We start from the raw sequence: 60,033 nt of genomic DNA, 5'->3' as shown, positions 1-60,033 counted from the left end.
TTCAGTTCTTTGATGTTTCTCTTTAGTATGGCTTATATTCACTGTCCACATGCTAGGTCATTTTTATTGTGTCCCAAACATTGCTAATTTCACATCATTGGATGCTGGGTTTTTCAATCTATCCATTAGCATATATTAAAGATGCTGGATTTTTTTATTTAATTTTAATTCATAATCATAAACTCACCTCTGCAATCCAGCTAGGGCATGGAGGAGAATAAAGATAATATGGAGCCAGGCAGTGGTGGCACATGCCTTTGATTCCAGCACTCGGGAGGCAGAGGCAAACAGATCTCTGTGAGTTCGGGGCCAGCCTGCTCTACAGAGCTAGTTCCAGGACGGCCAGGGCTTCACAGAGAAACCCTGTCTAGGGGGAAAAAAAAAGTAATATGGAACTCAAAGACCTGCAGTGAGGTGTAACTGGAGCCTTTTCTCTGTCCCACTTGGTCCCACAGCAGCTTATAAAATAATCACTCAGAGGCTTAATGTTAATTGCAAACTGTTTGGCCTATGGCTCAGGTTTATTACTAGCTAGCTCTTACATCTGAAATTAACCCGTTTCTATTAATCTACGTATCGCCGCGTGGCCAGTAGCATTACCAGTACTTTCACATCTTGCTTCTTGGGCGGCTCAATGGAGACTCTCCGACTCCGACCTCTTCTCCCTGTATCTCTGCTTGGATTTCCTGCCTGGGTATATGCTGCCAATGCAGCTTCTTTATTAACCAATGGTAATAACACATATTCACAGCGTACAGAAAGATATCCCACAGCAGTGAGGGTACAAAACTCATGGGATTTTGTGAGCAAATGGGGTGCTGGGGCTGGTTAAGATGCACAGGTCAAAAGTATCAGAGTTCCTTCAATCCCAACACTCAGGAGACAGAGGCAGGTGGATCTCTGTGATTTTAAGGCCAACCTGATCTAACTAGAAACATCAAGGGCTACATAGTGTGACCCTGTCTCAAAAACAACAACGACAACAGACAGTATCAGAGCTTTCCACAATCAGCAGTGGAGATCCTGCTGATCCTGCCTTTCCTGGACCCAGAGTGCCCCATGGCTTCCATCCTTCACCTTTCCAAAGACCACAGTGTGCCATCCAAACGCTCAGTCTTTACAGTGCAGAAGAAAAACTGAAAACTATTTGTGGTCCAGCATCCACCATGGACAAGATGCCGAGACTGTATGCTTCAGGATGATCTCACCCTCAGATTTCTCCTTGTAGATGGACTTTCCTCCAGTGTCATTATGGTGTGTGAAGTCGCCACTGTGGCCTATCAGTCCTGGACTGTGCAAAGAGGAGCCCATATAAATCCATCTTTTCTCCCTCGTGCTCAGAGCATAAAGATCCCCTGATGTTTTGGAACTCTGTCTGCAAACAGCTTGAAGAAGACACAGTCCAAGGGCTGGCCATCATCCTGGATGTGAAGGACAGGGTGGGGTTTGCCCATGGGGGACAGCAGGTAGCAACAGGGGGCAGAGGCGTTTGCAAAGGGATGCTGGAGTGTTTGGTTTGCTTTGGTTTTTTGTATTCTTGTAAAAGTTCTTAATTTTTTGTTCTAAGACAAAAGTAATTTACATAAAGGCAGTTTGGTCTTCTGCATTCTAATATATCATGTGAGTGATTCTGGTGCAACAATTCATTCTTGGGCTTATTCTTCCCACTACCAAGACTAGATCCTTCTGAATGCTCTACCCACTGGTATGACTTAAGAGATTGTCTAGTCTAGTCTAGCTAGTTAAAGAAAGCACATTATGCCAGGCGGTGGTGCCGCACGCCTTTAATCCCAGCACTCGGGAGGCAGAGCCAGGTGGATCTCTGTGAGTTTGAGGCCAGCCTGGGCTACCAAGTGAGTTCCAGGAAAAGGAGCAAAGCTACACAGAGAAACCCTGTCTCGAAAAACCAAAAAAAAAGAAAGCACATTATTCCTAGCTCTGCATGAGCTCAGCTTACTGTCCTCACTAATGCCCTCAAGTGGTCCTTGCTCCAGTATCAGCTAGCCTCATCTGTCACGTACTAGAAGCATCACATACGTACTCCACTATGCAGTACAGATGGCAGCCAGATCTTTATAGGACTTACAGAGACCACAGCCACTCTATCAGTACAAGACCATACTGCCCTGAGTTAAGCATCTTAAAATGCCTCCTAGTTTTCTCACTAAATGCTTTTGTTGTTGTTGTTTGGTTTTTCGAGACAGGGTTTCTCTGTGTAGCTTTGGAGCTTGTCCTGGAACTTGCTCTGTAAACCAGGCTGGCCTCAAACTCACGGAGATCCACCTGCCTCTGCCTCCCGAGTGCTGGAATTAAAGGCTTGCGCTACCACCGCCCAGCTTCATTAAATCCTTTTTAAAGCTGTGACAGCAGCTGGTGAGATGGCTCAGTGGGTAAAGGCACTTGCCTCCAAGCCTAATGACCTGAGTTCAGTTTCTAGGACTCACATGATGGAAGGAGAGAACCAACTCCTGAAGGTTGTCCCCTGAACCCCACATATCTTAGTTTGGGTTTCTGTTGCTGTGAAGAGACACCGTAACCACAGCAACTCTTTTTTTTTTCAAGACAGGGTTTCTCTGTATAGCTTTGGAGCCTGTCCTGGATTTCACTTTGTAGACCAGGCTGAACTCGAACTCACAGAGATCCACCTGGCTCTGCCTCCGGAGTGCTGGGATTAAAGGCGTGTGCCACCACCACCCGGCGAACGGCAATTCTTATAAAGGAAAACATTTAATTGGGCTTACGGTTTCAGAGATTTAGTCCATTATCATCATGGTGGGACATGGCAGACATGGTGCTGGAGAAGGAGCTGAGAGTTCTACATTTTGATCTGCAGGCAGCAGCAGAAGAGATTGAGTAAGGGCATAGCTTGAGCATCTATGAGACCTCAAAACCCATCTCCACAGTGACACACTTCCTCTAAGAAAGCCACGCCTACTCCAACAAGACCACACCTCCTAATAATGCCACTCCCTATGGGCCAAGCATTCAAACACACCAGTCTGTGGAGCTATACCTATTCAAACCACCACACCACACATGCACTATGGCACACGTGTGTATGTGCATGTGTGAGCACACACACACAAATAAATAGACAAATGTAATTAAAAGGATGATATTTGAAATCTCTTTTACACAGGATTGTATACAACTTTGAAGCTTTTGAAATACAGATTATTTATTCCCTTCCTGTAAGCTTGTACTTTATATAGACATATAGAGGAGAGCTGCTAAGTTGTAACTACTTTAGAAATATCTAATTCTGATTTTTCAGGCTTTTAGTCAGTAGTCTTTCAATGTCTCAGACATTTCTGTAGACTCTTAAAAAATCTCACAGATGCAGAATGCAGGGCACAGGGGTGGGGGGGTGGCAGGGGATGGGGGGAGGTGGCGGGCACCAATGAGATTGATAAGGGAATAGATTACACCACAAAGATTGGAAGTGCCGAGCTGCACCTGATTGGGCCTGAGGAAAGAGAAAGAGGGCTCTCTTTCTGGTGGCTTGACCAGAGCCATTCACAAAGGCACACAGCCGGGCAGAGGGATCAGCTGTAAGTGGGTTCCATTGGAACAAAAGATAGTTACTTATCCTGTCTGGAGGGGAAGAAAGACAACGCAATGCCAGATTTTTCCATCACAATGCACATCATCTTGGGTTAGCCTCGGGGTACCTGTCCCTTCCCGTACCCTTGTCAATATGAAGACCGTATCCCAGGAATGTGGTGGCAATCCTAGGATGCGTAAGGAAGTCCAGTCTGAGACAGAAGGTCCCACAGGATGCTAGAGAAGGCTAGCTTCTTGTTTACCTTTCCTTCAAAGTCTCTTTGCTCACTTTGCTTCTCAGCTTTGAGTGCCACCCGCTGTAATGCCATCCTTCAAAGGAAGTCGGGCTCGGAAGCCAAGGTTGTCTGTGATTAGCAAAGGACCCCTGGAGGTCCCATCTCCCACAGAGGCAGACTGGCCTAAGGACGATGAAAAGGGTTTTGCCTTCCGGGACCTGGGTCAAGACGTGGACGACCTGCCTCGGCCTTACCGAATGATCAACAAGCTGGTGAACCATCTGTTTGACTGCGCCTGGGAAGTCATTGAAGAGAGAGAGGCTTTACGGGAGATTGAGAAAAACCGGATTGTGCCCACCGTCTACCCTCCAGTTGCAGAAATCCAGGTGTGAACAAGAGTGCCTGTTTTTCACGTGAATGTGGATGAGAACGCCTGGTTCAGGGAAGGAAGGAATTCCTACTGAGCTCTCCATCAGACACGTAGGTGCATTTTTGAGAGTGGGCATGCTGCTGTTCGCAGTTGCCTGTGGGAAATGGGGGTTATGGTTAGCTGATGACTACACAAAGGCCCTTTCTGTTGTGTTATTGACACTGAGACGCTTCATTAATGTATTAGGCCCCCTCCGTGCTGGGCAATTGAGAACTGTCAGCGACTCGACTGTCCTTCTCACGGGACACTAGATTTAATAAAGCTCAGGACCTGCAGTCATGCTTATGTTCAGACTATACATCTAGTCTGTTTTTTCTGGCTACTTTCCCCCAAAGTAAAATGCTTAAGGCAAGCATTTTCAACGGGTCCCCAAGTTTGGCAATAACGTCTAGAAAGAGCCCTCTTTTAAAAGTTAGCTCAGATTGCTTGATGGCCTTGACAGCTGAAAAGAGTCAGTTTTGTCCTTTTGTGTCTGTGTTTCCCCAGCTCAACAAAATGCCTGGTGGTATGGCTGTCTCCCAGGAGTATCTGTTTATTGGAGGAGTCAAAGGATTCTCAATCTATAATCTGCACAGTTCCAAAAGAATGTATGTCTGGGAGAAGTTTAAGGTTGATGTTTCTTCCATCTGGGCCACAGATTTGGGGAATGAAGTCCTTATTATTCCCGTGGATGAACTAGGTATTTGTTTTTCTTCATTTTTAGATTTATTTATAAGTGTCTGTACACTGGCATTCAGTTTGATCTCTTTCCCAAGTGTGGGTGGAGTCAGGCACGGTGAGTTCTCTCTGCTCATGGAGCTGTAACTGCCTTCTATCTGCGTAAGGGGTTGCCAGGCGCAGTCCAGCCTTTCCCATGTGGTAGCCCATTTGGTTCTTCGCCTGCCCAAGGGAAGTACAGTTTGTCACCGTCCTGTTGGAGGAGACATCTTGAGGCATAGAGGTTAAATAATTGAGGTAAATGGAAGTAAGTGGCACACGGGCATTTCAAAGCAGGATCGCCCCAGTGTTCATACTCTCCCAACACAGAGCCCTGCTACCTAGCCGCCCCTGTTTCACCGACACAAGTACACTGGAGTACCCACAGGCATGCTGAAAAAGTCAAACCGGAGGGGCATGAGGGACACACAGAGAGAGAAAGTGGGGTGGTGTGTGTGTGTGTGTGTGTGTGTGTGTGTGTGTGTGCGCGCGCGCGCGCGCGCACGGACTGGGGCGTGGGGCTGTGCAGGAAGGACTGCTGTTTTCATTTAAGAGAGAAATTTCAAAGGTCTGAGCCAGGACAGGGGCTGATAAAAAGAGAATTGTACTGTGATGGCCCAAGATGTAAATTTAGCCAAAGTGAGGCAGAAGATGCAGGGAATTTTTGGTTCTGTTTTTGCCCCTTTCCTCTAAGTATAAAATGAGTTCCAAACAAGAAGCTTAAAAATGAAACGAGAGGCTGGGTGGTGGTGGTGCACCCTTTAATCCCAGCACTCGGGAGGCAGAGGCAGGCGGATCTGTGAGTTCGAGGCCAGCCTGGGCTACAGAGTGAGTTCCAGGAAAGGCGCAAAGCTACACAGAGAAACCCTGTCTGGGAAAAAAAAAATTGAAACGAGAGGACTGGCAGGATTGCCTAGTGGGGTTGAAAGGCTCGCTCGCTATCATGCTTTGGTTCGGTCCCCAGGACTCACTTGGTGGAAGGAGGGAACTGACTCCTGCAAGGTGTCCTCTGACTGCCACATGCCTGATGGCACAAGTGCCCCCCATAATAAATACATTGTAATAAAAACTTAAATTTCTTTAGATGAAAGGGGAATAATGTAGACACAATGGCGAGTCGTAGCTCACACATGCCACTCGGCACTTGCAAGGCAGAAGCAAGAAGATCTATCTCAGTTACCCTGTCTACTAAAAAGACTTAATGATAAAGCCTGTTTATGGTGAGGGAGGCATGCTGGGCAGCACAGGCAGTGATGCTTCCTCTGTGATGGATGCCTGGGTGGACGACAGTGCCATTCCTTGACGACCGTGATAGGAGAATAAAGAGTATCTGTGTAGGACACGGGGACTTTGGGCTAAAGAAAAAGCCATATTCATTACGATCCATTCTACAGGTGGTTCCGTGTCTGTGTTACCTTCTTTTGATGAATTTGAAGGCACACTGCCTTGCTGTCCCTTGTACAGTGTCATGGAATACTATCCCATGAATCTTTATTAGGATGGATTAGAGTTTCACCCACCGTGGGCCAAACCCCTTTATGTGATCTGTCTATATCATGAGTGCGAAGGCAGGTTATAAGGAACAGGGAGGCCCTAAAGAAAGGTGAGAAGTCATGGCAGGTGACAATTGCAACCTGAAGTCAGCAGAATTAATAGGACGAGGAGCCTGGGGGTTAAGGCACATGGAAAGTCGAGGGAGAATCCTTTCTCTCAAAGGAGCTTGTGAATCCAACACATTCACAGCAAACAGCTGGGTGCCCGTGTGAAGATGTGTGTGATGATGGCCAGAGTAGAGGCTGGGATTTCAGGATGGACTGCCGTGGCTGGTTTGCTTACAGCAGACTTCCAGGAAATGTGGGTAACACCAGCTAAGTACGAGGGGACTGGGAGGGAGAGCAAACTGAGTATTTGAAAGTCAGGTGGAGGAAGGCTGGGGGACCAAGAGCAGCAGAGGCCACGTGGGGCGGCAAAGCAGGGGTGGGAGGGTGAGTCTAGAGTTACCCTCCCCTCCTGGTGTCCCTTGTACAGTGTCACGGAATACTATCCCATGAGTACGTCCTGACCCTTCCCGGCTCCCTGGTCTCACGGTCTGTTATTTTTCTGTTTCAGGTATTGTTCGATTGTTTTACTTGTATAAAGACAGTCTTTTTCTCATCAAAGCCATCAATGAAACGGTGAGTTCCTCTTCTTACACCTTTACCTGGGGAACACCAAGTAGTAACGCAAAGCGCATTCCCGATGAAAGACTTGTACCCAGGATGTGTGGAGCAGCAGCTAATCAAAAGCACACTAAAAACAAGCGGGCCTGACATGGTCAGCAGGGAGGGTGCTTGCTGCAAAGCCTGGTACCCTGTGACCTCCGTTCATTTCCTAGGACCTACATGGTGGAAGGAGAGAACAGACTCCCAGTTCTCACACCGTGACACACACACACACACACACAATTATAAAACTGCTTTTTTCCAGCATCGACGTTTTCATTCATGTGAAATATTTAAAATGGGCATCTAGTTGTCAAGTGAGGTGGGAGAGGAAGGCAGGGCAGGGCAAGGGAAAGAAATTCCCCTCTTTTCGTAATAAAGCTCCGGTTCATCCCATCATGGATTTTGTAATCTCCAAAGACATGGTCCTTAAAGATTGTGTCCCACTTTTGAAGAGCGATCTTGCTCCAGTGGACGACAGTTTGGGCTGCTGCCGGTTTCTTCCAGGCCCAGAAGCTGTCACTGTCGTACATGACCTGTACTTCTTACCCAGGCATCGTTGGAAACCACCTCCATCACTGCGGCTAGAAAAATCTTCTCAAACCTACAGGTGCCACAGCCTCTAGTAATGTCTAAATTATTTTCATAATAAATGTCTGTCCTAGTTTTTAAAAAATGGCTTCCTTCTACCTGGCTTTCTGGTCCAGGCGGTAAGATGGGCACTGCCACAGAGCACAGTGCAGAAATGGCAGTGACTGACCCAGAACTGCTCGAGAACGAAGAAACAAAGAAGGAAGCAGAGTCTTTGGAGGGACAGGGAAATGAACCCCGTGCCAAGAAAGACTCCACGGAAGCTCTAACTGTTCTACAAGCACCGTAGATTCTTGCCTGGAAAACACCAGCTGCTGTGGCAACTGAGCAGTCAGCTGATGCTTGCAAGGCTCTGTGAGGCTCTTGGAGAGTCACAACAGTCAATGAGACTGGATGAAAATGTCTGTCTAGGGACATATAGGATAAGGCAGGATTTACCTCTCACTAAGGGATGCGATGGTATGTCATCAGCGTCCAGAGGGCCTTAGAACTGGGTCATAACAATGCCCAAGGCACAGCAGGAGTTGAAGAACGCAAATGCAGGGGCTGGAGAGACAGATGGCTTAGCCAGGAAGAGTGCCTCCTGCTCTTCCCAGGATCCACATCAGGCTGCTCATAGCTGCCCGGAACTCCAGCCCCAAGGTATATGACACCGTCTAGCCTCCTTGGGCACCCACAGCACACACGGCATATACTCTTAAAGATACACACATTAACAAATATATATGTCTATACACACATATACATATAGTCATGGAATGGAAAATAGCAGAAGTTGATTGTGTACGTGTGCGTGTGCGTGTAGGTGTGTGTGTGTGTGTGTGTGTGTGTGTGTGAGAGAGAGAGAGAGAGAGAGAGAGAGAGAGAGAGAGAGAGAGAGAGGAGGGTCTCTGCACACATGTGGAGGTCAGAGAATAACTTTTAGGAGTTGGTATCTCCACTGTGGGATTCAGAAAAGACTATATTTCTCAGGATTTTTTTAATTAATGAGTTCTCAAAACTATAGTAATGTAAGTTTTTAAGGTTTTTAATTATGCAGTTTGATGTGTGTGTGTTCATGTATGTACATGTATATGCAGATGGGCATGCATCTATGTGGAAGCCAGAGAACAACTTCTGGTGTCTTCCTCAATCATTCTCCACCTTAATTTGGCACAGGATCTCACTAAATCTGTGCATAGCTCATTGATTTGACCGGAGAAACAAGGTCAGGGTCTTCTTTTCTCCAACTCCCCAGCACATGGATTACAGGTACATCATGCTACAACCATTTTAACATCATCATCATCATCATCATCATCATCATCATCATCATCATCACCATTAAATGTATGTTTTGACAATTTATACCCAACTTTTTACATGAATGCTGGGGATCCAAACTCAGGTCCTCATGCTTGTGTGCCAAGGGCTTTGCCAACTAAGCCATCTTTCCAGCCCCACGGACTTTGGGGTTTTTGTTTGTTGTTGTTTTTGTCTTTTGAAACAGCGTCTCTCTGTGTTGCCCTGCCTGGACTGGAACGTGCCATATAGGCCAGGCCAGCTTTGAACCTGCAGAGGTCTGCTGGACTCTGGATTAAAGATGTGCACCATGATTCCTGGTGGGCTTCGTTTTGATTGTGATGTGAACATAGCAATTGTGAAAGATACTAATATCCTCTATGAGGCAATTGAGGGAACTGGAAAACAGCCTAGTTATTAGCTTTTATTTAGGTATTCTTAATGTGGGCTTAAATAAAAATTAGGCCGGTTGTGGTGGCACGCACCGGTAGGATTTGCTGAAGGAGGCAGAGGCAGGAGGATCATGAGTTCGAGGCCAGCCTGGACTACACATAAGCCGGGCGGTGGTGGCGCACGCCTTTAATCCCAGCACTTGGGAGGCAGAGCCAGGCAAATCTCTGTGAGTTCGAGGCCAGCCTGGGCTACCAAGTGAGTTCCAGGAAAGGCGCAAAGCTACACAGAGAAACCCTGTCTCGAAAAACCAAAACAAAACAAAACAAAAAATTAGCCATTTATTGGGTTTGGAAGGTAATAAATACAATAAAATTGTGGTGCCACAATGCAACATCGTGATGAAACATGGAACTTCTTGTTGTGACAGTGGAGCAGTGATGCTACACTGCATCATTACTTTGGCACAGTGTGGTTTGTAGACTCACTATGCAGTATTGTTACAGGGCAGTACAGTGGTGTCAGAATGCATTATTGTGATGTTACAGTGCACTATAGTGATGTAGTATAGTGATGTCCGAATGCATCACTGTGATGTTATAGTACAGTATAGTGATGTAGTATAGTGATGTCTGAATGTATCACTGTGATGTTACAGTGCTCTATAGTGATGTAGTACAGTGATGTCCAAATGTATCACTGTGATGTCATAGTACAGTATAGTGATATCAGAATGCATCACTGTGATGTTACAGTGCAGTATAGTGATATCAGAATGCATCACTGTGATGTTACAGTGCAGTATAGTGATGTCCCAATGCATCACTGTGATGTTACAGTGAGGTATAGTGATGTCCCAATGCATCACTGTGATCTTACAGTAAGGAATAGTGATGTCTGATTGCATCATTATAATGTTACAGTGAGGTATAGTGATGTCTGGTTGCATCATTATAATGTTACAGTGAGGTATAGTGATGTCTGGTTGCATCATTATAATGTTACAGTGCACTATAGTGATGTCCCAATGCATCATTGTAATGTTACAGTGCACTATAGTGATGTCCCAATGCATCATTGTAATGTTACAGTGCACTATAGTGATGTCCCAATGCATCATTGTAATGGTTCAGAGAAGCTTTTTATTGTACTTTACAATGACGGCACAATCACAAATTTTCCAATGTGACATTGTCACAGCGTGTTGTTAATCAATGTGACATCGTTTGCGGCCAATGTGATTTCACAGTGGAGTTATGACATCACAATGCAGCATTGTTGTGACAAAATCAAACATTGTAATGACACAATGTAGAATTATGACGTCTAAATGCAAAGTTGTGGTGGCACAGTAGACCATTATGATGACAAAAAGCAGTATTGTTGTCACAGAATGAAGCATTATGATGCCATGGTGTGGCGTTCTGATGACACAGTGTAGCACTGTGATGTCTCAGTGAACCATTCTGATGACACAACAGAACATTATCTTGTCACAGTCCAGCATTGTGGTGTCACAGCACAATGTATGACAACACAATGGAGCATTGTGACATCACAAACAGCATTAAGATTGTAGAATGGAGAACTGTGATGTCACAATGCAGCATTGTGATGTCACCATGAAGCATTGTGTTGGCACAGGTCGGCATTTTGAGGTAATAGTGCTGCACTGTGATGCCACAGTTGAGCGTTTTTATGTCACAGTGGAGCTATGCTGTAGCATGATGGAGCCTTGTGCTGGTACAGTGGAGCCTTATGATGGCCACATGGGGACTGATTATGCCACTTTTTTTTGTATGTTTGAAAATCTCTGTAGTACATTGATAGATATTGAGATATATAATTAAAATTGTTTGCTCTTTAAACGAATTAGGGAGCTCACCAATATAACTAGTCTAGCCACCTTATTTTGTTAGTAGCCCTCAAGCTTCTTCAAGGTAGCTTACCCATCCCCCAGCCTCTCTCAGTTGGCCCCAAATCGGAGGAGCTTTATTCCAAGGTTACACCCAGCTTCTGCTGTCGTCCAGGTAGAGGCTTTGACCGACAGGCACCAGGCTTCAGTGTCATATAGAACTTACTTTGACTCAGCTGAATAATCGACTTTAGGGTTTGCAAATCACATCTGATGGCATCCCGTGACCCATGAGGAACTACGTCTAAAGCAAGTTCCATTTCTTCACATGCTGTCTTGTCCAATTCCTGTCCAAAGATGGGAAATTCGAAGTGATGTGAGGCATCTTGCCATCGCAAGCTTCTGGGAGACCCCTGTCCTGGTGTGACTTACAGGAGCCCCTGCACATGCCCCTCCTCTTTAGCTCCCAGCACCCACTCTGTCGGCGTCTCTTCTTTACAGGACGACACCAGCAAGCAAAGCACCTGTGTGAAGATGGAACTCTCTCAGAGCGGGGACTACGCAGCGTTCCTCTTCCAAGGCAAGCTCACCCAAAAGCTGGGGGGGGGGGTGTTCTGATTTGTGTCTCTTCCAGACTGTCACTGTCGACATTTTATTTAGGAATAACTTTAGATTCAGATACATGTGGTGACAACACACCTATAATCTTAGCACCAGGGAGGCTCAGGTAGAAGGATCAGGAGTGTGAGGCTACATAGTGAGACCCTGTCTCAAAAACCAAAAACAAACAAAAGAAATAACTTTTTTTTTTTTTTTTTTTGGTTTTTCGAGACAGGGTTTCTCTGTGTAGCTTTGTGCCTTTCCTGGAACTCACTTGGTAGCCCAGGCTGGCCTCGAACTCACAGAGATCCACCTGCCTCTGCCTCCCGAGTGCTGGGATTAAAGGCGTGCGCCACCACCGCCCGGCAAGAAATAACTTTCAGTGTAAAAAACAGCAAGGGCTGGAGAGATGGCTCAACAGTTAAGAACACTGGCTGCTCTTCCAGAGGGCCAGGGTTTGATTCCCAGCAGCCCCAGGACAGCTCACAAGCGTCTGTAACTCCAGTTCTAGGAGATCCGACACCCTCTCCAGGGCACTGCACACAGGTGGTATGCAGACCTACATGGAGAGGAAACATTCATGCACAGAAAATAAATAAAAACCAGGAGAGGAGCAAAGTCGTTCCTCTGTGTTCTTGACTAGTGCCTACCTTTACCCTACGGTGCGGGTGTAGAAACAAGGCCAGTAACAGTGGACTGAACCAATCTTCCATCACTTCATCTGTTTTTTTCTTGCTATTTTTTCCTCCTTGCTTTAGGCAAGGATACAATATCGCGTTGAGTCACATGTCCCCCTAGTGCACCCCTGCGACAGCTTCTTGGTCATTGTATGGTTTCCATTGTCTTGACATTTTTCAGGAGAATCAACCAGATAGCTGCTGGTGGGGTGCCCTTCACTTCCGTGTGCCTGCCTTTTTTCTTGTGACTCAGCCTGAGTTAGGCTGAGGATTTTGGGGGAGCTAGTACAGGACCAGGCACTGTCTCGGGAGCTGTATGGCCCCAGGTTGACTCACTTTTGCTGGTGTTAGCCTAGATCACAGCTTCCTCCAGGCTGCCTCCAAAATCCTGTGCTCAAGCAATCCTCCTGCCTCAACCTCCAAAGTAGTTGTCACTCCAGGTCTACACTACCATGCCTAGCTTACTTTTTTCTTTTTTTATCCTCTGTAAGGAGCAAGTTATTAAGTCCAGATAGCACTCAGAGGAAGGTGATTCAGATGTCTCCCAGAGGCAGGAGAATCAAAGATTGTTTGGACATATGTTAAAGCCACTACTGTGATTATCAAACATTTAGGGGAGCTTCTCTGAGAAGAAAAACATCTTTTCTGTATTGTTTCTTTCTTTCTTTTTAAAAATTATTCTGTCATATGTTACACCCTGCCAGTTCCCTTCCTCACCACCTCCCCTCTCCCCCAGATCCTCTCCTCTTCCATTTCCCTTCAGAAAGGGACAGGCCTCCCAGGGATATCAACCAAATAAGTATATCAAGTTGCAGGAAGACTAGGCACCTCCACAGAGAATAGGTTCCAAAAAGCCAGTTCATGTACCAGGGACAGATCCTGGTCCAACGGCTAGGGTCCCCACAAACAGATCAAGCTACCCAACTGTCACCCACATGCAGAGAGCCTAGGTCGGTCCATGCAGGCTCCCTAGCTGTTGGTCTCAGAGTCAGTGAGCTCAGCCTTGATGCAGGGAGGAGGAGTCTTGCCTCAACTTGATATGCCATGAGCTGTTGACTCCCATAGGAGGCCTTACCCTTTCTGAGGAGTGAATGGGGGGGGGGGGTTAGAAGGGAGGTTGAGGGAAGGAACAGGAGGAAAGTAGGGAAGGGAAACTGTGGCTGGTATGTAAAATCATTCAAAAATTAATTAAAAAAAGATTGGGCACCTCTGCTCATATTAAGGTTGGATGAGGCAGCCCAGTAGGAGGAAAAGGGTCCCAGAAGCAGGCAAAAACGTCAGAGACAGCCCTGGTTCCCACTGTTAGGAGTCCCACAAGAACACTAACAACCACAACATGTATGCAGAGGGTGCTAAGATTGGTGGGTAAAACTTTTTTTAGTTTATTTTTGTATTCAAAGACAGGGTTTCTCTGTGTAGCCTTGGCTATCCTGGAATTCTCTCTGTAGACCAGGCTGGCCTCAGAGATCCGGCAGGTAAAACCTGAAGAGAATGAAGATACAGTTTTACCTGCCAATCTTAGCCCCTTATCCCGTCTAGCCAGGGACAGTTAGGCCTGTGTCAACAGAACATACTTTATTCAAATTTTTGGTAGTTTGATTTGCAGCTTTTAAATATTTAAACATAATATTATATGAGTCTGGATATATACTCCCCTCCTCCCAAAAGGCCCTCAAATGCTAAAGCCTTGAGGAAGATAGAGATTTTATAGTGCTTTTTGTATCAAAGGACATGTTAGTGGCTGGAGAGACAGCTGAGCAGTTAAAAGCACTGAGTACTCTTCTGGAGGATGCAGGTTGGCTCCCTGTATTGACATGGCAGCTAACAACCGTATGTGACTCTAGCTCCAAGGGATCTGACACCTCTTTCGGCCTCTGCAGGTACCAGGCACATACATGATGTACAGACATACATGCAGGCAAAACACTCATGTATTTGTGTTCTTGGGTTGTCATAACAAAGTACCACGAAGTGGGTAGCTTAGAATGATAGGCATTTATTCCCTCATAGTTCTGGAAACCAGAAGTGTGAAATTAAAGTGTCCAGACGATTATATTATATGGAACATTGAGGCAGGATCCCAGTCCATGGGAGAGCAACCTCTCCCAACTGGGTCAGTATTCAGACCAGGAGCCCAGCCTGTTCTTGTGATGGGAGAAGATCCAACCGCCTCCCATAGATTATCTCAAATGTTGGCTGGAAGAATTCTTTGGGGTCTGTCCCCATTCCAACTCTCCCTTTGCTCCAAGACTCTCTTACTATGCTTCCATGGGCCACCTTCCTTCCCTAGGTGGCAATGTCACCTCTAGGGCAGAATGTCAGTAGAACTGACTATGGGCACCGTAGAAAACGGGGCTTGGCAAAGAAGACAGTTTGATTAAAAATGCAGTTGCATCGGTGTTGTGGGAGAAGCCCCGATTCTGTCAGACAGCAGTGGCATAAGGGGTCAACTCTCCACACAAACGTTGCTTGGTGAGTGAGGGCTTGCCATAACCTCTGCCTCAGTTTATGCAAGCACCTCTTCCGTGGATGCCTACTGGTTCTGGGTCTCCGGGCCAGCACTTCTGAGAAAATAGACACTCATCAGCTGAAACTTGTCGCCTTCTAGCAGTTAATGCTTGCTTACGTGGTTTCCCAATGCAGGAGCTGGGGATGTTTGGCTGGAAGTGTACAAACTGCCCAAGGAGACTTGGCTTAAGGAAGTGGAGCACCCACCGTCTGCTGTAAATCCAAAGAAAAAAACCAAGCAGCTGCAGCTGGTAGGAAACATCTCTTTCAATCACTGTTTTTCTCTCCGCCCCGGCCCAAGTCTAGCCTAAATTCTCCATGGAACTAGCAAGGCCACTGAAGGTTTGACGGATGACAATAGGAACAGTGAACTCTCTCCAAACTTGATTTACTTTAGATAAAATATTTGTAAGTGGAGGAGCCCAAGGGTCAGGGTCTCTCCTGACTTGGACTTACTAACCCTGAGACTGCACACAGGCATTTCTTTTTGTGTGTGTGTGTGGGGGGGGGGGGGGCTTTGTTCTGATTCCTGCCCCACAGATAACTTTCCCTCTCCTGGTCTGAGTTGATTCTTGAAGGTTTCAAGTTCCGTTAAGTCTCCCAGAGTGTAGTAATGGTGGTTTTTGTTTGTTTGATTGGTTGGTTTGGTTTTTCCAGACAAGGTTTCTCTGTGTAGCCCTGGCTGTCCTGGAATTCACTCTGTAGACCAGAGATCCTCCTGCTTCTGCCTCCAAGTGCTGGGATTAGAGGTGTGCACCACCACCGCCTGGCTTTTGTTGTTGTTGTTTTTCAAGACAGGTTTTTGGTTTTTTCTGCATAGCCCCGGCTGTCCTGGAACTCTCTCTATAGACCAGGCTGGCCTAGAACTCAGAGATCCTGAGTGCTGGGATTAAAGGTGTGTGCTACCACCGCCTGGCTATTCATTCGTTTTTCCATACACTGAGAATCAACCAGCATGCAACAGTGTAGATCTTTCACTGTATATCCATGTGCAGGAACATCACATGGTGCTCTGTACACATGTCAATTTTAAAGAGAAAAGGGGACCCTGGAGATTGCTCAGTGGGTAAAAAAAAACACACTGCCAAGCTGGACAACCTGAGTTTGACCCCTGAGACCCACATGACAGGAGAGAACTGACTCCCACAGGCCATCCTCTGATTTCCACAAGCAAACCATGGCACACACAAGGCTCCCTCTCACAAATAAATAAAAGTAAATTAATTATTAAATTATTTAATTAAATATTAAATTTTAAATCCAACTGTTTAAATATTAAAATTTAATTTATTAAAATATAAAATAAAATAATTAAAAATATAGTAAAAAAATAAAAGAAATACTCATTTCAAGTTTCTCCAACATTGATTTTTTTTTTTCTTTTTTGAGACAGGGTTTCTCTGTGTAGCCCTGTCTGTCCTGGATCTCGCTCTATAGACCAGGCTGGCCTCGAACTCACGGAGATCCGCCTGCCTCTGCCTCCCGAGTGTTGGGATTGAAGGTGTGCGCCACCACCACCACGGGCTCCAGACGTTGATTTTTGTAATGGTGTCTTAACTGATCCACTTACCCCACACTCACAGTTGTTAACACTTCATCTTTCTCCAGCTTCAGTTGAAGGTCCTGAAGAACGAGGACTGTGTCTTAAAACCCTGCAGGCTAGAGGACTGCCCAGATGTTGGGCCTCCGTGTGTACTCCATGAATTCACTTCTTTTTGTTGTTGCTGTTTGTTGTTTTGTTTTGTTTTTCGAGACAGGGTTCCTCTGTGTAACAGTTCTGGAACTCACTTTGTAGACCAGGCTGGCCTTGAACTCACTGAGATCCGCCTGCCTCTGCCTCCTGAGTGCTAGGATCAAAAGGTGTCCGCCACCACACCCAGCCCATGAATTCTCTTCTTAAAAGAGGAAATGGGTCCAGGGGAGAAAGAACATCTCTGTAGACAGCAGGGGGTCAGGAACATACATTGTACCTACTGTGAATTCATTTCCGTCGCTTTTTTCCTTCCCCAGAGCACTCCTGACCCTGTTGTTCCAGAAGCTGTAGAACCGGTAAGAAACTTTAAAGACCATCTTTAGAGAGCCTTAAGTTACATTTCAAAGGGTCACACTTGTGAGTGAGAAGTACATCAACTGTCAAGTATACTGACTGGCACAATGTCATGCTGGGGCCCTGCTCCCAACTTCTCGGGATCTTAATCTTACAATCACTGAAGAGAGCCTCAAACCATGTGACCTGAGGCTAAGGGAACTTAACTCCAGCCCCACCACTTACAAAGCCCCTTCCAAGGCCATGGCAGCGGCCCTCATGCTGTAGCTACATCGTCTTTGATTTTTAGAAAATTTGCAAATATGTTGATGGACATCACTTGAGACCGATTTACCTCCGCTGTATTCTCCCTCATGTTGAGTGGTGTTAGAATGACTGTGGGCATTTGGGGTTCATAACTTCATGGGTATTTGTTTTTGAGGCAGGGGGTCCATGTAGCCCACACTGGCCTGGAACTAACAGTTTTTCACTGCCTTCCAGTGCTGAGATTCCAGACACACGCTGCCATGCCCTGATTTTGTTCTTTCCCTTAAAGAGGACCCCATAAACCTGGACTTGCCCCTGCCACTATAACAGTGCGATATACCAAGACAAGTGAACTGTGGAGTTCCTTTTCATCTTGGAATGCTCTGGGAGATGGTGCGGACTTCCTGTTCTGGGGTACATGGAGCACACCCTTTCTTAAGTTTCAGCAGAGGACCCACAAACATCTGAAATGGGGTCTCTTGCTGGAGCCGTTCCTTCTACTCTTTAAGTTATACTTTGTCTCAAGCTACATAAACAACACATGGCAACATTACTCTGGAAGAAGTTAGCTCACTCAGTGGACTGTGAGGCATATGGTCATCCAGCACTTGAGAGGCCCACCTAAGAGGGTCAGGTGTTCAGGGTCATCCTTGGCTATGGAGCAAGTGTGAGGCCAGCCTGCGGTATAAGAAATTCTGTCTCGTGCTGGGTGGTGGTGGCCCATGCTTTTACTCCCAGCACTCAGGAGGCAGAGCCAGGCAGATCTCTGTGAGTTTGAGGCCAGCCTGGTCTACAGAGCAAGATCCAGGACAGGCACCAAAAATACACAGAGAAACCCTGTCTCGGAAAAAACAAACAAACAAAAACAACAACAACAAAAAGAAATTCTGGCCGGGCGGTGGTGGCGCACGCCTTTAATCCCAGCACTCGGGAGGCAGAGCCAGGCGGATCTCTGTGAGTTCCAGGCCAGCCTGGGCTACCAAGTGAGTTCCAGGAAAGGCGCAAAACTACACAGAGAAACCCTGTCTCGAAAAAAAAAAAAACCAAAAAGAAATTCTGTCTCAAAGAAGAAACATTCTTCAAGACGTAAACAATGGTTGAGTCTCCTCCAGATAGAAGTGTTTAGGGCTGGGGAATAAAAAAAAAAAAATGACAAGAAGCCAGGCATGGTGGTGCACAACTTTCATCTCAACACTTAAGAAGCCGAGGCAGGCAGATCTCTGCAGGTTCAAGGTCAACCTAGTCTACACAGTGAGTTCCAGGGCAGGACCACCACATTGGTTCATATTTAACTTACTGATTTTTGTGTGTTCCTTAGAATGAAGGTACAGAATTTAAAGAGATAATCTCAGAAAGGGAAAGGGTGGCTGGAGAGATGGAGAGATGGAGAGATGGCTCAGTGATTAAGAGCACTTGTTGCTCTTAGAGAGTCTGGGTTTGGTTCTCAGAACCTACATCAGGAGACTCGCAGCTGTCTGTAACTCCAGCTCCTGGGAATTTGATGTCCTCTACTGACCTCCTCCTCAGGTACCTACACTAACATGCACACCCTCCACCCAAACACATGATTTCAAAAATTAATCTACTAAAGGGAGAGACTCTTGGGGTCATGCGCAGGTGCAGAGTTAACACACCGGAACGAGTGCCTCTGTGAGTCCCCCCACACTGTCCCATCCTGTGAGTCCCTTGTTTTCTACCCCCATCCTGGCACTGTGGACCTCTTTCCCGAACTTATTACTTCTCCTCATGGCTTGCTGTTTAGTGACTTTGTATCTCCTAGACAGATACCCGCAGCTATAAATTCCGAAAATCTCTTCTTTTTCCTGTTTTTGCTCTATTATATTTTCCAGGGCCTCTAATAAAAACGTTGAAGACTAGCAGTAAACAGCCTTTATCAAATTGAACATGTCCCTCTAGCCTCAGCTTGCTAGGTGTTGTTTTGTTTTATTTAAATCAAGAATGGAATTGACTTTTATCAAAGTTTTTCTCCTCATTAAAAGAAATGAACTCTGTGTATATTTAAGGTACATAACATGATGCTGTGGGATACGTATAGATTTTTTTTTTTGTTTGTTTGTTTTTTGTTTTTCGAGACAGGGTTTCTCTGTGTAGTTTTGCGCCTTTCCTGGAACTCACTTGGTAGCCCAGGCTGGCCTGGAACTCACAGAGATCCGCCTGGCTCTGCCTCCCGAGTGCTGGGATTAAAGGCGTGCGCCACCACCGCCCGGCACATATAGATTTTTAAAAGAGGTTTCCATAGTGAAGCAAATGAACACACCCATCTATGCACATGCGTCTGTTTGTTGCTGCTGTATGAGAAGAGCGGCTAAACTCCTTCAGCACGATCTCATATACAGCACTGTTTTGTTACTGCTGCCTGAGTACATTAGTCTTTAGAGTGCTCATGCTGCCCACCCGCTTCATAACCTCCCATCTCATTACCCTTTTCCACCCCGGTGCCATGGCAGTAACTGTTTGGTTTTCTATCTCTGTATGTTCCGTACTTTGTTGAGGTTCTACACTGAGATTGTAGTTTGTGTCCCGGGAGTCCACCACAACTGAAGACTCGGTCCCTAGGCCGGTAGAATTGGGAAATGCTGTCGAACCTTTAGGAGAGGGAGCCTAGTAGTCATTCTTGTGTTCTCTCTTGGATCCTCATAAGAGGGAGCAAGCCTGGCCCTTCCTTTTCTCTCCAATGCAGGCTATTACTTGGCTTGCGTCTGCACCCGCTCCCATCATCCCTATGCATGCCGTGAGGTGACGGAACTGAGAGATGGCTACTTGTATTAGTTTGTTCTTTGCTGCCGAAAGCAACTTGGGGAGGAAAGTGTTTATTCCGTCTTATGCTTCCATGTCACAGTCCACCATGAGGGGAAGCCAGGACACAAGCTCAAGTCAGGGACCTGGGACAAAGGCCGTGGAGAAAAGCTGCTTAGTGGCTTATTCCCCCTGGCTTGCTAAGCTACCTTTTTATGCAACCCAGAACCACCTGCCCAGGGGTGGCACCACCCACAGTGGCCTGGACCCTCTCACATCAATCATTAGTGAAGAAAATGCTCCACACGCTTGCATCCAGACCAGTCAGATGGAGGTATGTTCTCAGCTGAAGGTCTCTCTTCCTGGATGACTCCTAGCTTGTGTCAAATTGACAAAACCAAACCAAATAAACAAAAGCACCTAACCGGCACAGGCTGGCTACAGAGCCTGTGCTGTGCTGTTGGGTAGTGTTCTGTTTTGGGTGATCTTCTCCACAGACAAACATAGACACGTGCACACACATGATACACACATACACACGTGCACTCACACGATACACACATGCACTCACACGATACACACATGCACACGTGCACTCACACGATACACACGTGTACACACACACACATAGACACGTGCACACACATGATGCACACGTGCACACACTCACACGATAATCCTAGGTTCACAGGTATTTTCAAGTTTAGATATGAGATGTGAGTCTGGCTTATTGTCCTTGTGTGTGAATTTGTCTGGATGGTTTTCTGTTCAGCTTCTGGCGTCAGGATATGCTAGCCTTCCTTGTAAGGTAAGGTGTCTATCCTCCTCTTAGGTGAGAGTCTTGAGGTCTTACTTAGCAGCAAAAATTTTTATTATGTTTTTAACTTCTATGCTGTTCAGTCCATTATTTGTTTTAATGTTTTGAGTCAGTTTTAGTGATAATTCATTTTGTTTAGGCATTCTATTTTATAAAGATATGTGTGTGAGGGAGGAGGGGGGAATCTGTGGGTGGTATGTGGAGTGAGTAGAAAATTTTTTAATAAAGAAAAATGAAAAAAATAAAGATATGTGTATGAAGCTGAGTGTAGTCCATGCCTTTAATCCCAGCACTCAGGAGGCAGAGGCAGGTGGATCTCTATGAGTTTGAGGCCAGCGTGGTCTACAGAGTGAGTTCCAGGACAGCCAGGGCTGTTACACAGAGAAACCCTTATTCAAAACACACACACACACACACACACACAAGATATGTGTGTGAATGTTTCCTTTGTGATTTTTTCTTTTGTCTATTTTTCTTTCTTGATCATAACATTACTTATTTATTTGTGTTTTTTTTTTTTCCAGAGTTTGGGACCAACTCAAAGCCCTAATGCAATCCAGGTAAATACCTATCACTGAGCCCACTCCCTAGCCCCCGGGATACTCTGTTTTTAAGATCTTCTCTTCACAGATCTAGCTTGCTTGTTTCAGTTTGCTAATATTTTATTGAATTTTTTTTGCAATGTGACACCTTTCAAGTCTATTGAGATTTGTTTTATGCCAAAAATATGGTTTACATTGTTAAATACATTTGAAAAGATGGTAAATTCTGCTTGTTTTGGCCCAATTATTCAAGTCCTCTGCATCCTTCATTGCGTTTCTTCCTATATCCGTTCTGCATTTTATTCATATTTCAGTGTGCTTAATCCTACCATCCTTTGGAAGAGGAGTCCCGGAGACTATATTTGTTCTTTCACTTCTGTGAGGTTTTTGTTTGTGTATTGTGAAACCCCGTTATTAGATGCATAACAGTTTGGGAAGCTATGTTTTCTGATAAACTGACATTTTAACATTACTTGTGTACTCTTTGGTCCTGGTTACTACCTGGTCTTTGTTCTGATTGACTCTAAGTCAGACATTAGTATTAGCCACCCCAGCTTTCTTTCAATTATTTTGTGTTGATATATACCACCAGTTTTAATACTTTTATTTATTTTTTTTAAAGATTTATTTATTATTTTTACAGTGTTCTGCCTACATGCATGCTTGCAGGCCAGAAGAGGGCACCAGGTCTCATTATGGATGGTTGTGAGCCACCATGTGGTTGCTGGGAATTGAACTCAGGACCTCTGGAAGAACAGCCAGTGCTCTTAACCGCTGAGCCATCTCTCCAGCCCCGATACTTTTATTTTTAACATGTTTATTTATGTTTAAACAGAATTAAAGTAGGGTCTCTGTGTGTGTGTGTGTGTGTGTGTGTGTGTGCATGTGTGTATTTGATACACCATCTCTCTGTGTAGCTAAAGCTGATTTTAAACTTGCCCTTTAGCCCATGATGGCCTCAAACTCACAATCCTGCTGCCTCGGCCTTCCAAGCGCTGGCTTAAATGAAGTTTCTTTTTGACATCATATGGTTGAAATTTGTCTCTTTATTAGATGTGTCTTTCTTATTTTGTGCTGTGCATTATGCATATTCAGTAATATTGATAACACAGGGATATAAGAATGAATGAAATCCACCTAGCAATCAGAACTGATGTATCTGCCTTTTAAGTGTAGTGTTTAGGCCATTTACATTTAATGTTGTTAGTGGCGAATTTGAGTTTAAGTCTACCATCTTTCTATTCCATTTCACTTGCCTTGTTCATTCTTCTTCTTTTTCTTGACATCCTTAAGGACTGTTATTTTTAATGATTCCGTATAATCTCCTTTGTTAGCTTATTAGCTATGCCTTTCCCTTATTTCAGGACTTAAACATTTGTTTTAAAAGTGACCTTAAGTTGAGTCCTCCAGTTTTCGTAATGAAGATTAAACCCCCTAAGCCCATAGCAGGTAAGTAAGAGGTAGCACTTGTTTCTTTGATTTCCCCATTATATCTCTCAGTAGCCCTGCTCCACATTCCTGTTTTCCTACTTATTAGCAGTAATGTCTAATTAAATGCATAATTTTATCTCTGAGGCTCTAGGACTAATAACCAAAAGGAAACACAAATATTATTAAGAATTCAGGTAGTAGAATTAGGAGTTCAAAGAGAGACATCATTTATGATTGCGAGGCAGAATTAATTCATTCCCATATTTCTGTGTAAGTCATTATCACTCTTTTGCTTAGTGTCTGCAACCAAGCATGGAGATCATTCTAGAAGCTGAAGGTCTACCAATGGAGAGTGGAAGGAAACCACAGTATAGTATTTTAAGTACAGTAATTGGAAATATGTAGGACCATGAAAACAGAAAGGAATGTCTAGCTCTGCCTAGGGATAAACAAAGGCTTTATCAAGGGAAGGGATGTTGGAGCAAGGTTTAGAAGGCTAAGAGTTGGTCCGAAAGAGGAGAGCAGTTAGCTGTTATAAGCAGAGAATATAGAGTATCTTGGGACTCACGTAGTCTCAAAACATACCAATAAAAATGTTTACCCACACCCGTAGGCTACGTAGCATTATTTACAAGGGCAGCAGACTGGTTAGATAACATCTAGTATATTTTTTTATTTTTATTATTAAGAAATTCTCTATTCATTTTACATACCAACCACAGATTCCCCTCTCCTCCCTCTTCCCGCCACCCCCAGCCTTCCTCCCCAACCCAACCCCCATTCCCACCTCCTCCAAGACAAGGCCTCCCATGGGGAGTCAGCAGAGCCTGGTACATTCAGTTGAGGCAGATCCAGTCCCCTCCTCCTGCATCAAGTCTGCACAAGGTGTCCCACCATAGGCACTGGGTTCCAAAAAGCTGGCTCATGCACCAGGGACAGACCCGATCCCACTGCCTGGGGGCTCCCTAAACAGTTCAAGCTAAACAACTGTCTTGCCTATCCAGACAGCCTCACCTAGTATATTTATACGAAGGAATTCTTTGTAGCCATTAAAAATCAGAGAGAAGGGGCTGGAGAGATGATTCAGCGGTTTAAGAGCACTGACTGCTCTTCCAGAGGACCCAGGTTCAATTCCCAGCACCCACATGGTGGCTCACAACTGTCTGTAACTCCAGTCCAGGGAATCTGACACCCTCACACAGACATATATGCAGGCAAAACACCAATGTACATGAAATAAAAATAAATATTTTTTAAAAATCAGAGAGAAATGCAAAGGGCCAAGAATAGCCATTAACTTAACAAAGAATCTTAGCTGACGCTGGAGATGTGGCTCAGCAGTTAAGAACATTTGCTGTTCTCACAGAGGACCTGAGTTCAGTTCCTAGCACCCACATGGTAGCTCACAACCTCTGGAACTCTAGTTCTAGTGGGACTCAATACCTTCATCTAACCTGTGTGGTTACCAGGGGCATGTGCATGATGCACAGAAATACATGCAATCAAAACATACACACAAAATAAATAAATTAAAATTTGTAATGCTTTATTTAAAAAAGACAGAATAGCTGTGCAGTGGTGGCACACACCCTTAATCCCAGCACTTGGGAGGCAGAGGCAGGAGGATCTCTATAAGTTCGAGGCCAGCCTGGTCTATAGAGTGAGATCCAGGACAGGCACCAAAGCTGCACAGAGAAACTCTGTCTCAAAAAACCAAAAATAATTTTTTTATTTTAAAGATTTAGCTATTTATTATAAGCGCCAGAGATGGTTGAGAGCCACCATGTGGTTGCTGGGAGTTGAACTCAGGACCTCTGGAAGAACAGTCATTGCTCTTAACCACTGAGCCATCTCTCCAGCCCCCAAAATAAATTTTTTTTAAAAGGACAGAAGTGTATTAGTGGGGACTGACACATGCTGCACACACGTGCAGGCAAAACATCATATACAGAAAATGTAAATTAATTTAAAATGTTTTAAAGAATATTAGTGATAGGACTCCAAGGGCTGGAGAGATGGAGCAGTGGGTAAAAGCACTTGCTGCTCTCACAGGTGACCCACATTTGATTCCCTGCACTTACATGGTGGTTACAACCATCAATAACTCCAGTTCCAGGGAATCGGCCCCCTCTTCTGACCTCTGTGGGCACCAAGAATGCATGCGGTGCACATATACATACGTGCAGGCAACACACACATAAAATAAAATAAATAAATATAATTAAAAATTTTAAAGGTTTGTTGCAAAACTATAGTAATTAAGAAAAGATGAGCCAGGCGGTGGTGGCGCACGCCTTTAATCCCAGCACTCGGGAGGCAGAGCCAGGTGGATCTCTGTGAGTTCGAGGCCAGCCTGGACTACCAAGTGAGTTTCAGAAAAGGCGCAAAGCTACACAGAGAAACCCTGTCTCAAAAAACCGAAAAAAAAAAAAAAAAAAAAAAAACCGGAAAAAAAAAAAAAAAAAAAGATGAGCCGGGTGGTGGTGGTGGTGGTGGTGGTGGCGGCGGCGGCGGCGGCGGCGGGGCACGCCTTTAATCCCAGCACTCGGGGGAGGCAGAGGCAGGCGGATCTCTGTGAGTTCGAGGCCAGCCTGGGCTACAGAGTGAGTTCCAGGAAAGGCACAAAGCTACACAGAGAAACCCTGTCTTGAAAAACCAAAAAAAAAAAAAAAAAAAAAAAAAAAAAAGATGAATCAACCAGGCGGTGGTGGCACACACCTTTAATCCCAGCACTTGGAGGCAGAGGCAGGCAGTTCTCTGTGAGTTCAAGGCCAGTCTGGTCTACAGAGTGAGTTCCAGGACAGCCAGGGCTACACAGAGAAACCATGGCTCATGTCTCAAAACAAACAAAACAAGCAAAAAAAATATGAATCTGTAATCCTAGCATTTAGGGAGTCAGAGGCAGGAGGATTATGAGTCCAAGGTCATTGTCTGTCACATCTTGAGTTTAAGGACAACCTGAGCTACAAGAGATGCTGTCTCAAAAAACAAAAGATGAGTGAGTGAATAACAGAGACATCAATGAAATATAGAAACACAGGTAGATAGAAATAGTTATCAATCAGAAAAGTGGGCAAGTGAAACAGGATAAAATACCCGTATATAAATCAATGGCCCAGGCATAGTGGAGGTCGCATTATAAGAACTGTCATTTCAGTAAATTGTGCTGGTTGTCCATGGTGAGACAAAGCCTGAGCCCTGCCTCATACCGTATGTAGAACTAATTCCAGGTGAATTGCAGAAGTCAGTATGAAAGACAAAACAAACAGACCTTCTAGAAAATTTAATTTCTAGGTAGGGAAAGACTCTTTTAAAAGAAAGACTTACTTTAAATTAACTGTGTACGTGTGTGTCTGCATGTGGTTATGTGCATCGGTGGGTGCAGGCACCCGTGGAATCCAGAGGAGTTGAAGCCTCTGGAGCTGGAGTTACAGGCATGTGTGAGCTGCCGAGCAGGGATGTCCTCTACAAAAGCAGTGTGTGATCTTAACCTCTGAGCCATCTCTCTAGTCCTAGAAAAGACTTCTCTCTCTCTCTCTCTCTCTCTCTCTCTCTCTCTCTCTCTCTCTCTCTCCCTCACACACACACACACACACCACACACACATACACACCACACCACACACACCACACCCACACATACACACATACACATACCACACACACACACCACACACACACTTACACACCATACCACATACACACATACCACACCACACCCACACCATACACACATACACACACACACACACACACACACACACACACACACACACACACACCACATGACACACAACACTTTAAAAGGAAAACACACACACATACAGTAAAAGGAAAGTCTGGAAAGTTTAATTACATTAAAATTAAAAACTTCTAAGTTGAGCTGGTGGTTCTGTGACCCAGCCCTCATGATGCAACCTCTACTTTGAGGTCAGACTGTGCTACAAAGTGAATCCACTGACAGCCTGGGCTATGTACATCAAACAACACCAACAATAATAACAATAACAACAATAAAGCACAAAACCAAGCAAAAAGCCCAGAGAGCATCTGTATGTCTAGGTGTATCATAAAAATCATAGAAGAAGGGCTGGAGATGCGGCCTAGTTGGTAGAGGCCTGCCCAGTCTAGGATCCAGCATTTATACTCCTTTGTGGAGTGACCATCCATACCTGTTTGCCTAGCTAAAGACCTGAGCGATTTCCTGGGATGTGGAAATCTGTAAGGAAGCTTTAGAGAAAACTGGGATGGATGGATGGATATTTAGATAGATAGAGAGATAGATGGAGAGAGAGAGAGAGAGAGAGAGAGAGAGAGAGAGAGAGAGAGAGAGTTGTAAGCGAATGCATGCCGAGAAACGTGTAAGCATGGCAGTAGGTCTGGGATATAGCTCAGTAGGTAAAGTGTGCCTGCTGCTTAAGTCTGATGATCTGAGTTCAGATCCCCAGAACCCACATTAAAAAGTGAGGTATAGTGGTGTGTGCCTTATAACCCCAGTACTGGGAGGGAATGAGGGCAGATAGATGGATCCCTGGAGCTCCTTGTCCATTCAGCCTAGCTTAATCAATGAACTTCAAATTCAGTGAGAGACCCTGTCTCAAAAAATAAAGATAGAGAATGATCAAGGAAAGACCCCTGACATCTACCTCTGGCCTTCACACATACCTACAGTAACAAGTACATAGACAACACACACACACACACACACACACACACACACACACACACACACACTCACACACACACACACACTCACACACGTACAAAATGGCAGTGGTGGACTGGAGTGTACTTAATGGTAGGGTGAATGCCTACTGTGCATGAGATCCTGGGTTTTATTTCTAATTCTAGAGAGCAGAAGAGGGTGGGTTGGGGTCTGCAAGGTTACTAGGAAGAATAACAGGGAAGGTGACCAACAGGAGTCCTGTAGGAGAGGCGTGAGGGGAAGCCACAGAGACTGCATAGGAAGAGGGGTCTTCAGCAATAGCAGGAAGTCATTGCCAGGTTGGGGCCTTACTTTGGTGGAGAGACAGCAACACAGGCCTTGGCACACCATGGGCGTTTCCTTGACCTTTCTGCAGAAAACCTGGGATGCTGGGTTGCAGGGGTAGAGAGGGAGAACAGCTGCCCTCCGCCTGGGCTCTCTGAGTCTGTGCATTAAGGGAGAGGATGGCCAGGGCTGGATCCCTGGCTCACAGACCCACTGTGGACCAAAAGTGGGTTTCTGGGGTGAGTCTTCTGAAGGAAGCAGAGAGAACCAGCCAAGGGAAATGGGATTGCATTGAGTCCTGGGATCTCTTCAATCCAGGCACCACATTTAAAAGCCCCTTGGAGATTATTTCGAAGACAGAGGACTACTGTGGGCTAGGCTCTGGGCAGAATCACTTCATCAAGGATGTGCAGTGGCAACAACACAGGGAGATCTTCTATGCCTCCCACAAGAAGTACCTGGAAGGGGAGTGGGAGGAGGAGCCACTCAGGTGAGTCTGAGAAAGGAGGCCCACTCAGGTGAGTCTGAGGGAAGAGGCCCACTCAGGTGAGTCTGAGGGAAGAGGCCCACTCAGGTGAGTCTGAGGGAAGAGGCCCACTCAGGTGAGTCTGAGGGAAGAGGCCCACTCAGGTGAGTCTGAGGGAAGAGGCCCACTCAGGTGAGTCTGAGGGAAGAGGCCCACTCAGGTGAGCCTGAGGGAGGAGGCCCACTCAGGTGAGTCTGAGGGAAGAGACCCACTCAGGTGAGTCTGAGGGAGGAGGCCCACTCAGGTGAGTCTGAGGAAGAGGCCCACTCAGGTGAGTCTGAGGGAAGAGGCCCACTCAGGTGAGCCTGAGGGAGGAGGCCCACTCAGGTGAGTCTGAGGGAAGAGGCCCACTCAGGTGAGTCTGAGGGAGGAGGAGCCACTCAGGTGAGTCTGAGGGAAGAGGCCCACTCAGGTGAGTCTGAGGGAAGAGGCCCACTCAGGTGAGTCTGAGGGAGGAGGCTGCCAGGCCCTGCTTCCTGCATAGCCACAGAGCTGCTGCTGGCTCTGTACTCGCTGGACCAAAGCAAGGATCCCCTCTAAAACCTCTTTCTGGCTTGGGAGAACTTCAGCAGATTCTTTTTAAAAATGTATTTTAATTTACTTAATTAACTTTTAAATTTTTGCGTCTGAGTGTTTTGCCTACATGTGTGTATGTGTCCCGTGTGCATGCAGTGCCTGTGGAGATGAGAAGGCCCTCATCCCCTGGAACTGCAGTTATAGACAGTTGTAAGCCATCATGTGGGTGCTAAGAATCTAAGCGCTCTAGAAGAGCGGCCAGTGCTCGTAACCACCGAGCAATCTGTCCAGCCCCAGCAGACTCCGGCAAATGTTCTGTGGGACTGGTTTAAATACAACTAGAAAGAAGACTGGGAACTAGAATTTTAAAGAAGGATTGCTGTATGGTGCAGTTGAACACTGTCTAGTATGCCCAAAGCCTGGGTTCAAAGCCCGGCACCCCAGACGAGGGGAAAGAAGCAGGAGCATATACCTACGAAGATGAGAAACAGAGTTACTTTAGATTCATGTGTGACTCCTTTTCTAGTTCTCCCTGGTTTTCAAAAAGGAGAAAGCACACGGAGAGAAGGTAACAAAAAGGGAAATAAGTTATCACCACTGTGGACATTTCCTGCCATTTCCTCTTGCTGGTTTCACAGCGCTGGGATCTACAGGGTCTGTGTGGCAGGCAGGGTCTCTGCTGCTGAACGTCACCCAGCCTTCCCGTGTCTTTCTAAGTGCGATGTCATATAATCCAGTTATCACAATGTGGTGGCAGTGACGTGTGCTAACACCTCAGTCAGCAGGCAAGCCTCAGTGCCCACGTTCTGATGGTAAGAATAGCCCAGTGTCTGGAGCAGCCATGGTTTTAAGAACCGGCTTGCCTCACAGCTGTGTAGGACTTTGGAACATTCTTGTCTTCACATGACAAGTGAGACCTCTCATCTAGCTGGCAAGTGGACCTTGAATGTCTTTACATCAGGACATGGTTCTGAAGGCTGAGCCTTAATGGAAGCCCTTTATTGTGAACTGAGACCCTCACCTGGCTTGATGGTGCCCACTTAGTTCCTACTGCCCAGCAAGATATTTAGGGATCACATTAATTATCCACTGTGGGAATACCATGAGAATCTACAAACACTCCAAATAAGGGCCAGTTTATCAGTACACTTTGAGTTTTGAGACCCCCTGGTGAGAAAGTATTTATGGAATGTCACCCTTGTCTGGTCTTTATTTATTTGTTTTGTTTTGTTTTGTTTTGTTTTGTTTTTTGAGACAGGGTTTCTCTATGTAGTTTTGGAGCCTGTCCTGGATTTCGCTCTGTAGACCAGGCTGGCCTCAAACTCACAGAGATCCACCTGGCTCTGCCTCCCGAGTGCTGGGATTAAAGGCGTGCGCCACCACTGCCGGCCCCCTTGTCTGGTCTTTAAAGGATCTCCTCTGAGGATAGAAGTGGCCTTCTAAAAGTGGGGCAGGGGGCCTCCTTTGGCTGGAGCCCCATCCTGTACCCTGCTGGCTTAGGAGTGACCCACAACTTCGTTAGCATTGTCTTCATCTCTTTCCAAGGTCTGTGGCCCTCAGCCGCAGCATGGGGCTGTCACGGGGCTCTGGGAGGCTCATTCTCAGAAACTAAGCCACTTCTAGTCTTAGTTACATTTTGCGCCAGATTTCTTCTTGCCAAGGGGTCTACATGGTTCTGACTCTATCTGTCTTTCCTAGTAAGGCCACATTCCACTTCTTCACTAACGCCATAGCCCCAGCGCCAATGGAGATCAAGAGCTCTCCAGGTAAACGGGGGTAGGACAGAGGTTGTCTGGGCAAAGGGCCTCTCCTGGAGATGTGCCACATGGCAGACCTTGCATGGTGGGAAGGGGTGAAGGTGGAAACCAGGCTACCAGCTGGCTCTTGGTGGTGTCTGGATATGTGTCCCTGAGCCCAACTTCCCTAAAATGGAAGCCACGGGACTTCAGGGAGGGACCACCCTAGAAGGACATGTGAGCGTTGACTGTCATGCCTCTCTGGTCATCAACACACAACAATCGGACTGGACTCTGACCTGCAAATGGATGTCTTTCTAGAAGATGTAAAATAGCCTCCCTAGGAATAGCCTACCCTAGGAATGGCCTCCATGGAGGGACCAAACTGTTCTTCCTGGGAAGTCTACCTTTCTGCTGAGTGGAACCTACTAGAACAAATCGCTCCAGACTTCACAGGCAGTTACATGCCACACTAGCAGAGACTGCCTCTTGTCTAATAATGCCCTTTCTTCTCTCCCCATCTCCAGGGGCAGCCTCTATCCTCGGCATACACTGGACTGGAAGTCATAATTTCTTTCTCTATTCACTGAACAAAATTCTGAAGGATAAAACTGGTACTTTTTAATTAATTTATTTATTTGGTTGTTTGGTTTTTTGAGACAGGGTTTCTCTGTGTAGCTTTGGAGCCTTACCTGGAACTCATTCTGTAGATCAGGCTGGCCTCGAACTCACAGAGATCCGCCTGGCTCTGCCTCCTGAGTGCTGGGATTAAAGGCGTCCGCCGCCGCCGCCGCCGCCACCACCACCACCACCACCACCGCCCGGTTTAAAACTGGTGTTTTAACTGCTAAGACTGACACAGTGCCTTAGCCAGGGCTCTGAGAGCACGTGCTTCTCCGGCTGAGCTCTGAGAGTGTGGCCTGAGGGAAGCAGAGCTATGCAGGTGGAAATGGGTGCTCAAGGCCTGTCCCCGGCTGTCACGGTTCTCGTCCGCGGTGACAGTGTGCAGAGTCCAGTGCACAGGCCCCGCAGAATGTAATGTGAAAGGAGAATGGGCCTGGCTTCAGAAGGCCGGCGCGTGGCCCAGCCCAGTGTACGGGAAAGGTGCCGTTTCAGGGTGTTGCTTCAGGTCCCAATGTCTTTTTTCTTTGAAACACAACGAAGTCACGGTGTGCTGAGTGTATTGGCTGTAAATAGCAAACTCCAGAGGGTTTGATACAGGAAAACCTTTGCAGTTGTAACACAGGTAGTGATTGTTGCCGGGCACATCCATGGGCACAGCCCCACGTGCAGTCCACTCAGGACAAGGCCTTGAGTGGCACCTGCCTTTTACTGTCAGGCTGTGCTTTAGAAGTCACGTCGAGTGTGCATGCAGAAGGAGTTGCTTTCCTCTGACCCTCTCCCAAGCAGCCTGGCTTCTGACCCCACCCCTACCCCACTTCCCCGCCCCCCGCCCCGCTTGTCTACTGACTGGCCGTGGCCTTGGTCAAGCCACTTACCACTCAGTCTTACCTATGAAATGGGGTTCTAACAGGACCTGCTGTTAGAACTCTTCTGAAAATTCAACGAAATGCTACCTGCAACTTGTAACAAGCCTAACCGTGTCCTGTGAGTGCCCGCAAACGGCCACTGAACGTTAGCTGTGACTTAGTTCACTCTGGGAAGGCAGAGCACTGAAGAGAGATGTGGAGAGTCTAGACAAGGGGCCCCCAGTGCCCAGACCCTGGCTTGGGCAGACCAGTCTGGACCTCGGGTTCCCCAGGTGGAGGCACTGGGCAGGGCAGGGCCTGACAAGTGGCCTCTTCCCTCTAGACTGTGACAACGTGTGGCCCTGCGCTGCGCCCATTACAGTCTCTCAGACCAGCAGCTCCTCCTCCTACCTGGCCCTTGCCTGTGAGGATGGTGTGCTCATTCTGTGGGACCTGGCCCAAGGTGAGTTCCCCCCATCTCAGCCCTCGACTGAGCACCTGATGGGTCTCCTCGGTGAGACTCCAGGAGCTTGGGGATTCCTTCAGTCACTTTACGTTCCCAGTCCTCCTGGGGCAGCTGGGCCTGCTTTCCCCATCTTCGCTCCTGGAACACACTACTGAGCTTCTGTTGCCCAGGCCCTCGCTGAGAGCTTGCTCTGTGCCCAGCAGTGCACCAGGTCCTGAGGTGCACGTTCCCTGTTACACTGTAGAGAAGATATGTCTCCCAGCACAGCCCGAGAGGCCCTGCAGCCTCCGCCCCCACCCCCGCTCTCAGAGAAAGCAGGTCTTCTTCCACGCTCTTCCCGCCAGTCAGCAGGAACTCTGAGGGACCTAGAAACTGGTCAAAGCAAGACCAGCAGCGGTTCCGGTGGGCAGCACCATGGTGGGGGCCCAGGTTCCTGGCCCAGCTTCGCAGATGCAGAGATGGTGACATCTGAAAGGATCCGCTAGCCAGGCCTCAGCGGGGATTGCCGATTAACAGTGACTCACAGTCCCTTAGCCAGCAGCTCGTTTTCATTTCAAGGGGAGGATATTGGTTGATTCTTGTTTGGCTGCACACACATGCAGTTTCTAAAGCCCATCTGTATGCTGTGCATCGTCCCTGGGCAGCTGTAGGACAGCTGGGCTGCACCTACCTCCATCCCGCTGCTCTCCTCCCCTTCCTCCTTAGCCTTGGTTCCCCTTGGGCATGGGTTTCCCCTTGCAGAGGCTGCGCATTGCTTGACTTGGTCCTTACCCCAGACGTCCCTCACACGCTTCCTGGTCACAGAACTAGAACCCATGGCTGCTACCTCATCTTTTTCTGACCAGCTGGAGTCATCTTTTCTCTCCAGGATTCCTCTTTGGGGTCATTGCTCTGCCTGAGGGGTGTTTCTGCGAAAGCATTCACTTCCTAAGATTCTTCCTGGTGCATGAAGGACGGAACATGTATCCTGAAGGCCCGGTGAAGTCTGAAATGATGTGTGTGGTGCTGTGCACTAACGCTTCCCTCCACCTGGTGACAGCCAGCGGGACCAGTGGACCCACCAGCAAGGTGCTTCTTGAGAGGTCAGTGGCTTAGGGACAGGACAAGGTGATAGCCTGCCAGACAGATGACACTGTCCGCTGTCCCACAGGAAAGACTGGCAGCCTCTGAGAGAGGCCATGGCCATAGTCACCACTCTGCTGGCCGAGCACAGTGGTATGTGGGTAAGGTACAGTTCTCTAGAAAAACTATCCCTTTCCTATCATATGACCGCAGAGAGGCTCAGTTCTCCCAAAATTACTTTCCCCAGTTTCCCCAGAGATCTTTAAGAGAAAAATTGTTTAAATAAGGCCAGGCATAGTGGCAGACACCTTTAATCTTAGCACCCAGGAAGCAAAGGAGCTTGGGCTACATAGTGAGTCTCAGCACCTCAGGGCTTCATAGTGAGACCCTGTCTCAAAAACGTTTTTTTTTTTTTAATATTATATGCATGCAAATGAATCCATACAGTGTGTGTGTGTGTGTGTGTGTGTGTGTGTGTGTGTGTGTGTGTGTGTGTGTAAGGATGAGATAAACTCACTCTGTAGCCCAGGGCTTGCCTCAAACTCACAGAGATCTGCCTGCCTCTGCCTCCCAAGTGCTGGGATGAAAGGCGTGCGCCACCATTGCTGCTCGCTCTCTCTCTCTCTCTCTCTCTCTCTCTCTCTCTCTCTCTCTCTCTCTCTCTCTCTCTTTTGGTTTTTCGAGACAGGATTTCTCTGTGTAGTTTTGGTGCCTCTCCTGGATTTTGCTCTTTAGACCAGGCTGGCCTTGAACTCACAGAGATCCGCCTGGCTCTGCCTCCCCAGTGCTGGGATTAAAGGACTGTGCCACCACCTCCCGGCTTATCATTCCTTTGATTTAAGAATGTACCACCTATGTATGATTTTGCCTCTAAACAGTGCATTTATTAAGTAGTGTGTATTTAGGAAACTTACGCCTGGATCCGTAGTCTGTGAACCTCCAGTTGGCTGTTTCTGTTTACTCTGACTTGTTTTATGACATTGATCATGAGAGCTCTGCATGTTGGTACATGTAGCTCCAGTTTCCATTGCGTGTCATATTCTGCTGCTTAAGCCGTCTCCTGCTGGTGAGTCCCTCACTCTTCCTGCTTTTGTTTGTCTGTTTGTCTTGCTACTATGAACGATCTCTTCACATATCTACTGGTCTACATCAACAGTATCTCAGGAGGCGGGAGAGATGGCTCAGTCGTTAAGAGCACTGACTGCTTTTCCGGAGGTCCTGAGTTCAATTCCCAGCAGCTACATGGTGGCTCACAACCATCTGTAATGAGATCTGGTGCCCTCTTCTGGTGTGCATTTGTATATATGCAGACGGAGCACTCATATACAAAATAGACATAAATGAAACCCCAAAAGGAAATTAAAAAAAAAAAAAGCTTCCCTAGGATAAATACCGGAGAAGATGGTAAAAGTCTGAAACCTTTACAGCAAGAGAATGCCCCTTTTTGTGCCCCACAGGTCCATGACGCACCCGGAAGAAGACATCTGTACAGTGGCCCCGGTCCCAGCTTTGCCTGGCATGGTAGGTTCTCAGGTCCTTGATCCTCTCCTGTGAATGTGTTCATCATCCCTTCCAGCCCAGTGCGTGCTAGACTTTGGATTTGCTTTGGGGTATGTGGACATGAAAGAGAAACTCCAAGGCTGGGTGGCAGTCGTGCTCAGCAGTAGAGTAAATGTTAGCAGGCCCCAGATTCAATCCTAAGCACCAAATAAACACTAACACACCAAAGAGAAAGCCCCCTGATGCGGCTCACATTCCATCAGGACACAGATCACCAAAGAGCTGCCTTGGAACACAAGAAAGACTGACGTCATCTGTAATGTAACAGAGTAGGGACCACTTAAGGCAGACGTTGCCGAGGGGAGGGTAGTGTGGCAGGAGGGGACAGCAGGGCCGGAGAAGTTGAGACAGCATCAAAAGGTACTTACTACCCAAAGTCCAGGTTTGGAGGTGTGAAGAGGGAAGAGATTGGGTGTGGGGCAGAGGGACCAGCCTTCGTATGCTGGCAGAGGATACAGACATACCGCCTATCGATGAGACCCACAGCATGGAGAGGTGGGAACAGGGAACATCCTCTTCTAAGCGGGTCTAGAGCCCACATGCTGACCTGCCTCTGGATGCAGCTGAAGGAGAAAAAGTCATCATGGCTGGTCCTGGCACCTTCTGCTGATTCCCTGATCCTTTCAGGGTCTATGATGGAGACACAGGCTGGCAAGAAAGTCTGTGATTTCTGGTGTGGCTTGGCAGAGGATGAGGCCCTATAGGGCCCAGGGAGGCTCTTAGAACACAAGTCTACAAATGTCCGTTCTGTGTCCACCAGCCAGCAGTTAATCACTGTCAAAGCTAGTGTACTGTTGGGTCCCTATGGTCCCCAGGAGATGAGTGGACCTGACAAGACCAGGAGAATGGGTTCATAAGTGACAGAGAGGGACCCCAGGGGCACGCAGGAAGGGCCCTGAATAAGGGAATGAGAGCAGCACCCTAGACTGAGAACCAGCTTTTTCCTTGTGGCAGCGAGTGTCTGAAGTGGGACAGATGCCAGGAGGTAAGAAATGGAGTCCTGGAGCAGGGTCCCAAGGTGGCCCCGACCCTCTGCCTTTCTGTGAGAGCCAAGTCTGAGAGTCCTTTCCCTTGCTTTCCCAGGTGCTCATCTTTTCCAAGAACCACTCTATAAGCCTCCTGGATGTGGCCAAGGCCGAAATCATCTGTGCCTTTGCAGCCCCTCTGCACCACCAGCAGGAGATGCCCTGGAAGCCGTTGTTTGTTACATCTCCACACCATCCGTATTTTCTGCTTCATGGTAGGAAGGGACTGTGAGGGCAGCTACCCGGTGCTGGGGCCTCCTACACTCTTCCCGGACCTCCCACAAAAGCTTGGCCACAGTTACTCGGTTGCCTCCTCAGTCCCCTCTGCACCAGGCCAAACGAGGCTGCAGCCTGGTTCCCACAAGGGTCTTTGATAAAATGCTGGCAAGGTCTTTGTTCTACGTAATTAAGTAATTCCCTCCCAACCCCAGCCAGGTAAGCCGCTCCATACACAGGACCGTCGCACACCCTAAGACCCTAGCCCCGTGAGAAGGCAATTCCACTGAACACAGTGCTCTCCTTTCCTAACAGGACCTTGCCCAGATGGTAACACCACACCTACCGATGGTGCCAAGGACACCACAGATTCTGTTTTCTGCTTTAAATTTGAGGACTATCCCCTCCTGAAAGACAGCTCCAAAAACTGCACCATTTCTCAAAAGGACTTGGAAGATAACCAGGCCTTCTCTCAGGTGCTGCCACTGGAGAAAAGATGTGAGCAGTTCCTCCAGAAGAGGTAAGGCCCCGCCCAGCTGTGGGGTGTGTCTGGTGAGCTATCACTGAGTGTGGTTTGCGGTAAGAGCCTTTCCATACTTAATTACTGCTAACTGAAGGGTTCTCACCATGTGAGCCAACCTATCCTACTCTGTGAGCTCTAGGCCTGTTCTTTTTTTTTTTTTTTTTCTTTTTTCTTTCCTTTTTTTTTTTTTTTTTTTTTTTGGTTTTTCGAGACAGGGTTTCTCTGTGTAGTTTTGGAACCTGTCCTAGATCTCGCTCTGTAGACCAGGCTGGCCTCGAACTCACAGAGATCTGCCTGGCTCTGCCTCCCGAGCGCTGGGATTAAAGGCGTGCACCACCAGCCAGGAGGATCTCTGTGAGTTCGAGGCCAGCCTGGACTACCAAGTGAGTTCCAGGAAAGGCGCAAAGCTACACAGAGAAACCCTATCTCGAAAAACCAAAAAAAAAAAAAAAAAAAGGTGTGCGCTACCACCGCCTGGCTCTAGGCCTGTTCTTAAGAGAAGTAACTGCTCTTCCAGAGGACCCAGGTTCTATTCCCGTCACTTACATGGTAGCTTACAACCATCCTGGAACTGACCCCTTTTTCTGGCCTCCGCTGGTCCCAGGCATATACTGGTGCACAGACATGCAGGCAGAACACCTATATGTTGGGGGTAGAGACCCAAAGACCAATCAGCAGGACCAAAGTCTGAACTGAGAGTCTGTATTAAGCCGAGAGAACAACACTTCTCATAAAGCAGCCTGAAATGCAATCTACAGGGAGATTTTAAAGGCAGTGAACACAGAAAATCTACATCCTGATTGACAGTTGTAGGGAGAAGAAAAGCAAGCAAGCGGTTTAACAAAAGCCCCAAACATGCAGTTAGCTGGAGCATTTCAACCCCAAGTTTCTAGAACAGGGTTTGGTACTTTCCCATGGGGCTTTTAACAGCAAGGGGCCGGGGAGAGGGGGGTCTGCTTCCGGTTAAACCAAAGATGGCTCCCACTTTAGACAAGATGAAGAAACACTTGACCTGTCACACTACACACATAAAACAATTTTCTCTTTAAAATAAACAAGGTGAATGTCTCTTGAAGAGCATGCATCCATGCCCTGTAGGGACACACAGCCACACTTATATACCACATACAAAAAGGAAAGGAATAAAAAAGGAGGAAGGGAGGAGGGAGGGAGGGAGTGCTTTATTCAAGTTTCCTGCCGTGACTCTTCTTTTTCGTTCGTTCATTCATTATAACATTCATTATAACAGGTTCAGCCAACTACAGCCATTGGCTGCACCAGCACACTTACTCGTTTTGAAAATTACAGGTTTTGTTGGGTCCAGGGATGTGTGTGCTGGTCAAGTGCTCTAGCCCTGAGCCACACTCCCACCTCCTATTATATTATAAGAATTGGGTTTTTATTCTTTGAGAATTTCATAGATATACACAGTATATTTTCATCATTTCCATCCTCTCCTGCCTTTCTGCACCCCCTCTCAGCCCTCACTACACACCCCTTCCCAACTTTATGTACTTTGTTGTTGGTTTTTTTAACCTCTGAGTCTGGTTAGTGCTTCCCATGTGCACATTGGTGTAGAGCCATCCATTAGAGCATGGGCAACCAAACAGGGTCTCCACCCTGAAGAAAAATGGCTTCCCCTCCCACAGTACTCATCAACTGCCAGTAGCTTCTCTGATAAGGGTGGGACTTCCTGAACGCTTCCTCATCCACACTGTAGTGCTGACTGGCTTGCTCTGTGTAGTTCTTGTGTAGGCAACCACAGCTGGGTGAGTGCATGGGGCCATGGTTCCGTCATGCTCAGAAGACCTTCTTTACACTGACTTCTGGCTTTATTCTGTCATATGACCCTCTCTAAAAAAAACAGAGGTGGGGAAGTAGCAGGGTCTGCAGATGTAGCTTGCTTGATTAGTATTATTAGTATGCACTAAGTCCTAGGTTGACCCTCAGCACCACATAAACCTGGTAGGGCAACTCTTATAAAGGAAAACATTTAACTGGGGGCTCTTTTACAGTTTCAGAGGTTTAGTCCATTATCATCACGGGCGAGAACATGGAGGGGAGGCATAGTTGGAGAAGTAGCTGAGAGCTACAGCTTGATCCCCAAAGGAAGGGAGAAAAAGACTTTTGAAACCTCAAAGCCCACCCTCAGTGACACACTTCTTCCAACAAGGCCACAGCTCCTGATCCTTCTAATCCTTTCAAACAGTTCCACTCCCTGGTGACGAAGCATTCAGATACATGAGCCTATAGGGCCACTCTCATTTAAACCACCACAGGTTGTTTCCTCCAGAAATAGCAGGTATGATGTGCCTGTCCTTAGAACCAGCATGCCTCAGGAATGGAGAGATGAGTCAGAGGTTAAGAGAGCTTTGCTGCTCCTGCAAAGGACTGGAGTTTGATTCCCAGCATCCACAGGATAGCTCACAACTGCCTGTAACCCAAGTTCCAGAGGCTGTGACATCATCTTCTGGCCTCCGAGGGTACTGCATGCATGTAGTGCACACACATATATGCAGGCAAAACACTCACACGCATAAAACAAAACAAATCTAAAAGAATTTTTAAACAATCAGAATGCCTGGGGGAAATCCTGAATATGACCACTAGGTGGCAGCACAGCTCCCCTCTGCTTTCTCTCTCACTGGGCACATCGACACTTTCCTCCCACTTTTCTAGAAAGGAAGAGCGGGTCTTTGCCTGCCGGGCTGGTTACCACCACTGAGCTGTGCTCCAGCCTCTTTCCTGCTTCGCCCTCCCTACGTTGTGCTGAGTGGTTTACGTGGCTCTCAGTATCTCCTGGGAGGAAGTGTGCCCCTTGATGAGGAAAGAAGCACGGTCTAGTCTCGTAGTTCTTGGAGGAGGAGGGGACTGTGGGAGAGGGGGCTGTTTGTCAACACCGCCGGGTTAAAGGTTTCACAGCCGTGCTCAGGAGCTCTCGTTCTGGACCCTGGGGACCTGCTCTTCAGATAAATTTAGGGGAAAGTATCATGCTGTCTACACCGCACTTCTAAACTACCCAGGGAAGTATTTATAGAGACAGAAAGGGAGAGTGATGAGCGATGGTGAAATCGGGGGAAATGTTTAAAGTGCCAGGGAGCTAGCGCTAAGGACGGCGAGTGTGGGTGAAGTTCACTGTGCTGTTTGCCCCCTTTGCACGGGCTTGACGGTTTTCCAAAGGAAAGACAGGGTGACGGTGTCACTGCGGTTGACAGTGCCGTCCTGGTGTGGGGTCGGGAAGATGGGGAGCGTGCACCTGAACGAGCACTGGTGACAGTGGGTGATGAGCAGGTGTGCTGGTTTTCTTTGCGTTTTCCCTCTCTGCAACTTTCCTACCAAAGGCCTCCGCTGCTTTGGCCAACAGACCGAAACAGTCGGGAAGGGGTGTCTCCAGCATGAGAACAGGCTGTGGCTGTGGGCTGGTGCTTGCCCGGGGCGTGGCCTGGAGCTGCTGGTGCTCCCGGGCTGATAGGGTGCTCTGTGAACTCCCAGCGTAATGAGCTTGCTTCCCTCCATTTCTGCCTATTCTTAACCAGCCCCCTCCCTTTAGTGATTAGAAAGGGTGACATTTCCACTTTACCCAAAGGTCAGTAGACACCCACCTGTGGGTCACAGCTGGAGTCTGGATAACTCACTTCCCTCTGGCCACAGACTGACATTTCTAACCGAGTGACCCTTAGCCAAGTGATCTTGTCACAGATATCTGCTGAGGCCAACTTCAGCCTAGGAAAATTGCCTTAAGAGTAGAACTCTGGCTTAGTAGAATCAACTCCCACTGTTACAAAATGGACTTGGAAGCCAGGCATAAGCAGCACGTGTCTGTAACCTCAGCGCTTGGGGTGCTGAGGCAGAAAGATGGGAATCTGAGCCACCCTGGGCTACTTAGGGAAACCCTGTCCTAAAATCAGAAAGAAAATAAGAAGTGTGTGTGTGTGTATGTGTGTGTACACATTCTTGTAGAAATTTGAAAGACATGAATATGCAAAAAGAAACTTACATAACCCATAACCTACCACCCCAAATCATCAGCACTACACTAACATCTCCTTCCTCGTCACTCCACTCGGCATGCTCACCAAGTGAAGATCATGTTGCATGCTCACTCTTTTGTCTGGGTTTCTGTTGCTCCAGAATATAACTTTCTGTGAATGTGTGCATGTATGTGGGTGTTCATCTGAATATATGCATGCACATGTGTGGGGTGCCTATAGAAGCTAGTGACACAGGTGTTCTCCTCCTTATTCTATAGACACCATTCACCTTGAGTATCTATCTCTGATTGGTTGTTGTGGTTTTTCAGGTTCTTTGTTTTTATTGTACCGGTGTGTGTCTGTGTGGGGGTGTGTGTACACAAGAGTTCAGGTGCCCTAGGAGAACAGAGGTATTGGATCCCTTGGAGCTGGAGTTACAGGCAGTTGCTAGCTATCTGTTGTGAGTGCTGGGTATGAAACTCTGCCCAGAGGAGTACTTGCTCCTAACCACTGAGCCATCTCTCCAACACCGTTCCTTTGTTTGTTTGTTTTTTGAGACAGAGCCTTTCACTGGCGTGGGGCTTGCCCACTAGGCGAGGCTGGCTAACCTCTGAGCCCCAGGGGCCTGTTTCTCTCCCCTTCCCAGCACTGGGATTGCAAGTGTGCACCACCACTCCTGGGATCTAACTTGGGTCTCTCTGGCTGCACAGCAAGCTCTGTGCAGATGGACTGCTCTCCCCAGCCCCTCGTTTCCAGAGGTAACTTTATTGTGCTGGCAACTTCCTGGCACTGTAATAAGACACCTGAGACTGGCTTGCAGTTCTGCAGATTTCAGTCCACTCATTGGACGTTTGCTGGGAGTCTGTGGTGAGGCAGCGCAGTGGGGAGCATGGGCCGGGATGAGACTGCACCCCATGACACTCCAAGCAAAAGGAGGAGGAGGAAAGGGCTGGGGTCCCACAATCACCTTTGAGGCACACCCCTAATAACCAAACCCCCACTGAGCCCACCTCTTAATGTGTCCCCACTTCCCAGTAGCACCACACTGGAGACTAAACCTGTAACTCATGGACCTCTAGGGCGCTCAGCATCCAAGCCACAGCATTTGTGAATATGGTTCCCATGACCATTTTCCATGGGATGGATGTGTATGTCTTACTTCCTGCCTCTGTGATTCGGCTACTTGGATAAGGAGGAAGAACATTCTTTCTGCCCTGCCCTCTATCTCTGGAACACTGAGGCCATCCTGAACCCCAGCAGGAATGGAAGGGACTCTTGGTTCCTGCCTCCCTCCCTTTCAGCACAGTTAGCTCCTGGGTTCCAGCCCAGCCTCTCCCTGGAAAGGCCCCAGCAGCTGGCCGGAGTGCAGAGGGCCAAATGCCCAGGGACCTTTTACAGAGAAGAGGGCTGCCATCAGCAGGGCGGACCAGCATGGTACTGTGGGCCAGAGACTGGATTTGGGCCTCACGGCAGTGCGAATGCTGAAGAACCCATGGGAGCTGGAGGGGACACAGAGTGTGCTGGGGGCAGGCCAGCTCCCTGCTTACCTGAGGGTCCGACTTGCCGGAGCATTTACAGGGCTCTGAGCTCGGTATTTGAGGCACATGGTTTGGTCATGTCACAGCCTGTTTAGCTTGCTTTGAGACATAACATCTAGGGCTGCAGAGGGTAACCCCGCAATGCTGGGTGGAGAGAGTCCTCTGACATGCTGGGTGTTTGAGCACACACATGTTCACACCTTTATGCTGTCCCTAGCTGTGAGGTCACCTCACCTCTACACATACACACACACACACACACACACACACACACACACACACACACACACATACCCAGAGCTTTTGTTTCCCTTCTGTCTGTCTCTATTATCTTTTCTGCTTATTCCTTATATCTGAAGTTGATTGTCATTCAACCCAAAACTAGGTGAAGCAGGGCTGGAGGGTTAGCTCAGTGGTTAAGAGCACTCAGTGGTTAAGAGTTTGGTTCCCAGTACCCATATGCCTGTAACTCCAGTTCCAGGGGATCTGATGCCCTCTTCTGGCCTCTGTGGCACCAGGCACACATGTGGTGTACATACATGCATGGAGGCAGAACACACACACAAGTCTCTAACAACCACAACTGGGTGACACAGTGAGAGCCCACGTGGTGATGAATTCAGGTCTCACACTTGCAGTAGTTTGTCCAGATCGCTTTCACAGAGCTGCAGTGGGACTTCTGCAAACAGCCAGCATGAACTGAACCTGCCTCTAGAGCCCGGCAAGGAGGCCAGGTTACACTGATCGTGCTCCTCTCCTAGCAGGCCACTGTTCTCGACAGGCAGGCTCCCAAGTCACCATTTCCACAATCCTGGACTCCCTGTCTGTTTTGGTGTCCCCATCTCTAGCCAGGACAAACTTTTGGTTAGCTTGGAGGATGCCAGAAACCAGACAGGAGCAAAAACTTCCTCCTCTTTCCTGTCAAATACCAGTCCGGCAAGACCCAGGCTCTGCCCGCTGGCTGCCAGGGCTGGGCTTCTGGGTGGCCCAGGGTCTCCACCCCAATAACTCTTCATCTGTGCATTCACTGGTGGGCTAACCCACTGCTGAATTAGCTCCCAGGTGATCTGGTCACCCGTTAGTAGCACCACTAACTGGGGGCCAAGCTTTTGACACATGAGCCTTTGGGGGATGCTTTAATAATCTAAACGGCTTGCTACCACACACCTTGTGTCTTGCCCCAAAACAATGAGGAACTCTTGAAGTTCTCTACCATCGTGAAGAGAGGACCCCTGTGTGAGGGTGATGGAGAGGAAGGGTGTCACCCCCTGGAGAGCCTTGTGGGGTTCTCTTGCCAGGTAGTAGCAGCCTGTATGAACAAGGCTGCCTCCCCTCTTCTTCCTCATTGCCAAGTAGTCAAAGGAACCACACTGTAGGTAGCGGTGGCCGCTCTGGATGACCCAGCTGCCTCTACTCTGGGTGACGCCATCTCCCATAGTCTCTGCCTGAGCTCGTCCCTTGCTGCCTTCTCGGGGTCCCCAAAGTCACCCCCTCTGCTCTCCATGATTCCTGACTCAGACAGAAGCCTGCTCATGCCCCAGGCTGAGAGCTGCTCCTCAGCCTCAGGCCCCAGCACAGCTTCTTCCCGAAGCTTGCTCCCTCCACACCTCCCTTTCCGTCTGGTGGGAGCCCCCTGGATCCCCCTCTTCCTGGCACAGGCTAGCCCTTGTCAGGAGATAACGTCAGCCTGTCCCATATGGGCAAACAAAGCAGCTGTCCTCTTTGCTCCAGACCAGAGCCCAGCGGGCTCCTGGGAGGGCAGGCCTCACACCACAGAGTGGCCTGAAGCTGCTTGGCTAAGTGGGCCAGCCTTCTTGCAGGCCAGCTTCTCAGAGGTGAAACTTTAGGGTTTGGTGACAGACACATCTGAGTCCCCATTCGCCCCCCTGTCCTTCCCCTCTCCCACACAGACTACAGGAACAGAGTCAGAAATGCACAGAGTGTAGTCTGTGTGGCTTTAATCTGGAACTGAGGAATGAAACCCTACTGCCAGGATTGCGCTTCTCTCCTGTTGTGAAACTTGCCCTTTATCTTTTCAACTTTGTCTGTCGATTGGAAGAGTTCTTTGTCAGCCAGGCATGTCTGGCACATGCCTGTAATATCAGCACTCAGGGGACAGAGGCAAGTGAGGCCAGCCTGGTGTACATAGCAAGTGTCAGCCCAGCCGGGGCTACATTGTAAGATCCTTTCTGGGACACACACACACACACACACACACACACACACACACACACACACACACACACACACCTTTCCCTATTTTGTCTTTGGAGAAACCAGGAGCCTGGAAACACCTCACCAAGACCCTAAGCTCCCATACATGTCACAGAGCCAGCTCTGCCTCGTGTCTCCCTCGGGTGTGGTTTGTCCCCTGTCCTTAGTAAAGAGTTTCCACATCCAACTCGGTCTGAAATGCGGCTGTGGCCCGTGAGGGACAGTGTGGGAGTCTGACTCTAGCGCCTACTAGCGGTCACAATGGCAAACCTCAGAGACCTTTGAAAACGGGACTGAGGTGTGTAAAGAAAGCATGGGTGGCAGGGCCTTTAATCCCCGGCAGAGGCAGACAGGTCTGTGAGTTCAAGGCCAGCCTGGTTTATGGAGTGAGTTCCAGGACAGCCAGGGCTACACAGAGACCCTGTCTTGAAAAATGATTAAAAAACAAGAACAAAACAAAGAACAGTCTCTGTTTGTTGGCAGGTCCAGAGAGAAAGCCAATGAGGCATGCTGAGCATGCATTAATCTTATAAATCTTAACAGACTATTTTTAGAGCCAGGCATGGTGACACAAACCTTAATCCAAGCACTTTGGAGGTAGAGGCAGAGGCAGGTGGATCTCTATGAGTTCAAAGTCAGCCTGGTCTACATAGTGAGTTCCAGGACAGCCAACTGTATATATTGGTTTTTAAATTTTGTTGGTTTGTTTTGATGGGTATGGGAACAAGGGCCTTGGGAATGCTGGGCAGGAGCTCTGTTGCTGAGCCAAATCACCAGCTCTTGATAGTCCTTGGTGTTTCCTGTCAGCTCTCTTTAAAAAGGAAATTTTATAAATTGTGTGCATGTGTGTGCTCTTGTCTATGTATGTACCACAAGCATACATGTGTCTGTGAGGGTCACGTCCCCAGAACTGGCGTTATAAGTGATTGTGAGCTGTCTCATGTGGGTGCTGAGAGCCAGACCTGGGTCCTCTGTAAGAGCAGTGAGCACTCATAACCACTGAGCTATCTCTCAAGCCCCTGAATTCTCATTTCTAAAAGGCTGGCCTTAGACCTCAGACCTCTCCAGATGTGAGTCACAGTCTCTGTGCTTAGGTCTGGTTTCTGCCACTCAGTGTTCGCCTTGCTGTAGCACGCATGATCGCCTTCCTTTAGAAGGCTAGATGATTCCCGTGGGTGTCCCGCGTGTGCACCGGCCTCTGGGTGCCCATCTTAGAAGGCAGAGTGATTCCAGTGGGTGTCCCGCGTGTACACGGGCTTCTGGACGCCCATCTTAGAAGGCAGAGTGATTCCCGTGGGCGTCCCCCATGTACACCGGCTTCTGGGTGCCCATCTTAGAAGGCAGAGTGATTCCCGTGGGTGTCCCCCGTGTACACCGGCTTCTGGGTGCCCATCTTAGAAGACAGAGTGATTCCCGTGGGCGTCCCGCGTGTACACGGGCTTCTAGGTGCCCATCTTAGAAGGCAGAGTGATTCCCGTGGGCGTCCCGCGTGTGCACCGGCTTCTGGGCGCCCATCTTCATCGCCTGCGCCAGAGAGCAGCAGGCCTGACGTTCTCAGTAAAGGTCTTCCTGTGGCACGGTCAGGCGGAGGGGACAGAGGTGAAGCCAGTGTGTCACCTTCCAGAGTTTCCCGCCTGAATGCTCAGGGACAGCCAGGGGACCAGGGGACCGGGTGGCTGGGCGGCAGCTCTCATTGCTGGTTGTGTGGCCCTCAGCTTCCAAAAGCTGTCGAGGACCCAGGCGAGAGGGAATGAGCAGTGGACGCGGCTGCGGAGGTACTCCATTATTCTCCAGAAAGAAAACTTAAAGAAGTGACCACACTGGGACTCCAAGGGAGTCTCCACCTCGACAGCCACTCCCCAGTACACCCGGAAGGCAAAAAGACGGCGACAAAGAGCCACACTCAAAGCTTGGTACTTCCAGGAGCCAGTGGGGCCAACGGACTTTGAGGACCTTCGAATACTGAACGCCTCATGGAGGGTAAGCTGTATCACTCAAATAAACAGTCTGTCAACTGCTGTGCATGTGGCTTATCACTGCCCCCCAGCCCTGACTCCAGCCGGCCAGCTCCTGGATCCCCCAAGTCTGGTGAGGATCACTAGGTACCAGGCCTAGGAGAGCCAGTTCCCTGAAGCAAGCCAGCCAGCCGGCAGCTCCGGTGCGGCCCTTTTCTGTCCACACACCTGTCCCACTGGAAGCAGTTCTTCACAGGCTCTCTCTGAAGGGCCGGTGTGGAGCACTGTGGGAAAGTAGGCATTTAGCATGACCAAGGCCCCGGGTTAGGTGCCCCAGGAGAAAGAAAACGAAGGAGGGCCGGAAGAGTGGAGGTGAGTGGTGGGATAACCTTAGGTCACACAGATTTGGGAGGCAGGGTCAGAGAGTCGGGACCTGGTGGGAGATGGACCACCGGCTATCCTGGGGAACTGGGGACAGAGAGGCGGCTGGCTCTTCTTCAGAACTGCTCTTCCCAGGGCGGCTCAGGGAAATAAATGTCTGTCTCTCCGAGGACACCATGTGGTCATGTTGAGAACTGCAGGGCGCTACCTCCCAGCCTGGCCCACTTGACCGACCTTGCGGGTCTGTGCTGCTGCTTCGTGGTGCACACCCCCCCTCCCCCTCCCCCCACCCCCACCCCCCATCCCCCGCCTTCTGGCCACATGTCTTGCCCTGGTTGGCACTGATACCCACCGTCCAAATGTCCCCGGGTAACACTGCGCTCTGTCCTCTCTCTCAATAGAAATGAGAGCTCAGCGCACGGCCCCTGCCTTCCTCCCTCTTCCTTTCCCCTTCCCCTCCCTCCGTCTCCCCCCTACTCCTCTCTTTCTGAAAGATCAGAGAAGCAGAGCAAGCCACAGCCACCACCTCTCACCTCACCAACTCCTCAGCCTGAAAGAGCCCAAGTTCCTGTCTCCTCCTGCCTTCTATTCCTTTCTCTGTCCAGCATATCATTTCCTGTCTCAACCTTCCTAGTGCTGGGATTAAAGGTGTGTGCCACCACTGCCTGGCTCTGTTTCTCTTTTAGACTGGATTAATCTCGTGTAGCCCAGTGTGGCCTTGAACTCACAGAGATCCAGATGGACCTCTGCCTCTGCCTCTGCCTCCCCAGTGCTAGGATTAAAGATGTGTGCCACCACTGCCTGACTTCTATGACTAACTCTGTGGCTAGCTCTGTCCTCTGATCTTTAGGCAAGCTTTATTTTCTAGATTACAAACAATTTATCCCCACACTCCCCCCTCCCTTATTCCTCTTTCCCTTCTCCCTTCCCCCTTTCCCTCCTTCCCTCCCCCTCTCTCCCTCTCCATCACCTTCTCTTCTCTCCTTTCCTCTCCCTCCCTTTACCCTTTCCTCCCTCCCCTTCCCCTCTTCCCCTCCCTTCCCCCTTCTCTCTCTCTCTCTCTCTCTCTCTCTCCCTCTCCCTTCTCTTCCCTGACAGCACTTCCTTGAGATGAGGTGGAAGCCTTTGGGACTTTAGTCTTAACTTAGTACAGCACCCACATGCTCAGAGCCAGGCTTCAGGAGGGGCATGTGTGCCTCACACTTCAGCCCTTCATCACTGTCCCTGACTCACGGGGGGTGGGGGTGGGTGGGGGTGGGTGCAGACCCCAGTTACACTGGTTGGAACAACCTCCAACAGTCTGATCGACTTTCCTACAAGCCAGACGCCTCAGTCAAAGGGGCTGGGCTGGCTGAAGGAGCAACCAGTCAGGAGGTAGCAGGTGAGCTTCCCTAGTCTCCCCCAGCCCCACTCCCTTCCAGCCAGGCTCTCAGCTGGGGTGAGCACCCGTGGCACACACAGTACCCAGGCACAAACAGCATCCATGGCACCCAGGGCACAAAAATGGCCTGGGGAAGGATGCCCACAGCACACACTGCTCATGTCTCTTTTTGTGGCTCTAGCTGAGTCCCCAGCCTGCCTCCCCTTGGCCTGGTTGTGGTTATATGATGATGTAGGTGACACAGGTCTATGGTGCAAGTCTATCCCTGGAGGAACGATAAAGAAAGATCTGTGTCCCCCAGACTTCAAACTGCCCAGGGAGGGAGAGCTATGTGAGGAAGGGTAAATGGAAGGGATCCTGAGCAGAGTGTCCTGCTAGCTGTGACTACCGTCATGTCTGCCTGTGGCACATCCTCTTTACTTCCTGTGTGTAGAACGAAATAGGAAGCCTGAAATTCCAAGGACTTAGGTGTGGCTTCCATAATGAGGACCGGAGAAAAGGAACCAGATCCCGCAAAGCCCTATCCAGGCTCTGAGGGCTCAAGACACTATCTAGGGGTCAGGGTGCCATCCACTGAGGAGGAAGCCGGTGGTTCCAAGGGAGCTTCTTCCCCTGGATGACAGAGGCCCCAAGGAACATCAAGAGCAAAGCAGTGCTCAGGTGATGCACACAGCACACAGGTACAAAACTCAATATAGCATCCCCTCTCGGTGGGACCCGCACCAGAGGGAAGGTATGGACAAAGCCTTCAGGCCTGGCCCCAGAACAAACAGGGCTTTGTGGTTAGATGAGGCTAACCCTTAGCTCTCCAGTTCTCTGGGTTACACAAGCCCGCTGTGCCCTTACCCACGCAAGTGGGCTTTATTCACCGTGTGTGGCCAGAAAATCTGTGATCTCGCCCACATGCAGCCAGTCTCATTGGCCACTTTCTCATTCTCTCTGAGGACCCCATCAACCCCATTTCTCTTCTACCAGCCTGCTCAGGGGCCATCCATCCTGGGCTGATGAGGACACTGTTGACCGCCACCCCTCTGCCTCTGCCCCGCCTTCAGATGGCATCCTTATGTCCTCAGATGACAATGGCTTAAATACCAATGTTTATTCTTCGTGTGCATGGGTGTCACAGTGCCCCACAAGCATGCCTGGTGCCAGCAGAGGCCAGAAGAGGGTGTCAGGACTCTAGTTACAGGCTGAGGTCACAGACAGGTGTGAGCTCCCATGTGGGTACTGGGAATCGAACCTAGGTTCTCTGGAAGAGCAGCCAGTGCTCTTAACCAGATCAGATGGAGAAAGCAGCTCCCTCACTGGAAGGAAGGCGCTGGGGCCAGCAGGGTTCAGAGTGGGCTGCCCCGGGCTGGTAGCCATATGGTTGTCCTTGTGCCCAGCTTCCTGGCCTGACTCTTGACCTCTCCAGACCCTGCAAAGGACTGGAAGTTGAGGTGCTGTCTAGCACACAAGCTCCAGAGTCAATCCCCGTGCAGACTTTGGCATCTGTGGGGCCCGTGAGTCTCATCCTTCCTTATAACTGCCCATCATTAAGATGAGTCTTTAATTGGGATACCTCTTAGGTTGGCTGAGAACCGAGGGACAGGCTTCCCCACCATCTGGCTTGGGGGTGCCCGCCTGGGCTGTTGCCCTCATTATGGACTGGCACTTGGAGTCTGCTCTAGGTGCTGATTGGGTCAGGAAAGGGGGATGGGGTCTGGGGGCAGTGGGAGGTGACCCTTTTCTACCGACAATCCTGTGTCTCAGCCACTATTAGCAGGGACCTGTTAATGAAAATTCACACCCAGGTGCTAACAAACAGTGGGGCTGCTCCCAGGTCCCTCCCAGGTCCCTCAGAGGAGAGGCCCTCTGCAGGGAAGGGGGCTGGCCGATGAGCTCCACTTATCTGTGAAAAGACTTGCTAATAACTTTAATTCCCCATCCTAAAACACTGGGCCTTTGCCTCCTGAGTGCTGGGATCAAAGGTGTACCACCACATCTGGCCAGTAGCTTCTTTTTGGAGGTGATAAAAAATATTCCAAAATTAGTGAGACTAGTCCACAACTCTTATGAATATGCCAAAATCATCGAGTTGTGCTTTTTAAACAAACATGAGCCTCTTGTGGGGGCACGTATCTGTCACTACAGCACTCCTGGGGATCAGGAGTTGAAGCTGAATGACACTCCATCTCAAAGCAAACAAAACCAAGAAACAAAATCTGAGCTCTGTGATACAGCTCAATAAATGCTTATCTAAAAAAACAAACAAATACCAAGGCCCGACTTTCTGACAGTTGAGGGGAGGGAGAGCTGTTGCCCCTAAGAGTTGAGTGCCCCCACGGGGCTGTTCTCTGCAGCCCACGGGTCGGTTGATGCCAGTGTCTCTCTCTCAATGGGCTCCAAGTGCGTCTTCCCGGCCGCTTATTCCCGATCTGAATTCCACCAGCACAGGTCAGCAATCACCAAGTCCTTCACCTCACCCTAGCCAGGCCTCCAAGGGACCACGATCACATCAACTCAGCTCTCCTACAAATGTTCTCTCTCGGAGTTGGGGATTTAGCTCAGTGGTAGAGCACTTGCTAGGCAAGCGCAAGGCCCTGGGTTCGGTCCTCAGCTCCAGGGGTAGGAATGTTATCTCTTTCTCCAAGCCACATGGGAGAATCAGGTCCGGGGACGGTGTCCCTGGTGCTGCAGCCCAGCTGCCCAGAATGAAGACATGGCACTATCCTCCCGTGGCTGAGCACTCCAATGCCCAAGTCCTACATGGGTCCGAGACTTACTGACCTTTATGCTTCTGTAAAATATATGGAAAGGTCACCAAGGCACAATACACACTAATGGAGTTGGATTTTCTACAGAAGTATCCTGCGGTTATCCAGTTCCTCCCTAAGTTGGAAAAAGATGAACTACCTCCTGCCACCTTCCCTCAGGAAGCACCCTTCACTCCACCCTACCCTGCCCCTCTCAGACTGACCCACAGATAGCCGTGGACTAGGATAGGGGTAGGAGAAGACGGGGCTCCGTGCCTGTGTTTCCAGGCTGAAGACGAAAGACTCCCTCTCAGCAACCCCATGTTAGCTTTCCTGCCGCGTACTTCCAGCAAGATTATGTGGGCTCGTGCATATAATCCCAGCATGAGTTTGGGCCAGCCTGGGCCTTACAGTGTGAGTTCCTGGAGGAGTGACGGGAGGAAGGACACACAAACACCAAAAGACACCAGCACAAACGGTTTATTCACAAATAAATAAATACACACCAAGCAGCGTCGTGTGCCTGCTTCAGTTTCAGAGCGTTTACCCTATGGGTCCCTCCTTCCTAAGGAGGGTTGGGAAGGTACTAGATGAGGCTCCCACCCCGGGAATGCCCACGTTGGTATCGCTGGTGCCTCTTCCAGGAAATACTCGCTTCGAAGGGGCGGAGGCAAAAGGAAAAGTCTCTGTGCTCAGACAGGGTGCCGATCATCCATAGTCCCTTTGACGCTTCAGGCTGGCGGCCACTCCTGCGGCGTCCAGGTTTCCAGCAGAGCCAGCACGTCGCTGCTGAAGAGCTGCAGAAAGAGTGAACAGCGCCGCAGTCAACACCTGCCCTAGTGCCTGGTCCGCGCGCTCATCTGCTCCACGCTCCAGGTTCCTCGAGCGAGCAAAGCGACCTCAATCCCTGCCGGTTCCCCCGACCCCACCCGGTTTGGGCACACAGGGAACGAGGGGATGCTCGCTAGGGAGATCGGGTGAGGTCAGCTGCCCTCCGAGGTGCAGCAATAAGGATGGTGCGCGCCGTGAGGCTGTAGGTCGCCGCCCCGACAGCAGGGGGCGCCACCCAGACGGCGCGGGGAAGGGGCTACTAACCGGAGACGAGTGACTGGGCTCCATCTCCTGCCTTTCCAAGGACGCTGTCTCTGTCTCGGCGTACAGGAACGATGGGTCCCAGGACTCTGCGACGACTCGGGGTCCAGGGCAGGCGGGCGGGGACCCCCACGACACCCTGCTGCAGGCAGCGGGACTCAGATGCAGACCGAGCGACTGCGCCTGCGCGGGGCCGCCGTCGGGGCACAGCGGGCAACCACGAGGTGACGCGGCGCCTGCGTGCCGCTGTCGCCGGAGGCTGTCCTCGCTGAGGCCCAGCACGGCCGACAGGTGGCCGATGTAGCGGATGGCCAGGCGCAGCGTCTCGATCTTGGTCAGGCTCTGGCCGGCGGGCGCCACGGACGGCGGCAGAAAGCGGCGCAGCTCGTGCAGCGCGCGGGCCAGCGTGCGCATGCGCAGCTTCTCCCGCTCGCTGGCGCTCTGCCGCTGTCCGCTACCCAGGCGGCTGCTGTGCGTCCCGCGCCTGCCGGGGGTCCCAGCGCGCCGGGCCGGGCGGGCGCAGGGTGGCGTGGGGCTACCAGTCTGGGCACCGTCCCACGAGTCCGAGTGCCAGCCCGGGGAGCAGACGCTGTCCCGGTCGGAAGGCACCATCGGGGGACGACGAGCGGGACCCGGGATCCAGGACTGGGCGAGCGGCGCGCACAGAGGCTGGGCCATGGCAGCGGAGGCCGGTCCATTGGGCCCGCGTCAGCTTTATCCCGAGCCCAAGGTGTGAAGTGGCCCCTTCCAGGACTCATCAGCACATCAAAGCCGGCTCGAGCCAGGAGTGGGGGCAGGGCCTTACCCTTTGAACCAAGAGCCAGGGGCATCTAAGGTGCAGGACCCTTGGTTCAGCCGACCCTACTGGGTCATATTTGGGGCCTCACAAAGACAGGAACCTATGACCTGCGGTGAACCAGCCTTGCAAGTTGGAAGAACCATGCTCAAAGAACTGAAGTCCAACTCCTAGGTTTAGGGTATTCCTTCATATATTAGGGACCCTACGCCATTTCCCCCCATCATTTTAATTTACAAGTTGTATGATGAGATTCCTGGATTGCACTGGCCAGCTGTGGACTAGGGTAGGAACCTCTAGACACCCAGAGAACTGTAGCCCATTCCTCCTCAGAAGCTTGGTGGTAGTCTCTAGCCCTTCCCTGATGCCCAGGCTGGGGGAGGCACAATGAAGAAACTATCCCAACTGGTGAGGCTGCTGGGTTGTCTGGGCAGGGGGGAAGGGGAACCTGCCTCCCTACACTACAAGTCACTCTACTCTTGGGAACTTGGTCCATTTCTCCAGCTCTCCTGTGACTAGCGTTTGACAAAACTCAACATCCCTGAGCTGGGTGTGGTAGCACACTTGGGAGGCAGAGGCAGGGGGATCAGGGCCAGTCCTAGCTATATGTATGAGATCCTGTCTCAAACAAACAAAAAGCAGACATCTTCCCCTGTCCCATAGCAGTCTTGTAATCTCTCTATTTCATAGGGTGCTACCTGTTAGGTTCTTGTAGGTGCCTTTTATCTAAGATTTATTTTTTTAAATTTATTTATTTTTATGTTACGTGCATTGGTGTTTTGTCTTCATGTATGTCTCTGTGAGGGTGTCAGATCCCTTGGAACTGGAGTTAAAGACCGTTGTGAGCTGTCATGTGGGTGCTGGGAATTGAACCCAGGTCCTCTGGAAGAGCAGTCAGTTCTGTTAACTAACTACTAAGCTGTCTCTCCAGCCCCCTAAGATTTATTTATTTATTTATTTTTTTGGTTTTTCGAGACAGGGTTTCTCTGTGTAGCTTTGCGCCTCTCCTGGAACTCACTTGGTAGACCAGGCTGGCCTTGAACTCACAGAGATCCGCCTGGCTCTGCCTCCCAAGTGCTGGGATTAAAGGCGTGCGCCACCACCGCCCGGCTATTTTTATTGTGTATATGTGTGTATGTGTGCACCCATCTGTGCCAGTGCCCACACAGGCCAGAGGCGTCACATTCCTCAGGACCTGGAGTTAGTTACAGGCAGTGGCAAGCTGACTGAGGTGGCTTCTGGGAACTGAACCTTGAGTCATCGTTGTCAAGAGCAACATGTGTTCTTCTTAGCTGCTGCTGTGCTATCTCGTGCCCTGTTCCCCTGACCCCCTGCCCTCCCCCAGCCCTGCCTTGAAACAGGGTCTCATGTAGCCCAGGCTAGTCTTGAACTTACTGTAACTGTCCTTGAACTCCTGATCCTCCTGCCTTAGCTGAGTGCTGGCATTGCAGTTGTGAGCTGCCATGCCTGGCTAGTGAGGATGGCTGCTCTTACCACACCTGTTTAGTGTTGGGCTGGATGGAGAGTCTTGGTTGGAAAAAATAAAGAGAAATAAATACAAGTTGAAGATAAATAAAAAATTGTCCCCCCTTACATGCAGCATGTTTATTCACATAGTCTCAAGGAGTTGGGTGTATGACACATGCTTGTAATTCCAGCACTTAGGACATGAAGACAAGAGGATCTGGAGTTTGGGCCAGCCTTGGCTACAAAGTGAATTTGAAGCTATTCTGGGCTACACGACTGTCTCAAAAATACCTATTAGAGGGCTGGGGGTGTGGCTCAGCTGGTAGATGTTTGCCTGGCCTGTAGGAAGGCTTGGAGTAGCACTGGCTTGTGACTCCACTGGGGAGGTAAAGACAGAAAGACCAGACAGTCAGGATCAAGTCCATCTTCCACCTAGATACAAGGTTCAGTAGTCATGAGTACTGGCTGCTCAGCTGGCCAGTGGTGGCGCACACCTTTAATCCCTTTAATCCCGGCACTCGGGAGGCAGAGGCAGACAGATCTCTGTGAGCTGCAGGACAGCCAGGGCTACACAGAGAAAAACCTGTCTCAAAAAACCAAATGAATGAACAAATAAATAAATAAAAATAGCACTGGCTGCTCTTCTGGAAGACCCAGGTTTGATTCCCAGCCCCCACATGGTGGCTCACAGCTGTCTGTAACACAGTTCCAGGGGATTGCACTTTTCTGGCCTGTAGCTGGAGAATTTCTCTCCAGCTCCCACCAAGTCCCGCCAGTCCCAGAGCCCACTTATAAAATAAACACACAGACGCTTACATTATTTAAACTGCTTGGCCATTAGCTCAGGCCTATCCTGGTCTAGCTCTTACTCTTATATTTAGCCCATTTCTATTAATCTATACTTTGCCACGTGGCTCGTGGCTTACTGGTACCTTACATCTTCCTTGTCCTGGCGGCAGCTGCAGGCAGTCTCCTCCTTTCCTTTTTGTTTCCTTAATTCTCCTCTCTGTTAGTCCCTCCTATACTTCTTGTCTGGCTACGGGCCAATCAGTGTTTTATTTAGTAATATATTTGTCATACAGAACATCCCACAGCACTGGCCTCTGGACACTACACGTGCATCTAGTACATTATATACACACAGAAAACTGAAAAACACCCTGATCTGCGTAATGAGTTTGATGCATACCTCAGAACCACGCCCCTGAGCCTGATGGGCAGATCTGGGATCTGTCTGTCTGAGGGGCTGACGCAGGAGAACCACAAAGTCCGGCTAGGCTACAGAGTAAGTTGGAGGCCAGCATGGATGACTTAGTAACTCTCTGTCTCAAAATAACAATAGGGCTGGCAGAGTACTTGCTTAGCATGCACCAGGCAGAGTATCTGGTTTGCCTGTCCAGCCCCGCAGGCCTGAGTTTAAGCCATTGACCTGGTGCATACTTTATGGCTGCCTTTTCTTCAGTCTGGCCACGAGGTGCCTGGTGTCTGGCATCACATCTGTATCCCTTCTTCAGAGGAGTGGCACTTCATGTCTCCCAGGGGTCTGGAATTTTGTACCCCATATGTCTTCTAGATGGGTGAGGGTTTGTAGTAGTGAAGGCCCCATGGGTTGGTACCTAATTCTCTGGGCATCTCTACCTTCTCCCATCCCTTCATCTCTTGCCTCCTCAAACACTCCATCCTTCCCTCTGCCTTCTATCAGAAGGTACAAGCCCACAGTCCCACCCAGAGAAGCAGTACTCTCCTGCCCTGGGGAGTGGAGGAGTGGAGCCCATGCCGTGAACTTGCTTGTGTGCCTGGCCCAGAAGGTCCCTTCTCAGCCTGCAGCTGTCACAGGGTCTACCCCTCCTGAACTGTGGCAAATGGATGCCTTCCTCCAGCTCCCGATCTGAACAAGAACCTCGAGCTCCAGATTTGTGCTTCTTGGTTGACACCAGACAAGCAGCTGGGGATGTGCTGTATGCTGGGGCAAGGTGGGAGTGTACAGTGTATGCGGTAGGTAGGCCTCCACAGGCAGGAAGGGGTGAGATCTCAGCTCTGAGAACACCTGAGTGTCCCAAACACTCCAATTCCCATGTGGCCATGATTTCACAGTGTAGCCAGAAATTGAGAAAATTCACTGAGAGGCCTTCTGTCTTGAAAATGCAGTAAGTGCACATGGTTTAAAATGAAAAGGTGTCCGGGTCCCGAGGGCATAGCCAATCCTCTGATGAGTGTGCGTCTGGAGCTTCCTTCTGCCTGCCTGCTCCAGACCGGACTGGCACTGCTCATTGCTTGCTTCTCGTTAACGGTGCTTTGAAGTGCATTTCATTAAGTACAAAGTTAAGTCGGGATAAGATGGTGTCGGAGAAGAGGGAAAGTTTAAAAGGCCCAGCGTTAGTGAGGAGGTGAAAGCCTCACAAGGACTGCATGAGAGGCGGGGCGGATGGCAGGTCCTGTCTCCAACCCCATCGGAAGACTAAGTCACTGAAGTGCCTCGTGGAGTCCCTCCCTCCCCTGTCCCCCTGTTGTCCCCGTGGTCTCTGGGAAACCTCAGGGGCCCAGCTGGTGCAAGGGCAGTCCCAGCCTCGGCTTCCCTCCACCCGCCCCTTTGATCTTCTTATCTGGCCACTGTCTTCAGTGGGTTCTTCGGGACCTGCTTTGAGTTAATGAGTTCTCCAGGCTGCACTGGCCCATACAGCCTCCCCGCTGGGCCAAGGCCTTCACACTTTTGGGGCCTATGTTTTGACAAGTGCCAGAGCCAGCGGCTTCTGCTCCCCTGGCCCGAGCCTCCCCTGGTTGCCAATGTGTAAGGCTGGGAAATGAGGCCTTGCCACCACCCCACCAAAACAGAGGTGAAAGTTCAAGCCTCAGCCAGGTAGGGGGCAGGCAGGACGGGGGGGGGGGCGCGGGGGGGGGGCGCGGGGGGGGTGGGGAACGGGGTGACTTTCAGGCTCAGGATCCAACCTCAGCCTTCGGGCTGGAGCCTGAGCACCACACTCCCAGCCACTCTCCAGCCTCAGCGCCCTCACTTCCCAGCCAGCCCCTCTGACATAGCCTTGCTAATCAAGGGTGCTATGTAAAATGGCCTTGCAGCCTCTAATCCCTGGGGACCCTTAAATCCACAGCAGACCTTACTTCACATCTCAGAGCCCCAAGGAGACATAGGAAGAAAGAGGTTTCTAGGCCCCAGCCAGGACTGTGTGGGCCAGAAGTTCTGCAGGATGGAGCCTGAGAATCCAGGAACATAAAATCCAGGCCCATGAGATAGCTCACTGGGTAAGGCCACTTGCTTCGAAGCCAGGCAGCTGGAGTTCATTCCTCAATCCTCAGGACCCACAAGTTGTCCTTGACTGCCACCAGTGCACCTGCGTGTGTGTGTGTGTGTGTGTGTGTGTGTGTGTGTGTGTGTGCACAACACCCCATACATACAATAATGATAAATATTTTTAAAATCTCTCCAAAATAATGAAAGTACCACCCCCCAATCCAGAGACAGAAAGGGCAGGAGAGAGTAGCCAGCCCCTCCCTTCCCTGGGACCTTCATTCCTTGGGCCACAGATAGATGAGTCAGGACTCATCTACTTAGAAAGCCCAGCAACAGAGGCCCCCATTTCTCGCCCCCCATACCTCCTTCCTCCTTCCCCATCAACCACCCCACAGCCTGCCCGATAAGACTCTTCTAGGTTCCTGAGGCTCCCGGGCGGCCTTCCCCCAGACCCCCGCCGGCCTCCTCCTCCTCCTCACACCTTTAGCTCCGGAGCCACAGAGCTGGCACACCATCTGGAGTATATTATTCTGGACCCCGGATAATCTGATTATCTGGTCGTGGGCCAGTTGGATGCTCAGCCAGTGGCAGCCACAGGCAGCAGAGGGGTGATGAGGAGGGAGGGGGTGGGAAAAGAGGAAAGAGATTTGGCAGATCACCCCTCCCCACCCCCGGAAAGGCTCAAGAGGAAATGCCAGAAGCCCCGTGGGTCTGAGGCTGGTTGATAATACTGAGGGAGTAGGTATCACCTCTCTCTTTAGGGGTGTCATATTTATGATTCATGGCCTCAGCCAGGTAAGTTGGGGGTGGGTCTGAGCCTTAGAATGAAAACAGGAGAAATTGAGATATAAAAGGATTAAGGATCTGGGCTAGCTATCCCAAAGCAAAGACACAAACACATATGAATGCAGGAAGTGTGGCGTGCCCCTCAGGTCCTCAATCTAAACGGATCAGGGACTCTGCCTGTGGAGACCTCTGCTGGCTCCTGGGCACTCCTACGTTCTTGCATTCCCAATTGCTGCCAGCAGAGGGTGATGTACAGCCACTTGAAAGCTGTTTATTTATTTGTTTGTTTGTGGTTTTTTTTGACAAGGTCTCCCCCTCCCTAGGAAGCCAGAATGGCCTCAAACTATACAACCTAGACTGGTCTCAACTCTGGGAGGTTCATCCTGTTTCACACTCCTGGGTGCTGGGATTATAAACATGGAACATCGTGGAAGCTTTAAACCTGACCCGGCCAACTTTCCTCCAACCGCTAGGATTTTGCTGGAACCGTATCTGAGGTTATGTTTTAAGGTGGGATGAGATGTTGGGAACACGAGGAGATGTCTGTGCCTGTGGGATGGGCTGTGTGAACCTGTCTGTTCATCAACCCAGCAGGAAAAAAAAAAATGTATTTATATGCGGACAGCCAAGCAAGACAGGGACCCAGAGAAGTGAAAAGGGAGGCCAGGAACACACAGCCCCAGGTCCAACTAAAGCAGAGAAAGAGGTGGGCTTGGTGGTGTATGCCTGTGGTATCAGCACTTGGGAGATAGAGGCAGGAAGATCAGGAGATCAAGGGCAAGCTGGGCCGCATTGTCGATTTGAGACTCGCCTGGGCTCCTGTCTCCAGACAAACAAGCAACGTGAAAGGTCAGCCCCAAGGCTGAAGCTCTACTCATGGGCTGCCTGAGATTCTTTGTGCCAGCCCATCTGGGAGGCTCTGCAGACCCAGTTGGACTATGGGGCTCCTCAGATCCCCAGCACCCGCCCCGTTCTCCCCCCCCCCCCCCCCACCCCACAGCAGTGAAGCACCAGGTAAGTGGTCTACAGGCAGGGACAGGAGAGAGACTCCCACACCAAGTTCCAGGGGTAACCAAGGCCCTCAGCCAGCTCCAAGGCTCTGTCTCAATGGCACAGGAACCAGGCATTAGACCCAGGAAAGAGAGTCGGGCCATGCCAAAGGGGCTGCAGAACAAATAGGAGAAGCGGCTGGAGCTTAGGCTGGCCCCATGATCAAGAAAAAAGAGGAGAGCCTCATGGGTCAGCACTTTGCTCTTAGAACCAAGGATCTGGTGGAGTTGACCCTTGATTTCTCTCCAAGACAAGTCCAGAGCCAGCCCTGGGCCTGACCCAGGAGATTTCTTCACCCCTGAGATTATGTCTATCCCAGTCCCTGGGAGGGCATGGGCTGGCCCCAGGTTTTAAAACGGGTTCCCACGCACCTTGCCCAGCCATTCTGAATGGGAACCTGTCCTGACAGGAAAGAAGTGAAGGTGTGGGCATGTTGAGCGAGAACTCGGGTGCAGAAACGGCCATTCAGTATGAGACCGTGCGT

The 60,033-nt window shown here is 49.3% G+C and overlaps 2 protein-coding genes across 2 annotated transcripts; one reads left to right on the top strand and one right to left on the bottom strand.

The window, feature by feature from the left end:
* Positions 1–3,856: 3,856 nt before the first annotated feature.
* Positions 3,857–46,677, top strand: Wdr93 (WD repeat domain 93). Its single transcript, XM_059272646.1, has 17 exons — positions 3,857–4,165; positions 4,696–4,888; positions 7,015–7,079; positions 11,725–11,803; positions 15,144–15,259; positions 17,019–17,057; positions 21,400–21,435; positions 22,782–22,866; positions 28,156–28,327; positions 30,578–30,645; positions 31,143–31,229; positions 32,428–32,547; positions 33,419–33,632; positions 35,070–35,133; positions 36,256–36,412; positions 36,729–36,933; positions 46,375–46,677. Exons 1-17 carry the CDS (start codon positions 3,866–3,868, stop codon positions 46,472–46,474), a joined length of 2,100 nt encoding a protein of 699 aa, XP_059128629.1. The 5' UTR covers positions 3,857–3,865; the 3' UTR covers positions 46,475–46,677.
* Positions 46,678–51,576: 4,899 nt separating this feature from the next.
* On the bottom strand, positions 51,577–52,915 carry Mesp1 (mesoderm posterior bHLH transcription factor 1). The gene is made up of 2 exons (XM_059253304.1): positions 52,207–52,915; positions 51,577–51,908 (listed from the first exon to the last, which is right to left on the bottom strand). Exons 1-2 carry the CDS (start codon positions 52,879–52,881, stop codon positions 51,843–51,845), a joined length of 741 nt encoding a protein of 246 aa, XP_059109287.1. The 5' UTR covers positions 52,882–52,915; the 3' UTR covers positions 51,577–51,842.
* Positions 52,916–60,033: the final 7,118 nt, after the last annotated feature.

Source organism: Peromyscus eremicus, chromosome 1, assembly GCF_949786415.1.
Source record: "Peromyscus eremicus chromosome 1, PerEre_H2_v1, whole genome shotgun sequence".
NCBI lineage: Eukaryota > Metazoa > Chordata > Mammalia > Rodentia > Cricetidae > Peromyscus > Peromyscus eremicus.
Note: the sequence above shows the minus strand (reverse complement) of the source record. Positions and strands in the feature narration are given on the sequence as shown.

Coding starts and splice junctions, on each gene's coding strand:
- Mesp1 (XM_059253304.1), bottom strand. CDS start 52,881: ATGGCCCAGCCTCTGTGCGCGCCGCTCGCCCAGTCCTGGATCCCGGGT. Junction 51,909..52,206: donor AGCCCAGTCACTCGTCTCCG/GTTAGTAGCCCC, acceptor CTCTTTCTGCAG/CTCTTCAGCAGCGACGTGCT.
- Wdr93 (XM_059272646.1), top strand. CDS start 3,866: ATGCCATCCTTCAAAGGAAGTCGGGCTCGGAAGCCAAGGTTGTCTGTG. Junction 17,058..21,399: donor TTCCAGAAGCTGTAGAACCG/GTAAGAAACTTT, acceptor TTTTTTTTCCAG/AGTTTGGGACCAACTCAAAG. Junction 30,646..31,142: donor GGAGATCAAGAGCTCTCCAG/GTAAACGGGGGT, acceptor CCCCATCTCCAG/GGGCAGCCTCTATCCTCGGC.